This window comes from Lactuca serriola, chromosome 1 (assembly GCF_051521515.1).
Source record: "Lactuca serriola cultivar US96UC23 chromosome 1, Lser_US96UC23_V15, whole genome shotgun sequence".
NCBI classification, from domain to species: domain Eukaryota; kingdom Viridiplantae; phylum Streptophyta; class Magnoliopsida; order Asterales; family Asteraceae; genus Lactuca; species Lactuca serriola.
In genome coordinates this window covers 10,409,450-10,481,538 of record NC_136408.1, presented here as the reverse complement: position 1 = coordinate 10,481,538, position 72,089 = coordinate 10,409,450, and the positions used below count along the sequence as shown (strand labels likewise).

General features: G+C 39.0%; 2 protein-coding genes across 3 annotated transcripts; both read left to right on the top strand.

Annotated features, from left to right (window-relative positions):
* Positions 1-28,194: 28,194 nt before the first annotated feature.
* On the top strand, positions 28,195-31,900 carry LOC145097962 (uncharacterized). 2 transcript variants are annotated; one of them, XM_079035712.1, is made up of 6 exons: positions 28,195-28,340; positions 29,045-29,200; positions 29,663-29,743; positions 29,832-29,957; positions 30,414-30,512; positions 31,646-31,900. In XM_079035712.1, the coding sequence occupies exons 1-6, from the start codon at positions 28,232-28,234 to the stop codon at positions 31,708-31,710; spliced, it is 636 nt and encodes a 211-aa protein (XP_078891838.1). In that variant the 5' UTR covers positions 28,195-28,231; the 3' UTR covers positions 31,711-31,900. The 2 variants fall into 2 exon arrangements, with proteins under 2 accessions (XP_078891838.1, XP_078891805.1); XM_079035679.1 differs by having other exon boundaries at positions 29,042-29,200.
* A 1,350-nt stretch (positions 31,901-33,250) lies between these two features.
* NDHM (subunit NDH-M of NAD(P)H:plastoquinone dehydrogenase complex) lies at positions 33,251-34,279 on the top strand. Its single transcript, XM_079035758.1, has 2 exons — positions 33,251-33,855; positions 34,022-34,279. The coding sequence occupies exons 1-2, from the start codon at positions 33,406-33,408 to the stop codon at positions 34,205-34,207; spliced, it is 636 nt and encodes a 211-aa protein (XP_078891884.1). The 5' UTR covers positions 33,251-33,405; the 3' UTR covers positions 34,208-34,279.
* The last annotated feature ends 37,810 nt before the right edge of the window (positions 34,280-72,089 follow it).

Below are 72,089 nucleotides of genomic sequence, written 5' to 3'. Positions count from 1 at the left end.
GCAGATGAGACCTTCTCATCTGCGAAATGGGTGGCTATTTTTGTAATCTCGATTTTTTTTTGGCTATTTTTGTAATGCAATTAGTGTAATTGGCTATTTTTGTCATTTTCTCTATTTTTTAAGTCGTACCATTCGTAAAGCACTATGTACCATTCCAAAATACATAATCCGACTATATCTCAAGTTACTAGCTATGAATTGAATTAGTCTAACATTAATGCCTGGTACATCGGCAAAAAAAAAACCGATTCTTGCCTACCTTCCCCGACTACCATCTACATATCAAACTAAAAACGTTTCAAAGACCCGTTTAAAATTATGTTCTCTCATCACCCTCGTCACCATCCATATCTTTCTCCTGTAGATATGCTCACCAGCTTGATCTACGTGAATAGGTTTGATATTCTATACAACAACCTCTTCTATTTATGTAGTTACTAATCTTTAATAACCTAAACCTAGAACAGGCCACCACTGCTTCCAACGATGCCGTCATAATACCCCAACGTTGTTCATGTATCTCGATCCTCCCATGCTCGCTTTCAGCAACTCACATGTAATATTTCTCTCTCTCTCTCTCTCTCTCTCTCTCTCTCTCTCTCTCTCTCTCTCTCTCTCTCTCTCTCTCTCCTATTTTAGCCCATTGATTTTTTCCCTAAAGGGTTTTCTAATTTGGGATGAAGATGAACACGAGCTTGAACAAAACTCGAAGGTAGGTCCTTTAATGAAAATCAGAGGAAAGCTAGACGACATACCCTTTGAACACCAGTGCTTCTAATTTCACGTTGATTTTTTGTATTTTGATTTTGCAGGTTAGACATTTTTTTGCATCATTGCAATAAATAATAATTCTTGGGTATGCTTATGTTTTATTCCTACACAAAATTTCTCTTTGATTTGTAACTATATTCATTTACAAAGAATATACAACAAGTGAAGAGCTTATTGAATCTAAATAGTGTTTATTTGCTTCAAATGATTTGAATATGTTTTTTTGTGATACCGTGTAGTAGTTACATGATATATGAACTCAAGATGGTGAAATTTTATTATGGGTTTTTTGGTGGGCACTATCATGACGTCTCCTCCTATAGCTAAAATATCCTTAATCCATCTTCACCAAGTTAGATGTTAGTCCCCTGATGCTTTAGTATTTATATGTCTATTTAAGTTTTCTACTTCACTTGTATTTTTGGGTTTATTGGTGTTCCGTTTGATTTGGTGTATTTGTGATACGTTGCTCTTCAACCATTCTTTGCTACTATTTTATCTAGGATTTTAAAATTTGTGATCGGATATGGATGAAGATAAAGAAGGATGGGATATAGGTTTTCCAGCTTGCAACTTGTAAGAAGCAATTACTTTTTCCATATTTGGTTCTTTTTTGTTTGTCCTTTTAATTGCTTGAGCTTTTATGTGAACAAGGTTGAAGAAGAACCATACATGAATGAATAGAGGTTTGAAGCGCTAGAATGGAGGTTGCTTTTTGGTCTTTTTCTATCTTTGGGATGCACCCTAAGAATACTAATGCATAGGTACCCTGGAAAAGCTTTTGACTCAGCCCCATTTAATCCCAGGTCGAGTAAATGTTGAATCACGAGATCTGAGAAATATTTGTCGATTATAACTAGCCTTCCTCTATATCTGGCAAATATTTGTCTCAACTATTTCTCATTTTTTTGGTTGATTTTGCAATAGAAGCATGCATGATCAATTCTGCTTTTTTAGCTAGAATCCCTGGAAGTGTCGTTATTTCTCAGGTTATATTAAGGCCTTATCCTTGAAATTCACAAGACATCTTTATCAGAAGTCTATCGGCTCTAGGTTGTGATTTTTACATAATCAAAATTTCATCTGTATAATTTAGTGTTTTCTTGATTTACATTTAAACATTAATTTATAAATTTGTTGTTGTGGCTCAGGTATTGATGTCAACGATCATGATATTCGATTTGTGTAAGACAATTGGGAAAGCCCAGTAATCCGCAATTTTTTATTTATTTTTTGGATTGAAATTGAACATATGTTTCCTCTGTTTTGTTAAAACATCTACTTTGACTTTTGAGAGTCAAACAACTTACATTCCAACCTATAGGGATGTCAAAAAGTCCCGTGGGACCCCGATCTCGTGGGGGCCCCGTCCCGTATGGGGGGATTTGTTGAAAAAAATCGGGGACGGGGGTGAGGGCGGGGGCAAGGTTAACCCCCGTTTTCATTTCGGGGGTGGGGGCGGGGGAACGGGAAAATTTTGGGGCATCCCCCGCCCCGTTTGTCCCCGTTGACATCCCTACCAACCTAATGTTGCTTGGGGATTGGGTTGGGAAATATGGATGGATGGAATGGAAATTACACAGTTTACTTACTTCCAACAGGTATCATATTCATAGATACAATTCAGTAATTTTTGTTTCTTCTTTATATACCATTTCTTCATTAATATTAAATATTGTCTTCTTGAAGGCTGGTAGTCTTCAGTTGATGCCAGTATCTATTGAGATCACCTATGGCCTTGAGCGCATCCTTATGTTACTTCAGGTCTAGATATAGCTCGATTTATATTGTTTTGTAATTCCGTTTTTACCCTTTTGTTTTCATTTTATTGTATTTTTGTGCTGTTCAAATGTGATGTTTAGGGAGTTAATCATTTCAAGAAAATCCAATATGCTGATGGAATTACTTATGGGGAGCTCTTCTCATAGAATGAGTGAGCTATTATTGTCTTTACTAGCAAACATTTTTCAAATTTATCAAATTTGTGAAAATAAAAATCAATTCAATGATGAAAATTATTTACCAAGTTTTATATGTGGTATTGTACAGTCCCGTATTGGATTGCTTCTATTGAGGAGGTATGAATGGACTAGCCGACCAGGTGGTTCCATGTATCTATATGTTGCACCACTTTGCTCAAAATGATGACCCCTACCCACTAGCGTTGATTTTCACTTTTAGATATTGGTTAAATTATTAGGATGCACATGATGTGTCTGGTGTTATAAGATGATAACTACTTTTCGTTTCTTTTTGTGTTTGATAAGAATCCGCTTAATTTTTTTTGCAGACGAGATTGTTGATACTTGGTGTATGGCAGAGCTTAATTCAACGTTTTGATTTACAAGTTTGTTGTTTTATATTTTTTTGCCAGTTTTTTGTATATCATAAGCTGATAATTTGTACAAATGATTTCAACAACTTTATACCATGTCATTCGGTGCTTGTACTTAAAGGGTATTTGGTTTGCAAAACTTCTTTGGAAGGAATGTAATTTGTCAAACAATTGGCATATGACATAGTTTAAACTCTTGGCTGGTAGGAAATTTCAACTGTCTTTATAAATATATTAAAATGTTTTGTCTTATTTCTTATGTGGTTAACTGGTACAGGATCCCATTTTTCATGGGATTGCAAGGGGACAGGTGAAAGCTATTGGTATTCTTTGATCTAATTTACATAACTTTTCAAGTAGATTTGTGATGTTGTTTCTCCCCAAATGCTTGGTACTCGCCATTGCTGTGGCTTACCAACTTGTGATGGAGATGTTTTTTCTTTCAAGGGAAAATTTGAATATATTGTCATATTATGCAAGACTTGATGTTATATGAGCTTTTGATAAGGCATTGTGTTTAGCTCTACAAACCTTATACATTCATGTCCTATCCTGTGCCATCATTATGATGATTCTTTTTGTAATCTTAAAGGTGGCTCAATGGACTGCTTTGTGGAATACATTAAAAGACGAGTTTGAAAACGAAAAGAACATGTCAGGTGTTTGAAATATTTTAGGGAAAGAATAAATAGAGCATGCATTTACAATTTTTTAGGAATAAATTGAAGTAGAGTGTTATGATATTGTTTTGATTTAAATGTCTATAGGCTAATTGAAATATTTTTTCACTAAAGGTGGGAGGGCAATAGTGCCTACTGCAGGTATGGGTTTGAATGTAAGTTGAAATTTTGGCACGTGATGTTCGAAAGATGTAAAACAAAACCTTAATCATGGATCATATTATCCCTATTATAAGCTTGATCATGGATCTATTATGGTCAGAATACAAGAAAAAACAAGTTCCTTTTTCTTATTAAAACATAACACTTTAATTAGTTTTTGTTGTAGTATCATTTGGGAGCTTCTGATATGTCAACTTTTTTCAAGTTCTTTAAGAATTTCGTTTGATATGTCAATTTTCGTATCCCAAATCGGTTCTTTTTCGTTAATTGTTTCATGGAATTTTCCTTATCTTATATTCTTAAGTTTCAATGGATGTGCTTCATCATATAATGCTTGTAATTTATTTTTGTTTAAAAAGACTAAAAAATACTACTTTATAACTAGTTTTTTTTAGTTAATAGCAATTTTGTTATTTTGATAATAGAAGAAATAAATTTCAAAAAAGTTAAAAGAAGTGTATTTTGGTCATTTAAAAAAATTTATATTCCAGTTCCTTTTACTTACTTGCGAACTAAAGCAAAACAACAAAAAATTTAATTTCATATTATGTCGAACAAACACTTTTCATATTTTCGTTATTCAATTCTTTTGAAAAATTTCGAATTTTACAACAAACGATGTGAAACACACGGTCCCTAAATATATTTGAAGTTTCTTGAAGCTATGTTTATCAACAAAAAATAAGTCAAAACCAGTTTAACATTAAGGATTTATCACTTGCTTATACGTACTATGTGACTATTATGAATTCGTTTTGGAGGAAGTTGTTCATCAGTCTTGTCGAAAGAAAACAATCGCTGTTTGAAACAATTCCACAAAACGAAACTAATAAACTAATGTCGTCCACTGCTTTGCGCGGGTACACAGCTAGTATATATATATATATATATATATATATATATATATATATATATATATATATATATATATATATAGGGTATAGGGAATATGTGGTTGTTATGTACCTAATATTAAATATAGAACCATTAAAAACTGCATAATTTTAACGAAATACAATCAAATCTCTCTACCATCTTTTTTGTATTATCTATTAGACTAGATAATAGACTTTATACATACTTTTATAGAGTTTTAAATTTTTTATTTTGCAACACAAACCATGTATAAGAATACATTATCAACTACCTATAAATCTTCATATTCAAATTTAAAATAGAAAAATATAGCGAAAGATTGATATTATCATTAAAAACTCAATAAACTTCTTCCCATAACACATAAAAAAGAACAATGCAAATATACATATGGTTGGTGCCAAAGAAATTTATGAAGCCTACTAGATGTCTAATATAAAAAAACACATTCAAAATACATAGATGTAGGGGAAGAATTATGAAATTGGAAATAATATGAGCTCAAAATCAATAAGAAGAAGCTAACAATAAAAAAAAATGTGTTTTTTTAATCAAAATGAAGTCAATTTTGATGGTTCTATACCTAATATTACATACATGACTAGGGGTATTCAAAACCGGATATCCGAAAATTCGGATAGTTGATTATTGATATCCGAATCCGTATCCGAAATTTCGGATACGGATTCGGATATTAAACCGGATATCCGAATTTCATTAGTTTTAAATAAAGAAAATAAACCCTCCAAGAACAAGAACGTTTCCGTGCATTTGTTAGGTATAATAAGACTTCATTTGGTCCGGTTAAATGCAAGTTACCTCATGATACCTGAAGATCTTGAGAAATCAAACTCAAATTACTAAAATCAACATAAAAAAGGTAACATTTATACCATCCTCACTTTGCGTACCAAGTAAAAATGTTAATAATTTGTCTTTTGAAATTTCAAATGAAAAAACTCAATGCATTAAAACTATTTTTAATAATTTTTTATATTATATATTTCGGATTTCGGATATCCGAAATATCCGAATCCGAATCCGAAAAACCGGATATCCGAATTTCGAGTATCCGAATTTTCGGATATCTGATTTTTCGGGTATTTTCGGATCGGATTTTCGGATTTTTCGGATCGGATGTTCGGATGCGGATTTTTTGACCACCCCTATAGATGACAGCCACATATTCACTTTTCATATATATATATATATATATATATATATATATATATATATATATATATACACACACACACACACACTAGCCGTCTACCCACGCCAAACGATATGTGTGTATAGTTTTTTCATAAATTAATTTATAGAGGCGATTAGTTCTTTTGTGCAAATAGTTACTATATTTAAACAGTTATCAATAAGAGTTATGTTAGTAGAAACGAAATTAATAAAAATGAAAAATGAAAAGTTAAGATTCTTTACAAATGTACTTGAATACATAAATGATTGTGCATTATTAATAGTGGAACGTATCAAAATCTGGTGTATACAACCTTATGGAAGGCGAGAAATGACATTGTCTTCAAAAGTGAACGGCAGGCTATCATGCTTATGGTGGATGATATTTGTCTTTTTACTTTTAGTGGGATTAATAGTAGATCGAACGTTAGCAAAATTATTTGGTTGGTCTCCTATTGTCAACACTTTCTTGTAATTGCCTAAACTCCACACTTTGGTTTTGTTTTGTTAATTTTACTTGCTCGCTGTTCAATCAAACATCAAAATAAAGACTTAATGAGCGATAAATTGCTTAAACTTATATTTGGATGAGTACATGTAATAATTGATTGCATTGCAAGCACAAGTTGGTAATCAATTATGTTAGATGTCTAACTTTAATAAACCGATTGTCGAAATTAATTCTTATTGTTTAAAATTAATTATTTTTTAATGTTATTGTTTTGTTTTAATATATTGATCAAATTGCAGGTTTATAAAGATCATATAAATTACGACTTCATATTCATGAAAATAAAAGAATGCCTTGGTAGGGCCAAATCCCATTTCATAAATTGAGTTTTTTAGATTTTACAATTTTACAATTTATTATAGAAATGAAACAATTTATAGTAAATTGAGAATCAAAAGTGAGTGCAACTACTTGTACACAGACAAAATCCACCATATATTTTATTTTTATGGAAATCCTCCGGCTACAATCCCCCACAAACACTTAGTCAGAAACTGACATCTACTCTTAGGGTAAAATGACTATTCTACCCCCAATCAAGTCCAAGCCAAAGTCAACTTCAAGTTGACCCCACTCGCCGAGCTGGACCGTCAACTCGTCGAGTCTCTCACCCTCATATGAACATCACATGAAGACTCATCTGACTCGCCGAGTTGATGAACAACTCGTCGAGTTCACCTTCATCTGATGAACAAGTTCTGTCCTCGACTCGCCGAGTTGATGAACAACTCGTCAAGTTCATCTTCATCCTTAAGAAGATTGCCTTGGACTCGCCGAGTCTACTCATGCACTCACCGGGTCCCATGAATTTCCAGAACAAGGGCTTAGTCCAGAACGTTGGGTCACTCCCCGGGACTCCCTAAAACCTTTCCACACTTAACTGGGTCCTTTTGACCCTTAACTGATATGGGACAGAAGCCTTGGACTCGTCGAGTCGGCCACATCTTCTCACTAAATCTTCGATTTCTAATGTACAACCCTTGATCAAAAGATAGATATATGCTTCTACAATCGATCTACCATGTAAAGTTACAACTTTTACGTGCTTGCATGGGACTTTGAGCTCAAAAGGTCCTAAAACAAACTCTTACAATAAATGGGGCCTTCTTTGACTGCAAAAGCCACTCCTTTCTGCCTTGTAACCCCTCTAAGGACCCAGATCTGAAACATCAACCCCAAACCATGCTTGCAATCATGGTTGGTGACCAAAATGGCTTAGAAAAGCCCTAGAACTCCACAAATAGGGATCTATCAAAAGAACAAACAATGTATAGACTTTATACCTTCTGTAGACTGCAAATGATGCTCAAAATCGGATGTAGCGCCTGGTTTCTGGTACGTAAAATTTATCTTTGTATTTTTCATTTTTAGCCTTGGACTCGGCGAGTTGTAGGTCCGACTCGCCGAGTAGAGACGGGATCCGGAGCGTGTTTAAGTTGGCGACTCGGCGAGTCCATATTCCAGACTCGGCGAGTCACCGCTGTCTGATGAAACCCTAATTCCAAGGGTTTTCCCCTTATTTAAGCTAGCTTGTGCGGCCCAAGCTCGCCCCCTTTCACCTTCAGAGCGCCCTACATCAAACCCTAACTCGTTTCTTGTGAGATTGAAGTGATTAGAGTGGTTCCTTGAAGTTTTTGGGAGAAGAAGGAGAGTGGAGCAAGGAGAGGAGAAGGAGACTAGATATCTTGGTGCTATTTCAGAGTTCTCTGAGGTATATCTATACTCCATTCTGTTTGTATGCTTAAAACCCCATTAGAGCACCTTTTGAGCTCTTCTTGAACCTTTTTCCAAGCTTGTGCATGAAGTAGAATTTGTAATAGGTTGATTATCCACTAGATCTAGTCATGGTTGAGCTCTAGAAGCTCAGATCTATAACCTTTATGGGAGTAAATTGCTTGAATGTCCTAGATCTACCTTCTTAGCCTTTATTTCGCCCTTAATCCCCCTTCTATGCATTTCTACACGTAAAGTTGGAAACTTTACGTGAAAATCCTGCCCTAAGAACCCATATCTATGAATAGCATGACCTGGATCCAAGTAGAATCGCGTGTATAGTTTTTGTATGTGGCCGACTCGGCGAGTCGTTCATCTGAATCGACGAGTCGAGTTGCGAGTCCCCGAGTTTCCCCCTTTTCGCATTTGCGGGTTGGGAGTAATGATTCATTGGGTGTGAATCAGTGGGTCGGAAGCTAGACTCACTCATGAAGTCACTCGGCGAGTCAATGCAATGATTCGGCTAGTTCAAGGCAACCTTCTTAGATCAAGAACAGACTCGACGAGTTGTTCATACAACTCGGCAAGTCATAGCATAAAGTGTTCATCGGATGAAGATGAACTCGGCGAGTTGTTCATACAACTAGGCGAGTAGGATGATGGACTATTGGCCTTGGGTATAGAAGGAAAACTCGTCGAGTCTACGTCTAACTCGACAAGTAGAGATGGATTTATGGACGGACTAAGGGAAAGGGACTCGGCGAGTTGGCAAGCCAACTCGGCGAGTCTGGTCAACTGGCAGTTGACTGTGACTCAACTCTTGATTTGTAAGGGTAAATGGTCAATTTACCCTGAAGTCGGTTAGTAGTATTTGACTAAGGGTTTAGTGGGAATTATAGCCAGAGGATTCCCGGAGCGGTAGTAGCAGCAGACAGTCAGTTCCCACACAGATAGACGGTGACTTTGAGGTGAGTTTCCTTCCAGTAGTAACGGGTCTAAGGCGCCAAGGCCGGCCCGTATAGACGAGATGTTAGTATTAGAGTGTGGGCCGAGCCCATATCTCTTGGTTGAGTTGATTATGATATATCCCAGTATGATAGAGATGTCTATACTCGTTGTCTGTGTGATACTTGTATATTATTGGGTTAGCGGCTGAGTGTGGGTGAGGCCCGTATCTCTCCGAGATTGGAGTGTGGGTGAGGCCCGTATCTCCTAGATAGTGGAGTGTGGGCGAGGCCCGTATCTCCCGGAAAGTGGAGTGTGGGCAAGGCCCGTATCTTCATGAGTGTGGGCGAGGCCCGTATCTCTTAGTTATACATTGTATGCTTGCATGGTATGAGGTATTATGGGGGAACTCACTAAGCTTCGTGCTTACAATTTTCAATTTTGGTTTCAGGTACCTCTTTGTCGAAGGGGAAGGAGCTGGTGCGGTAGCGGTACATCACACACACACCTGCTTGTATTCCGCATTATGACATCTACCTGGGAGATTGTACTCTGACATTTTTATGATTATGACAATGTTTTCTGACATGCAACATCTTTTGTGAAATGAAATGGTTGTTGAATGATTTATTTCTAAATGTTTTGCTAAGTACATGTTTTAAAAACGAAAATTTTGGCTCGTATTTTTGGGATGTTACAAGTTGGTATCAGAGCCCTGGTTTGAGGGATTCGAACACACCTTCGGGGGTGTTTGAAATCAAATCGAGGGATTAAAAGATTTTGGAAAAAGAAATGTTTTCTAAGAGGCTAGTAAAGGGTTCTAGAAAAAGGAACGAATTGTGTGATGTGCACGATCGGCCAAGCTCAAGTAAGTACTCCTCAAAGTACCCATACAAGCTTATGTTATGCTTATCAGTTTCAGTAGAACAGCATGCTAGAATAGGACTAAGGATCTAGGAGTGATGCCTTATGTGCCTGCTTTATGTGCTTCAGTGTGTGAAAAGTTGCATGCTAGAATTGAGTAGACAGCAGTAGGATGGCATGTTTAGGTTATGCCTGATAGTGCAAGTTTAGCATTGTATGCTAGTTCAGTTTCTCTCTACGATGATAGAGTTGCTTGAGGTTGTTTCCTTTATGTCCAAATGTTGTTTGCTTTGTGCTTTGTGGGCTTTGAAGTGATGGGAGCTAGCTGTTAGGTGAATACGATAAAGTCACATGTGATCAGGGTTGAATAATCTCACAGTGTTGGATTTGACCCTATTGCGTAGCTCTTGTTTGAGTCCTAACCGTGGTAGGGAAGAGTCCCTCACTCGAAGGATTATCCGAGCCTCGTCACATGTGATTGTATTCAGGTAATGGCTAATTGGCATCACCAAGAGGCCTTCAACAGCTGAGGACTGGGTTGGGTGGAGTCAGAGGTTTCCTAGGGTAAGCCTAGGATAGGAGTAACAGAGATCAGCGGTAGTGAAAGGGACCTGGTGGAGTCAAGGCAGTCCTTGGAGAAGGTACGGATAGATGTGGAAGGTAGTATGGGCCCGTACTACTGAAAGCAGAGGATCCGTACCCGAATCGAGGAATGCTAAGATAAGACCAGGGAACTTGTAGTAAGTGTGATTCCTCCAGAGGTATCAGTATCGCTAACAGTTGTTATTTCTTTTGTATTTCAGAATGGTGGTACTACGTTCGAGGCCAGTAGTTGGCAGTTTAGGAGAAGGATCAGGTTCGGGATCAGGTTCCGAGCCAATAGATGAGGGGCTACGCGAGTTCATCGCGTCTGAGATCACCAGAGGCATCCTTGAGTCGACCCCCATCATCTTCGGGTCGATCAAGAAAGGGATATTGGAGTTGATGGAGGATCACCTCCGGGCATTCAGGAGCGACATGGCATCTGGCCAGTCGAGATCTCGCACGCTGTCCTTCAAGGACTTTCGGGGCAGTGGTGCGCCGAATTTCCACGGGGCAAAGGACGCCATAGCTGCCAGGCAATGGATTGCCGACATTGAGTCTGCACAGATGATTAGCTTCTGCCCTCAGGGGTCGAAGGTGAGGTTCGCAACATGGTGTTTACGAGATCGAGCTAGGGATTGGTGGGAGTCCGTGGGGGACTCATTGGGAGCCTCGGCTGTCAAGGCTATGACTTGGTCAGACTTTGCGACCAGGTTCAGGGCGGAGTTCGCGCCAGCTGTTGAGCTTCAGCAGCTGGCCAGGGAGTTCTTGGATATGAGGCAGACGACGGAGACTGTGGCAGAGATCACCGCCAAGTTCCGGGAGAGGGCATTGTTGGTGCCCCAGTATGCGGGCGATGAGGATATGAGGAGGACCCGTTATCATGACATGCTACGGGCTGACATCCGGGAGCATGTTAGCTTTTCAGCTTGCCCTACCCTGGAGTCCATGATTACCAGGGCGAGGGAAAGGGAGATTGATTTAGAGCACATTCGGAAGAGGAAGGCAGAGGCGGGGTAGGTGGTTGGGGCTTCGGGGAAGAAGCCTAAAGGATCAGATGGGAGGCCAAAAGGCCAAGGAGGACCGGGCCGCTGCGGGAAATGCGGTAGGACGCATGAGGGAGCATGTAGGATGGGATCAGCAGGCTGCTACAAGTGCGACAAGGCAGGGCACTTTAGCAGGGATTGTACTACTCTTGTCTCGGTCATCCAGACATCTGAGTTGCTGTGTTTCCACTGCAACCAGAGGGGCCACAAGAAGGCCAATTTCCCCCAGTTGACAGCATCAGCGCCGGTTAGGGCGCCGGCTCCAGCTACCCTGCGGATTACAGATGGCCGGCAGGGTAAGGCAGAGGCTCCAGTGGTGAGAAGTCGGGCGTTTCAGTTGACGGAATAGGAGGCACGCGCCACACCCGATGTGGTGACGGATATGATTCTTTCCTTCTACTTAATTTTTATGATGTTATGATATTGATATGTGCTCTGTGTATATGCATTAGGATCGTTCCATGTGAACGATATTCTTGTCCAGGTGTTGTTCGACTCAGGTGCCACCCGATCATTTGTTTCCCTTGCGCTTAGCAAGAGGTTTACTGAGTCTTCGGGCATGTTGGATTGCCCTTTAGAGGTGGAGATTGCCGATGACCGATCGGTGCGAGCGTCATCAGTATTCAGGGATTGTGTCCTGAGGCTTTTCGAGGAGCGCTGTTTGGTGGATTTACTTCCCATCCCGTTGCGGGGGAACAATGTAATTATAGGCATGGATTGGTTGAGCCCTAATGGGGCGGTGATAGATTGCGCACAACAACTAGTGCGGATCAGGACCCAGAGTGGGGGAGAGTTGGTGATCCACGGCGAGAGGCCACAGCGTGGACCTATAGTATGTTCAGCAGCGAGAGCTAGGCGCTACCTTCAGCAGGGATGCGCGGGGTATGTCACGTATGTTATGGATACCCGGGAGGCGGGTAAGGCGACAGTGAGCGAGGTTCCAGTGGTGCGAGACTATGCGGATGTGTTCCCGAAGGAGCTTCCTGGAATACCTCCGGAGCGTCAGGTAGAGTTCAGGATCGATCTAGTTCCTGGTGCGGCTCCGATAGTCAAGGCACCCTATCGGTTGGCTCCTCCCGAGAAGCAGGAGTTGTCTACGCAACTGCATGAGCTGCTAGACAAGGGGTTTATTCGACCGAGCAGTTCACCCTGGGGAGCCCCGATCCTGTTTGTAAAGAAGAAGGACGGGTCGCACCGGATGTGTATAGATTATCGGGAGCTGAATAAGGTAACGGTGAAGAACCGTTACCCACTCCCGAGGATTGATGACCTCTTTGATCAGTTGCAGGGAGCATCTTGGTTCTCCAAGATCGATTTGCGTTCCGGTTATCACCAAATGAGGGTCAGGGAGGAGGATGTACAGAAGACTGCATTTCGGACGCGTCATAGCCATTATGAGTTCGTGGTGATGTCGTTTGGGCTCACCAATGCTCCTGCCGCGTTCATGGACCTCATGAACTGCGTGTGCAGGCCGATGCTTGATCGGTATGTGATAGTTTTCATTGATGACATCTTGGTTTATTCCAAGACGCAGGAGGAGCACGAGGAGCATCTGAAAGAGGTTTTGGAGACCTTGAGAAGGGAGAGCTTGTACGCCAAGTTCTCCAAGTGTGAGTTTTGGTTGCGCGAGGTGCAGTTTCTTGGGCACCTCGTCAACCAGGACGGGATCTCAGTAGACCCGGCCAAGGTGGAGGCCGTGATGAGATGGGAGGTTCCGAAGTCTCCATTCGAGATTCGGAGTTTCCTAGGATTGGCAGGCTACTATCGGAGATTTATTCGGGATTTCTCCAAGATAGCCGTACCCCTGACACGGTTGACTAGGAAAGCCGTGGTCTTTCGTTGGGGGCCTGAGCAGCAGGCAGCGTTCGAGATTCTGAGACATAGATTGTGCGAGGCGCCGATCTTAGCCCTGCCCGAGGGCGTAGAGGATTTTATGGTATATTGTGATACGTCGATCTCAAGCCTAGGTGCAGTATTGATGCAGAGGGGGCATGTCATTGCTTATGCCTCGAGGCAGTTGAAGCCTCACGAGGCAAACTACCCGACGCATGATTTGGAGTTGGGGGCGGTGGTTTTCGCCCTCAAGATTTGGCGGCATTACCTCTATGGGGTTCGATGTACCATTCACACGGACCACAAGAGCTTGAGGTACCTCATGGACCAGCCGAATCTGAACATGAGGCAGCGTCGGTGGTTGAACGTGGTGAAGGATTATGATTGCGAGATCCTTTACCACCCAGGGAAGGCCAATGTGGTGGCCGATGCGCTTAGCCGCAAGGCGGCGCCAATCAGGGATATTTGCATGAGGATGACTGTGGTGACTCCCCTGTTGGAGCAGATGCGGGAGGCTCAATAGAAGGCTATGAAGGAGGAACATCGGAAGAGTGAGCGGATAGTGGGTCAAGTCACCTCCTTCGATTATGATAGCCGGGGGTTATTGACACTACACCGCAGGGTGTGGGTGCCATATCTTGGAAGCGTGTGCCAGATCTTGATGGAGGAGGCGCACAAATCCCGATTCTCTATTCATCCAGGGGCGACGAAGATGTATAGGGATATTCTTCTAGACTATTGGTGGCCCTGCATGAAGCGGGACGTGGCGTGGTACGTTGAGCGGTGTTTGACCTGCAGGAAGGTCAAGGCTGAGCATCAGAGACCGCACGGCAAGATGCAGCCGTTGGATATCCCGTTATGGAAATGGGAGGATATTACGATGGATTTTATCACAAAGCTTCCCTGGACGGCGCGAGGAGTGGATTCGATTTGGGTCATCGTGGATCGATTGACCAAGAGTGCCCATTTTATTCCGATTCAGGAGAGTATCTCGGCTGAAAAGTTGGCCGATATCTACATCAGGGAGATAGTGACACGGCACGGGGTGCCAGTGTCAGTGATATTGGATCGAGATGTGCGGTTCATTTCCAGGTTTTGGAAGAAGTTTCATGATGATTTGGGCACTCGTCTACACTTTAGCACCGCCTTTCACCCGCAGACGGATGGTCAGAGTGAGCGGACCATCCAGACTTTGGAGGATATGTTGCGGGCTTGTGTGCTAGACTTCGGTGGTAGCTGGGATACCTATCTTCCCTTGGCTGAGTTCTCGTACAACAACAGCTACCACGCGAGTATTGACCGTCTTCCATTCGAGATGTTGTACGGTCAGAGGTGCAGGACCCCGATATGCTGGGGTGAAGTTGGCCAGAGGGTCATGGGGAGCACCGAAGTGGTGCTCAAGACGACCGAGAGAATCCAACAGGTTCGGAGCAGGCTTCAGACTGCGTAGAGTCGGCAGAAAAGTTATACCGACAAGCGTTGATCAGACCTGGAGTTCCATGTCGGGGATATGGTTCTCCTGAAAGTGTCGCCTTGGAAAGGCGTCATTCGATTCAGGAAGCGGGGCAAGTTGGGCCCGAGATACATTGGTCCGTTCAGGGTTGTAGCCCGGGTGGGCAAGGTGGCATATAGGCTGGATCTGCCAGCCGAGCTCAGCCAGATCCACAGCACTTTCCATGTCTCCCAGCCGCGGAAGTGTCTCATGGATGATTCTGCGGTGGTGCCATTAGAGGACATACAGGTTGATGACAGCCTGAATTACATTGAGCGCCCAGTCGCAATCCTCGACCGGAAGTCGAAGGATCTAAGGAACAAGATGGTGGAGTTAGTGAAGGTGCAGTGGCAGCACCGAAAGGGGTCCGAGTGGACTTGGGAGCTGGTGGAAGAAATGATGGAGCATTACCCCGAGCTGTTTTAGGATCGAGCAGCAGACTTCGACGACGAAGTCTAAAATAAGTGGGGGAGATTTGTAGCACCTGGTTTCTGGTACGTATAATTTATCTTTGTATTTTTCATTTTTAGCCTTGGACTCGGCGAGTTGTAAGTCCGACTCGCCGAGTAGAGACAGGATTCGGAGCGTGTTTAAGTTGGCGACTCGACAAATCCATATTCCGGACTCGGCGAGTCACCGCTGTCTGATGAAACCCTAATTCCAAGGGTTTGCCCCTATTTAAGCTAGCTTGTGCGGCCCAAGGTCGCCCCCTTTCACCCTCAGAGCGCCCTACATCAAACCCTAACTTGTTTCTTGTGAAATTGAAGTGATTAGAGTGATTCCTTGAAGTTTTTGGGAGAAGAAGGAGAGTGGAGCAAGAAGAGGAGAAGGAGACCAGATATCTTGGTGCTATTTCAGAGTTCTCTGAGGTATATCTCTACTCCATTCTGTTTGTATGCTTAAAACCCCATTAGAGCACCTTTTGAGCTCTTCTTGAACCTTTTTCCAAGCTTGTGCATGAAGTAGAATTCGTAATAGGTTGATTATCCACTAGATCTAGTCATGGTTGAGCTCCAGAAGCTCAGATCTATAACCTTTATGGGAGTAAATTGCTTGAATGTCCTAGATCTACCTTCTTAGCCTTTATTTCGCCCTTAATCCCCATTCTATGCATTTCTACACGTAAAGTTGGAAACTTTACGTGAAAATCCTGCCCTAAGAACCCAGATCTATGAATGGCATGAGCTGGATCCAAGCAGAATAGCGTGTATAGTTTTTGCAGGTGGCCGACTCGGCGAGTCGTTCATTTGACTCGGCAAGTCGAGTCGCGAGTCCCCGAGTTTCCCCCTTTTCACATTTGCGGGTTAGGAGTAATGAGTCATTGGGTGTGACTCAGTGGGTCGGAAGCTAGACTCACTCATGAAGTCACTCGGCGAGTCAATGCAATGACTATGCGAGTTCAAGGCAACCTTCTTAGATCAAGAACAGACTCGACGAGTTGTTCATACAACTCAGCGAGTCATAGCATAAAGTGTTCATCGAATGAGGATGAACTCGGCGAGTTGTTCATACAACTCGGCGAGTTGTTCATACAACTCAGCGAGTAGGATGAAGGACTATTGGCCTTGGGTATAGAAGGAAAACTCGTCGAGTCTACGTCTAAATCGACGAGTAGAGACGGATTTATGGTCGGACTAAAGCAAAGGGACTCGGCGAGTTGGCAAGCCAACTCGGCGAGTCTGGTCAACTGGCAGTTGACTGTGAATCAACTCTTGATTTGTAAGGGTAAATGGTCAATTTACCCTGATGTCGGTTAGCAGTATTTGACTAAGGGTTTTGTGGGAATTATAGCCGGAGGATTCCCAGAGCGGCAGTAACAGCAGACAGTCAGTTCCCACACAGATCGGCGGTGACTTTGAGGTGAGTTTCCTTCCAGTAGTAATGGGTCTAAGGCGCCAAGGCTGGCCCGTATAGACGGGATGTTAGTATTAGAGTGTGGGCCGAGCCCGTATCTCTTGGTTGAGTTGATTATGATATATGCCAGTATGATAGAGATGTCTATACTCGTTGTCTGTGTGATACTTGTATATTATTGGGTTAGCGGCTGAGTGTGGGCGAGGCCCGTATCTCTCCAAGAGTGGAGTGTGGGCGAGGCCCGTATATCCCAGATAGTGGAGTGTGGGCGAGGCCCGTATCTCCCGGAAAGTGGAGTGTGGGCAAAGCCCGTATCTTCATGAGTGTGAGCGAGGCCCGTATCTCTTAGTTGTACATTGTATGCTTGCATGGTATGAGGTATTATGGGGGAACTCACTAAGCTTCGTGCTTACAGTTTTCAGTTTTGGTTTCAGGTACCTCTTCGTCGAAGGGGAAGGAGCTGGCGCGGTAGCGGTACATCACACACACACACCTGCTTGTATTCCGCATTATGACATCTACCTGGGAGATTGTACTCTGACATTTTTATGATTATGACAATGTTTTCTGACATGCAACATCTTTTGTGAAATGAAATGGTTGTTGAATGATTTATTTCTAAATGTTTTTCTAAGTACATGTTTTAAAAACGAAATTTTTGGCTCGTATTTTTGGGATGTTACATCAGATCCCTCTAGCCTCCTCTTGATCCTTCAAGCTTTTCCTTCCTTCCTTGGATCACAACAGCACCAAAATCACTCCAAATGCCTTAGATTGCTTCAATTACGGCTAAGGTTTGCTATGGGGGTCTTCTGGGAGCAAATGGGACGAAAGAGGCCGAGTTAAGGTGTTTAAATAGGGTGCAAACCCTTGAATTAGGGTTTTTGTCCAGACAGGGCCTACTCGCCGAGTCCGGGACCCGACTCATCGAGTCCACTGCTTAAACCCCGCGTCTCATCCCGCTTCTATTTGGCGAGTTGGTTCTTCAACTCGCCGAGTCCAAGGACAAAATGCAAAATATTTTAAAGAATTAATAAAAGAATGCATACCAAGAACCAGGTGCTACATAGTGGCATGTGAATGATAAAAACCAGTATAAGACATAATATCAATTATCATGTAAATTATATGTTATTGGTTATTGCCCACTGTATGTCAAAAAAAGCAAAATCTTAAATCTTAATGAAAAATGTTCAATTATTATTAATTAAACTTATATGTCATGTGAATGCACATGCTATCACAAACTTATGTTCTAGTTACAGTTTTGTTGACTTTTGAATGCCATATCCTGCTCTCTTTGATATAACTTCATGGTTTGACATATGTCAACATTGAAACTGTCATACTCACACACATGCACGCATAATTAGCTAAAATTCAACAATGAGAAGATGCTATCAGTTTCCAACCGTAGTGGAATCAAATCGGATTTACTAACTAATATGACTAATTGAGATTTTGAGATGTAAGTTCCATCCAGTTAGTCTCCATACAAACAACCCAAAAGTGAGAAAATAGATATAAACTAAAATACTAAGCTACACATACTATAAACATTTTGACTTGCTAGATCCAATTCACATATGATTTCATAACCTAAATTTACAATGCAGATCCATTTGTCATTGTTGTTTGTAATCTAAATTTGAACAATGTTATTAGTTATTTAGAAGATTTTTTTTTCAAAAATAATTAGAATACCTCGGAAAGGTCTGAAATTAAGCCACCCAATAATATGCTCTTTCCCACCATTTCCACACATTTTTGTAACCACAAACTATAAAAGTGAAACATGATTATAGCTTGGTATAGTATATTGATGGTTTGATCAGAGATAATATAAAAACAAAAAAACAGATTTGTTATGAGAAAATCTAACAAGACAAAAATCCCTACCTGTGGATGCATACTTGAGATCCTAGGATGATGCTTCAAAATGTATCTTAAGCTCCAAAATATGCTCATTTATGTTTTACAAACTGCGAAAATTACACAAAAGAATACAAAATTATAGAGAAAGAGAGGTGAAGATGAAGTTGCAGCAACATCGGTAGCGGTGGTGTAAAGTGGGAAATCTATTAATAAATTCATATCAAAATTGGGTTGGAAAACCCATGATCTGACTCCAAATTGAAAAAAAATGTAAATTATTAAAAAAAAAAGATGAGATTAAAGGGGATAAAGAAAAATATTGATCAATTATGCTTAGATCGTGGAAGAAACAAGGTTTGAGTATGTAGGACATATATTATCGAGTTGGTAGTTGTGTATAACAAATAAGATTTAGTGATTTATACATTTGTGAAAAAAAAGAACAATAAATGTTTTTTGTAACGTCTTACATTTCAAAATATATTTTTTAAAACAAAGAAAACCACACCATTGAATTATAAAAATGTAACATTTAGTTATTTGATAACATAAATTAGAGTAATAAATCATAAGTGCGGAAAATCTCAAAATCATAAAAGCATATCTGATGTTTTTCCCTGTACCGTCAAAAAGTCTTGCAACATTTAAACTTAAAACTGTAGGCACAAATCTTAGTGAATTTCCCAAGATACCATATATAACACATAAAAATGGGCCTCACACATAATAATTGGACCCCGTCCAGATAATCTCCCCCCCCCCCCCCCCCCCCGGGGTACAGAATTGGACCTCGTCCAGATAATGGGCCCTGCCTAGCATGATTGGATCCCGTCCAGATAATAGGCCCCGCCAAACATAATTGGACCTCGTCCAAATAATAGGCACCGCCAAATATATAAACAAATACGCATGAGTTACAAAGACAAAAAACATACACTAACACCCCATGCCCTATATAAGATAGTGAGAAAACCCACATGCATCCTTGAGTTGAATCCGACTACTCGAAGTCCGAAGAATCACCTACCCGAATTGCTTAAACCAAACACAAGCTAAACCCCAGTCTATAACTTAAAGCCTTCAAGTTTGACCCAAAAGTCAAACGGGTCAAAAGTCAATTGCCAATGGCCCAAGTCAACGATCAATAGGTCAATATCTGGTCAAAAATCACGCCACGCTTTCTTTTGGGGTCCCACACCTACTAAAGGACAAAATAGCCGGGATCATTGGCTTAAAACAAGTGTGACTGATAAAAACCTAAAAGCACGTTGCGTTTAAGATGGTGCACTGCGTCCAATCTTATTTCAAAAGGTAATATGACTTTATCCATTAAGTCAATCCCTCGAACTTCCAGATCTGGTCCCAAACCATGCATTAATGGATAAAGTTCCAACTTTATCCATTTAAACACTTCCAACGAACTAGATCTAAATTTTAAACATCTAAATGACCTAAAATGCCAACACCACTTGCATGACTCAAAGAACATGTACAAGGTACCAACTTTCCAGATGTAAATGGTTCAACTAACAACCCAAAGTGCTTAGAATGAGCTAGAGCCACCTCAACTCCAAGCTCGCCACCAAAATGGGACTAAAAGTGTGACATCCCCATTTTCCCTGTAAGAAAAGACCTTTTTATATATGCTTATTTTAAAAAATAATTATAAATGCGAAATTTGTCCCATAAAAGTATTTTTCGAAAAAAATGTTTTTCATTGATTATTAAAAACTTTGGAATATCATAACCAATACAAGAAAAATAAGCATAAATGTAATCATTATTAGCCTTACAATATCTATTGGTCTATATTCCCTTTAATCTCTCATAAGATCCAAACATAAAATACCTTCGTATCGTTACCTGTAATACAAAGAAACTAAGTGGGTCAGGTTGGGAAACCTGGTGAGTACATAGTATTTTCAACCCACAATAATATAGTTAATGTGTTTAATTATCAAACGGTGAAACCGATTACCCATCCTTGTTATCTTCTTTATATTTATCTCTAAGGATCTATTCTAATGATCATAGTCAACATCACATTTTCTTATATGGCTAAGGACTACTCCTAAGAATCATCACTAACATTGCATAAACAGTATCGGTTCAGGGATTCTTCCGCAATATATGTCTGGTACATCGCATTAACAAGTAGTTCATCACACATTAAAAAATCATCAAAATCACTTTCATTATTTGTGATATCTTCGATATCAATTTTCTCTTATGAAACTTTATTATCAGTTGTTGAAGATGAATCAAAATTAAGCTTCGACATTGAATCAATAGTCTCTTCACTTTTAGCTAATGAAGCAATTTTAATAACAGATAAATTCAAACAATCAACACATTCATCTTCTTCAGTTTCACTGATATTGTCAGAATTATCTTCGATATCAACAAAATTTTCTTGAAAACATTGTGTCAAAGGTTCAATTTTGTTCACAATTTTCATTTGTTCATTCTTACTCAAAGTATCATTAACAATATTAACCAATTCATCAGCACCCAAATATTCAGCAATATTAACAACACGGTATGCATATGAATCGTTTGGTACTTGATCAAATTTTGAAATTCTACTGTCACAATCAAATGTAATTTCATCAAATAATTCCTTCTTAAATTTGATAAAAGGTAAAAGTTTACCATGTTGTTCCTTAAAAATTTCGGATGAATGATATAGCAATGTGAGTTTACCGTAAAGTCTTTTGTTAGTATTATAGTAAATTTTTCTCTGTTTAGTTAACAAAATATTATCTAACCTTACCAAATCAGGATCTAATATACCATTATTCAATTTGAAACTTAAACTCTTTATTATAGAGTTTTTCTCTTCGTCTCTATTTTTAGCATCGTACAACTCAGCCTTGATATGTTCCACATCACTACTCATAGAAATCAACAAATCATTAATGTAAGAACAAGCATCATTTATGTAAGATAAAATTGAATCATAAGAATTCGAAGGATTATTAAGAGAGGTTAAGAGATCACGCACCTTCTTAGTCATTGGAGACTTTGAAGTGGTTGCCATGAAACATTGTCCTTCGACATTCTCTCTCCTCCATCTTCACTCCTATCTTCGCTATCTGAACCAAAATCTCCACACATAAACTTCTCATCACCATGCTTCTCATCAACATCAACACCAGTGTGCATTGCGAACATAACACCATGTGTTGGATGGCACATTTCTTCACCATCTGATCTAGATGACCAGATCTAATACATTCTTTCATCCTCATCCATACCCTTCACAACTAGTGAAAGATTCTTTGATTTTCCCTTAGTTCTTTGATTTTTAAGGCATAGTAAGCTTCATCTTTAACTTTCTCCTGCTTCTCCTCCTTTTTCTTCAACATGCAATCTCTTGCTAAATGGTTTTTGCCATTACAATAAGTATAGTCATAACTAGATTTACCAACTAACTTCTTCTCACTTAAATTTCCATCTTTCTTATTCTTGACAACAGGATTAGATGTTGAATTTTCCTTCTTGAATGTGTTACTTTTTAAGTTTCCCTTGATAGGCTTTGTGACATCACCAAAATCTCGGCCATAGAAGACTGATTTTCATTTATGCTTTTAAAATAATTTCAGAGTAAATCCTTTTGATTTGAAAGAGTTGCGGAATTTGTTCCCAAAAACAAAGTATGATAAAATAATATTTACCAAAGCATTTCATCAAGAAATGTATTTTCATTATATAATCAAAACACGGGATGTCATGTTCCGATACGGACCATAAAGCATAAATGATAACATTACAAGTCATTCAGCAAATATATACATATAAAAACTTGTAAAAAAACAACTTGATGATTCATCCATCTTATGCCCTTGCGCCACTTCCTGCAATACAAATAAACTGAGTGGGTCAGGCTTGGGAGCCTGGTGAGCATATAGGGTTTTCAACCCACAATAAGTAATTAACTTTATTTTCATCAACCAACAATAACCCAATTACCCATTCCCGTTATTCTCACTTTATGTCCCTAAAACAACTAACACAAGGGACCTAGTCTAAGAATATTTCATCGGGGCAACAACACATGCTTCAGGGGTTCCTCAGCAATATAAGTCAAATCAGGCAACCATGAGGGGGATGACGTACAGTGAATGAACACCCAAGTTCATTAACACCTACAGGTGGCGAGTCTGCTAGTGTTCCACAAGACTGTCTAGAAAAGTCCGTGGTCGTCATCTAAACTCCGCTAGATGACTAAATTAAAACAACATCGAGGCCTCTCATCTGTTTATTACACACCAACTATCTATCCATGTTCTACCCAACATATTAGTAGATAAAAATATACATTTTTATACATAGTTTAAAACCTGTATAGCATGCTTTAATCAATACATATTCCACATAACAGATGAGGCACACACACATAACACATATTTCATAGAGAATAAATCAGATCTATGAGATAGAAGAGAGTGGATATATATTCACACATATAACAACAAAATATATACACATAGCACGTATTTTATATAAAATACTTCATAATAATGTGTTGGAAGAAAGTAACTACACACTCACTTGATCAAAAGATGATCGGACAACACTACGGCTTGCAGAAGTAGTGTTTCTCCGTAGATCTGGAAGATTTTCACAAAAACCGGGCTCCTCGCGGGCAGGGCTTCGGCTCGGGAATAACGCTCTTCGGGATCCTCGGGACTTCGGATCTTGCTTCGGGGCTCGGGAATGATACCGGGGCTTCGGGATATGATTGACACGCAAATCGAGGCAAAAACTAGAGAGAAGAAAGAGTTTGAACAAGAGAAAATGGCTGATCTCGGTTTCTATTTATAAGTTGGAGGTCTGGGATTACGCTGGGCGTAATTGCAATTTACGCTGGGCATACTTTAACGTCACTGCATGCGTCAATTGGTGGCACTCGAGTATCGGTCAGGCAACTTGCACCCTTCTGAGTAAGCTGGGCGTACTCAAATTACGCTCGGCGTAATTTAACTTGTCAAACTTTTAAATTGCGTAACTTTCGAATACGAGCTCTATTTTCTATATATCCATGCGTAGGCGAGACTACGATCTACAACTTTCGTTTAGACTCCATCGGCTAATTTTGACTTTATTTTTATTATTTAATTTTAGTAGGCCCGGACAGGAAAACTTCGTTATAAAATCATAACTTATTCATCCGACGTCCGTTCTCGCCTAACTTTTCATCGTTTCGCTACTAACAATGAGATCTTCAATTCCCGTTTAGATTGTTTCGGATATAAACCGCTCGATCTCAAATCAAGGATTCGGGCTGCATACTGCCAAGTTGAAACTTCAGAAAATCATAACTTCTTCATACGAAGTCAGATTTGGGCGTTCTTTTTATGCACGCTCTCGGTTTAACGAAATCTACGAATTCCGTTTAGATAAATAAGGCTAAATATTGCACTAACGTAAATTTCACTTTTTTACATCATTCAGCGTTGCCAGTTCTGTCGCAAAACTTCGACAGGTCATAACCTCTTCGTTATAACTCGGATTTCGACATTCTTTATATATTCGGAAACCTCGTTTCGACCACTACATCTTTATGCAAAGATATCGGACTTATCTCATACTTTAATTTTGACGCTTATTTTATTCTTAATTCATTAAATTATAATAATTAAGAAAATAAACACATGATTCACATAATTCACACAATACTCAAATATTTCATTATTAATACTTTAAAAGAGTTATATGGGTTAACCTAGACTATTACATCAACGAAAATGCCTAGCCTGGAAACGCGGGCGTTACAGGCTTCTTGTAAAACGTTTTGGCATTATTATTGGAATGGTAAGCCACAACCTCATCATCATAATTCATAATCAACCCTTATCCATCTTCACCGTCTTCGACATCAGAACAAGCATCATTAATGTTGGTTTTAGAAACAAAGCTAAAGGACCACCAAAACTAATTTTGTCCTTCTCATATATGAATTCTTTCACTTCAACTTCATGTGCTTTCAAGATGTTGTAAATGTTTCATAGAGAGCATGAATCAAAATTCACTTGAATTTTGATCATAATACTAATGTTTTTCCATTCCTTCCTCAAGCCTAAAATGAATGTGATGTTGAACTCCAAAATTGTACAGACAACATTGTAACTTGAGCATTTGTAAATCAGATCGTTGAATCGATCATAATATGCTTCAATTGACTCCATCTCTTAGTTATTGAATTCAGACAAACAATGAGTCACTAAGATTTTTTTGGTTCGTTCGTTGCCTTGAAATTCATTTTTCAGAGTGTTCCAAATCTCCTTTGCCGTTTTACAACCACATATATAGTTGTAAGCGACTGGAGGTAAAGCTCCTCACAGTTCATGAATACAGCTCTTTCCATTCGTTTCTTTCTTTAATTGATCAATTGTAACATTTTCGTTTTGAGCTGCCGTTCCGATTGCTTCAACAACATTTTCTCGATATGGTCCAATCTTTATTGGACGCCATAGATCCTCATTGATTCCATTAAAGTAATATATTCCTAAACCACATATCGTCCTAAAAATTTGTGTCGGCTCCATTACCTACTTTTTTCTGGATAAAATAATTTGGAATATAGCCTTTTACATTCATACTCCAAATCAACTTTGTTATTGCACCCCAAATCCTACACCCATCGACCAATTTCTTCAACAAATAAGATCGGATCCATTAAAATTAACATTTCCTTGAGTTGTTCCTCTTCCACATCTTCCCAAATAACTCTTCTCCACGTCCACTACTTGTCATCCAAGTTTCTTTCAACTACTAGAATGCCTTAATCTAATAGAGATGTTGAAGAAAAAATCTTACACTTTAAGAAATGAGTTGCATGATGTTGAATGAAATAAAGACACCTTGGTGTTATTTCCACTTCTACGTACACCCTAAACAGAATATTGGTGAGAAAAACAATTTATAACACTCTCTATGATTGGAGGAAGGAATCATTTTTTTTACATCTTAGAGTGTTTCGATGCAAGTACTCAAAACTACAGACCATCTCACTTAATTTGACCCAAAGGCCTACAAGTGTGTCTTTCTTTGTTACACTTTGACTAGTAAAGCCTATAGGTCGTCAAAAAACAATCCATGGTCATTGAAGAGTCACTTAATGTGAGATTTGACAAATCTCCCCCAGTAAAACAAAAATGACTTGGACCTTAGACCCATGAGAAGACATTTCTTAGACCAAATTATATGAAACCGAAACCAAAGAATCATTGGATCCGAAATCCGTATCCTTTGTGCTTTGATTCCTTTCTTTTATTCATAGAACCTAAAACCGTGAATTAAGCTTTAGGGGACCCCGATTAGTTCATTGCCATGCAATAAGAATTTTAGTATCAACTTATAAAACCTTTACATGCATTAAATACCTAATAAATTTAGAAACACATTTTGTACATTTACACAATATATATCGAAACTATATTTTGTTTGTCATTTTTTAGTTTCATTTCAATTGAAACGATATCAAAAAGGCTTCTTAATAGAGTACAACGGATGCGGTACAACTTCTTAATAAAGTACAACAGATCATATATAGTAATGTTATATCCCCTAGATATTCGGATGTAGTCTTTAAAAGAATTAACTTTACCATACAAAAATATTTAGTGACGCAGCTTATTGCCCGTTTGCCATCTCACTCATTATGCGTTGATAATTAAATGAGAAATGAAGGGTATGGTCCATTGAAAGTAAAAAAAAAAACGATATCTAAATGAATATTTATGCGTAATTTTCAATATTAATTTAATGTTCGAACAGTATAATTTGAGAATGCTACTCATCATCATCAATCTTTTTACCAATTTGAACACAATATTATTAAATTTTTTCTTTGATATATTTTGAATTAACTTTGAATATCTTGATAGAGATGGTAGTTATTTAAGAAGTGGTATTTAATATCAAACCTATATAGGCCTCACGTCTTATGACATTTTAATGTAAATATGGATCAAGAAAACTCTATAAGAAGATGGTGGTTTAGCACTAGGCCATGCTTGCCAAAACGATACACAATAAGGGAAAATTTATGAATAGGATAATTAATTGATTTGGCAGATAGTTTGATTCTGATCAATAAAGAGGTTATATGTGAATTATTGGGAATACTTCCGAAAACAAAAATGTAAGCTAAGGAGGTTCAAAGCGTTTACTAGTATTATAAAAAAGCATTTACTAGTATTGTATTATTTACTAGTATTGTGTTATTTATAATACTAAGGAGGTTCAAAGCATTTACTAGTATTGAAAGTCAAAAAAAAAAAATATATATCTAAGGAGGTTCAAAGCATTTACTAGTATTGTATTATTTATAATACTATTAAATGCTTTGAACCTCCTTAGTTTCCATTTTTCTTTTCGGCAGTATTCCTAAGAATTCACATATAACGTCGTTATTGACTATCTACCAAATCAATTAGTTATTCGATTCATAAATTTTCTCTTATGTATACATTGGTTGCTTGGTATATATTTATTAAATAAGCCATGCATTTGTTATACCAATTTATTAAATGAACCACGCGTTTATTGTAACAATATTTTAAATAAACCATGAATCTCCATTTGACACACATGTATTAAGTGTTATGGATTTACAAAAAACGCTATAAATAATACCTAACTATCAAAGGAAGTTTGGTAACATCTTTTTTTATATTTAATAAAGCAGTTACTTAATTAACATTGAATCAAGATGTATGTGACATGTCGAAATGAAGAGTGACATGTCGAAATGAAGAGTGTAGTTGTGAAATATATGTAGAATATATTTGTAATGATTACGAAGAAATAAGTAAGGATGTGTTTGACAAAACTAAATGGAATATAACTCTCAAAAACTATTTGAAGCTAAAAGCTAAATTTTTTTATTTAATTTTACGTTTTATTTATTTATTTATTTATTTATTTTTTTAATTAAAAGGTAAAACCTTATAATAAAAATTCTCAAAACTGGCTGCCAACATACCCATAATATCTCCACATTTCATTAATTACTTTCAAATTTACAAATAATAGCGCATTCCTTTTGTTGAAAAGATGCATGACTATTTTACTTTGGATTTTTCGTTGTATGTCCGTTGATGATCATTTGTTTTAATACATATGAAACTATCTATTTCATTTTAAAATCTGAAAACTAAATTTTCTTTTAATAATAAATAGTTAAACAAAAAAAGTATTTTGTAACCTAAATTAAATTTTATTTATATAAATTGTATTAATAAGTAAATGGTAAATATCCATTTATGTGATGGTTAAGAAATGACGTCATGTCATATTTACTTGTATCTTTCGTTGGTAATATGAATAATCCAACCATCTAATATCGGTAATAATGGCGATAGCCGCTAACTGAATTCAAAGTCCAACTTCAACGACTTCCAACAGCAATCTATTAATTGCACCCAACTGCCTGAGCTTCTCTTCAAGTAATTCTTCTTCTTCATCAAAGTTTTTGTTACAATTTTGAAAATGATTGTTTCAATCGCTACTTTCCTTTGCATCTTTCTTATTTTGCAGCCATGGTGTATCGCCACAAGCGTCGGCGATATTCTTGCTCCGCTTCTCTCTCCGATCTTTGGTTTGTACTAATTAAAACCTTTCAAATTTCAGGGTTTTTTTTTATATTGTGCGGAATAAATTAGTTGCTTCATTTGTTCTTTCTGTTTTTCTAATTTCATACTCGAAATGTCTTAACCCTAAGATATTGATGATAATTAGTTTATTTTGAATTGAAACATTTATAACGTCAGTAAGCTCTTGAAGCTATTTACATAAAAACATTAATGTATTATCACCTTTTGGCTCTCAAACTTGACCAACTTCCCAAAATCTCTAATCTCTTAACTAAAAATAAAATAGGATTTGGGGTATTAGAACCTTGATTCCTGAGACTATATCAGTTACATCTTTTTTGTGTTCAGTTGAGGTGTTATCTAACAATCTAAATGGCCAATAGTTGAAATTTAATGCTTTCGTTCACAAGTAGATGAGCTTCTTTTCATGTGTTGATTCATTAAACTACTTCCGTTTTGAATTTAATTTGTATCTTATATGAAAAGTGGACAAAGTGATGTTACTCATATAAGGATTCCAAGTATGCTATTGATAATTCTTTTTGTAGAGATATGCAATTGCAAAACCATGACATGCTGCTGCCTAGCTATATTTTTTTTTCATGAAGGATTTAGGATTCATATCCATGTTTTTTTTGTTGAAATTTAGGATTTACTTGAAAAAGCTCTTAAGTTTTTCATCTTTTTTGGATGTAAATTTTCACAGAAGATGCATGCAATGATGTGAAATGTGGTCAGGGAACCTGCAAGCCTTCGGGTAACAGCACTATCCCATTTGAATGTGAATGCTCACCTGGGTGGAAGCAAATGGCTGTTACTGATGATGACAACTCTTTGAAATTTCTCCCTTGTGTCATCCCAAATTGTAAGTCTAAAACTTCTTGAATTATGTTCTTTAATTTTGTAAACGTAAAATAAGAATCATCCCATCTCTCTCTCTCTCTCTCTCTCTCTCTCTCTCTCTCTCATATATTGTTTAACTGTCACAATACACGTGAGTGTAGGAATATGTGATAAGAAAAATATTTACCTAAAAACACAGAATAAATGGGTGGGCAGTAATTTAGAGATGATTTTTACAATTTTGTAAGAGATAAAATATATCAAGATAAAAATATAAATGGAAATCATAAAATAAAAAACAATAGAAGTAAAAGTCATTACACCATTAAAAGTTATTAATGCTATTTGATTTTAATCCGAGTGGTCCCATATTTTGTCATTGTATTGAACTATGTATTTAGCTGTTACCATATACCCCTTGATTATATTTCTTTTGGTCAATAAAATTTTACAATTTGTATGTGACTGGTAATACATATTTCAGGCACAATGAATTATTCATGTTCTAAAGCTCCATCCCCTGTGCAAGAAAAGGAGAACCGAGGAAATGAATCAATCTTTGATGGTACACAACCATTAAAACTTTATAAAGTTCTGTTTACCCATTTAGACTTTTGGTTTATATGTATTGTGATTGGTGCTTGTTTTTCTAGTGTGTAGGTGGACCGATTGTGGAGGAGGAAAATGTGAGACAACATCTCTCTTCACCCATAAATGCGAATGTGACGAGGGTTATCATAATCTTCTCAACTTAACCTTTTCTCCTTGCTTTAAAGAATGTAAGTCCACATTCTACTCCTGAAAACAATACTGTATTTTGCGTGCATTGGACTAGAACTGAGACTGATGTCAATGGGACACAAATTGTAAATTTTTTTCTGACAAAATAAAGATGGGATAGGGATTCGCTCTTAATATCTTGTCCGTACACAAAGACGTGAATGCCCTCCTAATCCTCGTCCCCAAAAATAACCCTAAAAACTTTGTCTTTGTCCAGTCCAATTATGTCGAATGCAACAAACACAACCTTAGGTTGCATTTGTTACAAGAGACTGTACAAGCTTTCTAGGGATATTTTCGTTGATGAGGATTAGGAGGCCATTCATGTCTTTTGCATAGACATGAGATCGAAAGAGTCCGTGTCCCACCTTTTTGGGTGGAACAAAAAATTATGATTTTTGTCCAATTGAACAAGTGTAGTAGTGTGTAACCGGATTCTTGTTTTTTTTGGTTAGGTTCACTTGGAATGGACTGTAAGGACCTTGGACTTGGATTTGGGAACAAATCACCCCCTGCTCCCCCTCCAAGTTTGTCAGATGATCGTTCAAATCAAGGTAAGACTGTATCCATTAATTACCATATGCATTCGGATTTATTTAATAACTTTCCAATTTCTAATGTCAAACCAATTATTATTATAGAATACTAAGTGTAAAACCCATGTATTACATGGGTTCATTTAAAAAAAATTAAATATGAAATTCTAAACATTAAAAAGTTTGAATTTATAAGAAAATTTAAAAAATATTGAATTATTAAAATTAATGTGTTTTTTTTTCTTTTTTAAATTTAAACACATAGTTTAGATAAATAAACAAAGGAAACTAATGAGATTTTGATTTACAAATTTTTAAATTAAAAAGAAAGTCAATTAATGAAATGAAAAAAACCACAAAATGTCATGTGGAAAAAAATTAATTGAAAATAACCACAAAATGACAAGTGGCCAAATCAATGAAAGTGTGACATGTAGCAAAAAGATTTTTATTTATTAGAGTAGACTAGGTGTGAGATCCTTGTACTACACGTGTTTATTAAAAATAAAAATTTAATATCAATAATTAAACATTAAATATTTTATAAAATAATATTTTTACATAACATAATGTAATCTTTTGAAACATTTATAAAAGAAATCAAATATTCTTTAGAACATTTATAAGAATTTATTATCAAATTAATAGAATGGTTCTCTTTCTTTATAAAACTCATTAGAATTTTATGGAAATTTATTTTGAAAAAAATGGAAATTCCCAAAAAATGACAAGTGGAAAATAATAGTTCTAAAACTCCCACAAAATTAACTCTTCAGAAATTTTCAAGTGGCAAAAAAACCTTCATTTATTAGAGAGGATTTGGTGTTAATATAATTTAAAAAAAAACATGTACCAAGTACCCAAAGTGCATGAGCGTGGTTTGAGTGACCACCTATGAAATTTAATTAGTTGCATTTTTTTAGACAACTTAAAAGGGAAAACGTTACATTTTTTTGGATTGAGGAAGTAATAGTTAGCGTTTCATCATCAACTTAACCAATAAATTAATTGCTTTGACTTGGGTCTATGAGATTCGTTTTGATTGGTGTCTTTACTCTTTTTACCAATATAGCCAATGTACTATTTTAACCCATATAGGCTATGCATTTGTGATATTATTTTTTTGGTTTGGCAACTTGTCTGTTTTTCAGGTAATTATAGGCTTGAACGTAGCTTCAACTTGTTGATATTCGTGTTTACCCTATTGGCTATTTAACTTATTGCAATAATCATCCAATTAGTTAGAGCCAACTTGTTTCGAGTAACCTAGAGTTTCATTGAATATGTACTTGTGTTGTGTTGTGGTTTGGTAAGTTAACTTTTTGGATGCAGTATTTTCACACGATTGGATAGAGGTACTTGTGTTTTATTATACCTTTATTTATGATTAGAACTTAACAAATTAATACGTACGTGTTTGTAACTAGTAAGCTATTTTGAGATTTTGAATCTCCCATCTCTAAAGGGATTTATAGATTACACGATTTTCTCAAAGGTATGGGGTCTATAAGATCGAAATTTATTAACTCGCTTTATATTGTTTTTTTCTTTTTGGAAAAGAGGCAAGGCTTAAGAAAATTAACTAATTTTATATTGTTTATTGCCTTGAATTTCTACCTTTATAGGTGACACATAATTCTTCACAATTCATGAACACGTGTTAATTTGTTACCATGTTAGTATTATGTAAAGTACCCAGAATAAAAAAATTGAACTTTTACACCGGTGGCGACACTTTTGGAAATAAACATAAAAGTACTGAGAATAAAAAATCTTCAACGTGGCTAGTGGCTATTGCTTGAGATTTAACTGCTCCAAAATATATAGTGGGTAAAAGGGTTTCAAGTTCAAATCTTTACAGACTTCGTTATTAAAAAAAAAAAAGAACATTTTGCCATCGTAACCGATCCTAATGGCTGAAAAACGTTTTACATCATCTCAAAGTTATGAGACTTTTTATTTGGGTCTTTTTAGATATAAACCAACCATGCCAATTTTGTTAAATCTCAAACCGACTTCAAATTCAACATTATCGACATAATTGGTGCTTACATCATCGTGTGCGAATTTTGTTAAAGTTCAAAACCGACTTCAAATTCAGCATTATCCACAAAATTGCTGCTTACATCATCCTGTACACGCGGTGTTTTTTTTCTTTGATTTGACGTAGTCAAGTAGCCAACCTTTTGAGTCGGTCGATGATGGATTTGTCTTGTTGTTAGAACTTAGAAATTTGGTTTAACTTTTTTCTTATGACACTTGTTGTAACATGAAACCGAACCCCGACATATTGGTAGGAGAATTGAGTCGGCCAAATGTTTCTTTATATCATTATCTTAGAATCCTATACGACTTTTGTCACACCTTTACTGAAAAGCAAGTATTACGTTTAGCTTCCAATTCAACTAAGAAAAGAAGAAGATGCTCAACACGGGCCCTAGATGCCATATAGTATATTGACTATACTCCTTTCATGCCATTCATGATAGCTAAAGCGAAGTATACATACATATGGTAATACGTGGTCCCCTGAATTAAATCATTTAATTGAGATATTAAATTTTGAAAACGAGGTGGTAACGTGGTATCATGGATCCGCTCCGACGGGACATAAATAACGGATTGTGACATACATACATAAAGCCCTTTTGGAATCGGGCCCAAGCCCGTTTATGATATATCAGGAAATTCAAAATTTTAGAAACTTTTAAAGATGGATATACCGATATAGAGAAATACACCATCGGCAAATTCTTAAACGATTGCCTACCACAAAAACTTTGTTGCCTACTCCTTCACATACCTTGAAACAAAAAACCAAAAAAACTTATCCACACCTAATTCAACAAAACATGAAATTTTAACCATTGAATAATCAAGAACTCTGAACAAAAACAAAACACCCAAAACAATGGCAGCAGCTTTATCGTCAATGGCTTCCATGGTGGGGTGGAAACCCATGAACAAAACAGAAACCTTATTCCCCAGAAAACGAAGCAACAATGGCTTCTCGGTGTGTGCTCAACAACAAGAAGTGCAAGAATCAACTTCAATACAACAAGAAGAAGTGAAAGAAGAGAAACCGGTGGTGAAGGGCGTCACCCAGCCGAGGCCCGTTGAGCCACAAGTGAACGTACAAAGCAAGAACATGGGGCGGGAGTACGGTGGTCAATGGCTGAGCAGCACCACAAGACACGTGAGAATCTTTGCAGCATATATCGACCCTGAGACATGTGCTTTCGATCAAACACAGATGGATAAGCTCACCCTTATCCTTGATCCCACGGATGAGTTTGTTTGGACGCCGGAAACCTGCAACATGGTTTACTCGTACTTTCAGGAGCTTGTTGACCACTATGAGGTAATGCTTAATTTCCCAACGTATTTTTAATTTTAAACACTTGTTTTTACCTATTAATGTGTTATTATAGCCTATACTTTGGAAAAACTACATAGTTATGTCAATATATTTCATAAAAAAGAAAAATTCTGTATTTAAGTTTTGAATGTTTGTGATGCTGTAATAGGGAGCACCATTGACGGAATACACATTACGACTTATTGGTTCAGACATAGAACACTACATTCGGAAACTGCTTTACGAGGGACATATACAATACAACATGAATGCAAGGGTCCTAAATTTCAGCATGGGTAAACCTCGGATCGGTTTCAGTTATAATGAATACCAAGTTGAAGATGTAAATAAGTAGTTTTTTTTTTTTCTCGGATACTTTTATATAGTCATATTTTTGTTTATATAAAAAATTAAAAACTACCATATGCGTTCTTTGTTGATCATGTGTGGGTAAGAGGGGATTCTTTAGATACATATAACGTAGATTGCCTATATAAAAGGATTCAAAGGCAATCATGTCAACCTATAAATCCACCAAAAGCAAATTAATAGATCTCATTTTAACCTAAAAAGAAACCCATATGATCACAGTTTTTTTAAAGCATCAAGAACCAAGTCTAGGGGTGAAGCTTTTGCCACCCATAGTAAGTTGATTTAGATTAAAGATGTAGATAAATAAGTTGTTTAATAAAAATTAAAAATAACTAAGTTTTTATGTTTTATAAAAATAATCATTTTATCCTAAATTTTTGCGGAATTGTTCATGAAATTCCGGTATTATCAAAGATATATAATTTGTATTCTTTTTCTCGTTTGTACAGTTTTTTCTTTCACAAATTTCTCTCAATTCAGTTTCAAATTATTTATTTTGAAATGTCTAATATTACCGTTATTTGATCAAATGTTTGATTTTAAGCTTTCAAATTTATCTGTATCATCATATCATATCATAGTTACTATAAAGGAAACATCTTTCCTTTAACCACATCATGTGAAACTCCCAACTATTTTTCATTTCACCACATTTATTTGAAACTCCCAACTATTTTTCATTTCACCACATTCATTTGAAACTCCCATGACTTTTCAATTTCTTTCTAATAATGATTATAAATTGATTAATAAGGTTAAATAAATATCAAATTTAAAGTGTAAACATAAATAAACTAAATTTCAATATTAAAATAGTATATTTACTTCTACTTATAAAGTTATGTCCTTAACTTTTAATATATTATACTTAATATATTAGATTTAGTATGTTGTTGTATTTAACCATTATCAGTTAAAGCTACAACTTTTGAAAAGTTTGGATAAAATACTTAAATTGTTAATTTAATATAAGATTACATGATCAACTTAAATATAAATTTCAGTTTCACTTAAAAAACTCAAAGAATATTTTGTAAATAGTTAAAAATGTAACATCCGGACTTCCAGGTATATTATTTATTTATTTATTTTTGAGGACTATTGAGCAACTCGACGAGTTGGTGCTACAACTCGTCGAGTAGACGCTGTGCCACGTAGGATTAATAATCTACTCGACGGGTCAGAGAGTCGACTCGCCGAGTAGACGCTGTGAAGTGAAACCCTAAATCCCCGGGTTTGGGGCCTATTTAAGGGCACTTATAGCCTTATTTGCGGCTCATCAGCTGCTTAACCTTTCTGTGTGAAACCCTAAACAAGTATAGTGAGCTAAGAGACTTTCCAAGCTAACCTTGAAGGATTTTAGTGCATCTTTGAGGAGGAAGAGGAGTTTGTTCAGCGAGGAACAAGAAGGAGCTGTTGGGGTTCAGACCATTTCGTCTAGAGCTTCAAGAGGAAGGTAAAAAGCTTGAATCCCCCCTCTTTTATATGGTTAGATCTCATGAGTTGAGAAATTAGGCTTTTTATCACATTTTATTTTGGGACTTAGAGCATACTAAGTTATCAGAGGTTTAAACCTCAGATCTGGACCTTGTGAGGTCCTTAGAGCCCAAAGGTCCTAACTTTATTCATCCATATGAGGAGTATGGTGTTTAACACCTTATGAGAACATGTATTAGTAGATGGGAGCAAAACCACCATGCATGAGCGTAAAGATCGAAGCTTTATGTGACAATCGAACCTTAGGATGGTAGATCTAGTGTTTGGAGTGATAGATCTGCCTTAAAACGTCTGAATGAGAAATCAGATCGAAGAGACTCGCCGAGTCCATGAGCTGACTCGACGAGTCGGTTAGGGTTTGTCTTGATGAACTGGACCATGCGATAGCTCGACGAGTTAGGGGTTAACTCAACGAGCTAGACCTTTGCGAGAATTATGAGGAACAAGTGGACTTGACGAGTCACATGAGTGCACCTGGCGAGTTAGGTCAAACCTGGACTATTGACTAGAGTTTGACTTATGTTGACTTTAGGGTTTGGTCAACATAAGTAATGGAGACCATTGGGGGGGAGGGTAAAATGGTCTTTTCCCCATTCCAAGAGTTAGAGAGAAAGAGAGAACAACCTTTGGTGTATTTGAGTATGAGTAGAGTATTAATTAAAGACAATTATTCAATGTGTTAGGCGGAGGCTAGTTCGAGATTTCCGAGTACGAGACTTTTACTTGCTAGCTTACGAGGTGAGTCTTCTCACTATACTTACCATGAGTGGTATCTTTATGTGACTGAGATGTCTTATGTGATTATCTGTTTATTGTGATATTCTGCATTATGTCTTTGTGATTTATGCTGAGTATTACTATTATGAGCTTATTGAGCTAGGACCGGAGGGTCCACTTGATTTGTGGGACCGGAGGGTCTCCACCTTGACCGGAGTGTCGATTGAATTAGCCTCGAGTGGCTAACGCGATGTATTTAGTATTTTGGGGAAGTCATTAAGCTTCGTGCTTACTGTGTTATGTGTTATGTGTTTCAGGTACTCCCGAGGATCATGGGAAGACCCTGACTTGATTGTACACATACTCACATTGAAGATGAGTTTGAGAGGGGTGTACTGAGAGAGTAGTCTGTGATGCATGAGATATAGAGTATTTGTGAATTAGAATTCTAGGAGGAGGACTTAGGGTGACTACAGGTGGGGTCTGGAAGGTAGTATTGGGCCCGTACTAATGAAAGCATCCGGTCTGTATGCAATCCAAGTAAGTATCCTTAGGATGCTATGGAGCAAGTAGGGATGAGTAGTCGAGTGTGAGTATGCTCGAGCGAGTCTTTAATGATTTTGTGTTGTGTTTCAGAGACATCATGGTAGGTACACGCTACACCCCAGAGAGCAGTGGATTTAGCGATGACGAGATTCGCATGATGATTCATGACGAGGTGGTCGCAGCCATACTAGAGGCTATTCCGGAGATGTTTGGGTCTATTAAGATCACTTTGATCGAGACGTTCGACGAGCGATATGCTGCAGTTTCTGAGGCGGCTGTTGTTGCAGCCACCGCAGCTGTCGCTGCTGCCAGGCCATAGGGAGGTGACTCGTTGTTGTACCGGGAGTTCAACAACACTAATTCACCAGAATTTGATGGGACTCAGGATCCGATTGCTACGATGAGATGGAGCTCTAATATCGAGGGGTGTTTCTACACTTGTTCATGCCCAGAGCATTTGAGGGTACGTTTCGCGCTGAACCAGCTTCGCTTGGGAGCGAAGGACTGGTGGAAGTTTGTGATAGCCAGTTTTACTCCTGCAGAGCACGTTGTAGTGTCTTGGGAGAGGTTTACTGTGATGTTCCGAGATGAGTATGTTCCCCCGGTGGAGAGGGAACGGTTGGCCTAGGAGTTTTTGTCTCTCAAGCAGAAGGCAAAGTCGGTGACTGAGATTACGCGGATGTTTCAAGAGAGGGCACTGTTCTGCCCTGAGCATGTGTTGACCAAGAAGGCATGCATGAGCTGGTATTTGATCATTCTGAGAAGGGATATTCGAGAGTTCGTGACGAACTCGTCTTATCGGATATTTGCTGAGCTTCAGGAAAATGCCAGGAGGAGGGAGATTGAGTTGGAGACTCAAGCCAGGGAGGATGCGGAGTCTCAAGGGAGAGACTAGAGGCCGGCGCAGTCACAGCCGACAACGAAGCAGGCTAAGCCCACTGATTCGAGATCGGGAGGCCAGATGGGCTGTACTTGTGGCAAGTGAGACAAGAGTCATGAGGATCTTGTCGGGCGAGGATTTGCTACAAATATGGCTAGGAGGGGCATATGGCGAAGGATTGCCCCAAGGGATTCGCAGTCTATTTTCACTGCAACCAGATCGGCCATCGGAAGGCCGAGTGTCCTCAGCTCGTTCAGGGATCTTGGGAGAGCTTTTCAGCTGACAACGGAGGAGGTCCGCGCAGCACCTGATGTCGTGGCTGGTACATATTTTCCTTTCCTATTTATTTATTTCAAGATTCATTGTACTTATTCTATGCTATATTTAGGTACATTTCTTGTAAGTTCTACACCTCCTTTAGTGTTATTTGACTTGGTTATGAGTCGATCCTTTGTGTCTTTAGCTTTTAGTCGTAACATCAGTATCCGACGTGAGGCATTGAGTCGACCTTTGAGGGTTTCTATAGCTGATGTTCATGCGGTTTCCGCTACTGATGTGTTTCGAGGATGTGTACTGGAAATCTTTGGTGTCGAGTTTCCGATTGATCTGGTACCGATTGCAATGGGGGATGTCTGTGTCATCATGGGCATGGATTAGTTGAGCCGTTTTGGAGCGTGATCGACTGCGAGCATCAGTTAGTGACTATACAAGACCCCGGTATGGGACTGCTTACAGTGTATGGCGAGGGTATCAGAGCTGGGTCAACTTTCTGCTCTGCTGCCAAGGTGAGGCAGAGTTTACAGCAGGGTTGTGTGGGTTTTCTAGCGTATGTGAAAGATACGCGGGTTACTACCGAGAGACCAAGTTCTTTCACCGAGGTTCCGATAGTGAGTGAGTTTTCGGATGTTTTTGATGGGTTTAGAGCATTCTAACACTCCTATGGTGTACATGCAACCCTAGAAACCTTGGATCTATGTTTGACTAAGATACATGCAAATAATTCTTTTTCCAAGGTTCTTATCCTATCTAGCATGGCATGGGAACTTGAATCAAATAAAGCTAGTAGAATTACTTACCTTGTATTTGTAGTTGATTGCTTGGAGTTTTAGAGCCTAGCACCAATAGTGTGGATGCCTCAAATGGAAATCACAAATCACCACAAACTTTGGAACCTTGAGAGCATAGTAACAACCTTCTTGAAATCGGCCCTCTTAGTATACTCACTACAACTAGTGTGATTTCAAGAACCAAAGCCTCCTTTATATAGTGTGGTGGATTAGGGTTACATCCATGTAAACCCTAATACCCATGTCTTTTCATTTCCATGAGATCCATGGGTTAAAGCTCCATGGAGTATCCATGGACTTTCCATGCAAGTCTAGCCCATTCCAAATAAGCACTAGCCCACACTATATAAATACAAGAGCCCATATTTAATTAGTCATACTTTTGATCTCTAAATTAATTATAGATTAATTATAGATCAACACTAATTAAATAATATGATTTTATATTAATATATTAGAACTTATAATATATTAATAAATTATAACTTATACTATTCTCAACAGATTATCCATAAATTGTTCGGGTGAAGTGCAACCCAAATGGACCATGCTGGGTCGGGTCAAGTACATACCAAATATAGTTGTGGACTTAGACACTATATCCAACAGTTTCCCACTTGGATAAGTCTAATAACTATAGTTGCAAGTATGACTTCAGGAACCGTTCAGCAATCGTAGCTCTTTAAACTCTGTTGAACTATGAAGCGCCATTTTAGATAAGTGATCATATAATCCTCTGTTCTAGATATCAGTCGGACAAGTACATGGAACATGGTCTTGCTTATTGTCCAGCATTTGTTTCCTGATTTCTGATTTGTTTGACATAGAACTTAACTAAACACATCAATTTAGATCTGACCGGTCCCGGTACATAGGTCAAAACAAAATCATCGAGGGGCCCAAATATCGCTTCTAATCCTAGAAGGAACATATAAACTTCGACTCATATGTTTGCTCTACTACTTGTTAAATTACACATAAAAGCACGGTTTATAACATCGAGTTACCAATGCGTTTTCATGCAATCAATGCATAACCAACTCATAGGTAACAAATCACATCTCTAGGTTTGAATACTTATATGATATTACCGTCTCACGATCACTCGAGATAAATTCCATGAAGTGATACAAGTGAGCGTGGGTTGAATCCAATACTCAGAAATTATGAGCACTCATGAGTGTTGTAGCCCCGCTTTGTCTAACATCTTAGACCTCAACAAGCCAACCCATGACAGTCTTGATTCATATCTACTTCCAACATATGAACGACTGTGGAGAGTTTGAATAATATGATATAAACCATAACATAATTATTCTAGAAGTCAAAACATGCAAAAAAGCAATAATAGTAAACGATTGACAAGAGATAACAACACTTTACTCATAAATAACAACTTTTATTTATCATCAAATGTCAATTACATTTTACAAATTTCAAGATTATCTAACTACGTACTAAAACTAATATCATCCTTCAGCCCTATGTTTCGAGCATGCTGAAGATGCTTAACTCGAGTCAGTCCCTTCGTGAGGGGATCTGCTGGGTTCTCATCCGATGATATCCTCTTATCCACGAGGATTCCTTCTTCTATTCGATGTCTGATGAAGTGATATTTTTTGTCGATGTGTCTGGATCTCCCATGATCTCTTGGTTCCTTGGCTAAGGCAACCACACTATTGCTGTCACAGAAAATCTCCATTGGCTCCTTTATAGTTGGTACAACTCCAAGGTCTACGATGAAGTTATTTAGCCATATAGCCTCCTTTTCTGCCTCGCTTGCTGCTATATACTCTGATTCACAAGTGGAATTAGTCATTGTCTCCTGTTTGGAACTTTTCCAAGTAATTGCCCCTTCATTTAGGGTAAAGACCCAGCCCGACTAAGAGCGGAAATTATCCCTGTCAATCTGAAAGCTAGCATCACTATACCCTACAACTCTCAAGTCATCACTCCCACCAAGGGTAAGGACCCAGTACTTAGTCCATCGCAGGTACTTGAGAATATTCTTTACCGCTGTCCAGTGAGCCTTGCCAGGATTCCCCTGATATCTGCTGACCATGCTCAAAGCAAAGGCAACATCAGGGCGAGTACAAGTCATAGCATACATGATCGAGCCTACAGCAGAAGTGTATGGTACTCGACTCATCTCAACCTCTGTACTCGGACTCTGAGTTTTACTCAGTCTGACATTACACTGGATAGGTAACTCACCTTTCTTGGAGTTATGCATGTTGAACCTTTTCAACACTTTATCTACATAGGTGCTTTGACTAAGTCCAATTAGTCTTTACTCCTATTTCTCAAAATCCTTATCCCTAAGATATAGGCAGCTTCTCTAAGGTCCTTCATAGCGAAACCCTTCCCAAGCCAGGACTTTACTTCCTGTAGGGTTGGGATGTCATTTCCTATGAGTAGTATGTCATCCGCATACAATACCCATAAGCTGACTATACTCCCACTAGCCTTGATATAGACACAAGATTCATCTTCACTCCTTGAAAAGCCAAATTCTTTGACTTTCTCATCAAAGCAAAGATTCCATCTGCGAGGTGCCTGTTTCAATCCATAAATGGATTTCTTGAGTTTACACACTCTATTGGGGTACTCTGTACTGACAAAACCCTCTGGCTGAACCATGTAAACATATTCAGCCAACTTTCCATTAAGGAAAGCGGTTTTAACATCCATTTGCCATATTTCATAGTCATGAAATGCAGCAATGGCTAACAGAACCCTAATAGACTTAATCTTGGCCAGTGGTGAAAAGGTCTCATCATAATCAACTCCCGGAGTTTGAGAATAACCCTTTGCAACCAGTCGTGCCTTATAAGTGTGTACATTACCATCCATGTCAGTCTTCTTCTTGAAGATCCATTTACACCCAACGATCTTACGATCAAGTACATTGTCAACCAAGTTCCAAACTTGATTGTCATACATGGACTGTATCATGGTGTCCATAGCCTCTTTCCATTTAGCAGCCTCAGGGACTGCCATGGCTTCCGTGTAGCTGTTAGGTTCATCCAGATTTACCAGTGTGTTATCACTGATAAGTGTTTCACCTTCTACAGTAGTATGGAAACCATAATAATGCTCAGGTGCATTCCTAACTCTGGTGGAATGCCTCAGAGGTATAGATTCTTCAGTCGGCTCAACAGGAGTTTCCTCCTCAGGTTGAGGGCTAGGGTTTGAGGTTCCTTCACCACTTGACTCTTGAATTTCCTCAAGGTCAATTTGCTTCCCACTGTTTCCTTGGCTTATGAATTCTCTATCTCTCTCTCTCTCTCTCAAGAATTGTAACGCCACAAATTTAAAAATAATTTTTCGCATTTAATAAAGACAAACTTCATTTAATATTTATAAAAACATCATTGTTTGTAATTCGTTTCATAACATATATAAAAACCCCAAGATCACATAATATAAAAATCCCACGTGTGTGTACTGATCAGGCCGGCGCCTTCCCGCGATCCTCACTAGTACCTGAAACAAATAACACCAACACTGTAAGCATAAAGCTTAGTGAGTTCCCCAAAATACCATATAACACACATTAGCCACTCGAGGCTATAACTCTGTGGGTCCGTACACCCATACTCTGTGAACCCTCAGGTTCTAACTCTGTAAACAAGCATAGCATAAATCACATAGAAGAATGCAGTGCAACACATAACATACATAGCATACAAACACTCTATCATATAACTCTGGTTACCTACTCAAGGTAAAGTATAGTGAGAAGACTCACCTCGCGTGTCTCGATATCTCACAACCTGGGAATCCCTCGTGCCCGATTCTCCGAGCTCTAATCCTCCTATAACATCATAATGTCCCTAGTTAACACTTTATATCTCTAATGTTGACTACCCCTAAGAAGTCAACACAGGTCCACTCTGGTCAACGGTCAACTTTGACCGGACTCGGCGAGTGCTAGGGAGACTCGGCGAATCTACATGTTCTCACCAATTCTCTAAGATTCCCTTTCTACACGTCGAGTATCCCCCCTGACTCGACGAGTTCCTCCTGGAAGAATCGCGGGGTCACCCCGACTCAACTCGCCGAGTCTGAAGAACAACTCGGCGAGTCCCAGTTAATCTTCAAGCTACTCGCCGAGTCTGTTCATCGGACTCGGCGAGTCCATGCCATGCAACCGCTCAAACTGCTTTCTAAGGTCAGATCTATTCCGACAATTCACAGGTCTGGCCTTCCTAAACTGGTTCATCACGTAAAGCCCTCATTTCGGTGCTCATAATACACCCCAAGACTCATAATTTACATTTTGATCTAAGGCATAAGGATTCCAATCCAAAACCTCCATTGATTCCCGAAATGCTCAGGCATGGGACATTCTGGACTTTTAAGGATTCCAATATAGGGTTCCAATCGCTTGGGGGACTAAGGAAACACTCAATCTAGCCACAAAAGGGTTCAATAAACCCTAGATCCATATACACATCAACATAGAAGAATGCAACTCGAAATATTACCTGAATAACGTTGCTCTGTATCCCCAATCCTCAGAATGTGGCTTCTCTTGTTGTTCCCTTAACCAAGCCTCCTCCTCCTTGCAAAATAACACTTCCAAGATCAATAATGGTCTTCTACCTTGCTCCAGATGCTCACAATCGAATTAGGGTTTCTCTCAAAGGACTTGGATGAACAATGACGGCCATAAGGCCCCTCATATATGTCCCAAACCTGGACGGTTAGGGTTTCGCTAAACAGCGCAAACTCGCCGAGTCCATATCTGGACTCGTCGAGTCCAGTCGCGAACCCGCGACCAGATCCGCGATCCTACTCGGCGAGTCTGAGCTCCAACTCGCCGAGTCCCCTCTTAAAACACCCAAAATCATAAATATAACGATACCTGGAATTCCGGGCTGTTACAAGAATCCTCTTGTTGCTAGAAAGACCACATTATCATTGGGTCTGTAGAAGATGTAGCCAAAGGGTTCTGTGGGTAGCAGATGAAAATACACCTTTTGCTTCGGGGTTCGAGCTTATCGTGAGTCTCACGTCTCACGAAATCCTCGCAACCCCAAATCTTGATGTGGTCTAGATTGGGAACTTTTCCAGTCCACACCTCGTGAGGTGTTTTGGCAACCTTCTTTGTAGGGACTAGATTAAGGATATGGGTGGAAGTCTCTAAGGAATACCCCCAAAATGAGATTGGTAGTGAAGCTCGACTCATCAAGGAACGAACCATGTCCAACAAGGTCTGATTGCATCTCTCAGCTACACCATTCAACTGTGGTGTCCTAGGAGGTGTCAATTGTGAGACAATCCCACATTCCTTAAGATAGTCAAGGAACTCAGTACTAAGATACTCACCACCACGATCGGATCGAAGCATCTTAATGTTCCTGCCCAACTGATTCTCCACTTCTTGCTTAAACTCTTTGAATTTCTCAAAGGTTCCTGACTTATGCTTGATCAAGTAGACATATCCATATCTACTAAAATCATCAGTAAAAGTCACATAGAAGCGATTAGCATCTCTTGTGGCAGTTCTGAAGGGTCCACACACATTCGTGTGTATGAGGTCCAACAAACCTTCACCCCTAGCACAAGTAGCAGTAAAAGGTGAGCAAACAAGATTCACAACTACCATCTGACTTTAGGTCAAATGAATCCAAGACTCCATCCTTTTGGAGTTGGCCTATGTGTTTCTTGCTTACATGTCCAAGACGAAAATGCCATAAAGATGCTTTATCTAAGCTAGTGGAAGAGTCAATACACAATATATTATTTCCTAGATTATCTACAACAAATACAGTTTCATACACACCATCACAAGGTAACGCTTTAAAATAAAGAACATTATTAAAGAAAGCATCAATACTACCATTATTATTATCAAAATAAAAGGTAAAACCTTGTTTATACAATGCATGAAAGGAAATAACATTTCTTTCCATTTCTGGCGAATAATAACATTTATTCAAATATAATGTAAACCCACTATTTAGCACTAAGGAATAAACTCCTATCTTGGTGACAGGTGAAGCTTTCCTATTTCCCATGATCAAGTTTATCTTTCCCTGCTCCACATTCTCACTTCTTCTTAGTCCCTGCAAATCACAACATATGTGAATACCATAACCTGTATCAAGGACCCAAGACTTAGAATGAGGTGAGTTATTAGACAATATAGTGTATATACCTGCATGGTTCGGTTTTACTTTCCCATCCTTCAAATCTTGCTGGTACTTTGGGCAGTTTCGCTTCCAGTGCAACTTTTCATGGCAATAGAAGCATTCAACCTCATTAGGGTTAGCAGAAGGAGTGACAAAACCTTTCTTGGTTTTTATTGAAGAGGATCCTTCAAGGGTCTTACCCTTGGTACCCTTAGAAGGGTACTTTCTCTTCTTTCCTTTGCCATGCCTGATTGCCAAGACATTGGCCGCAGTTGGAGTAGGAGTAGGAGTAGTAACACCCGACTTACCCTTTAGACCACTTTCGGCGGTCTTCAAGAGTCCTTGAAGTTTGCTGAGGGTGACTTCTTCCCTGTTCATGTGATATGTCATGCAGAATTGATCATAACACGATGGTAAGGAGTGCAAAATGATGTCTATTGCTAACTCCTCGGGGAAGTTGACATTCAGCTTCAGTAAACGGTCCATATACCTTTGCATTTTCTGCATGTGGCCCGTGATGGGTTCACCATCCTTCATTCGGGTTGTTATCATGGAGGAGATTATTTCATATCACTCTTGACGAGCAATTTGATGGTAGCAATCCATCAAGTCCTGGTGCATCTCAAAAGGATAATAGTCCTCATAGGACTTTTGGAGCTCGACTGTCATGGTGGCCGTCATGATGCATGCCACTTTTGTAGCATCTCTTTCATGTACCTCATATTCAGCAAGCTCTTTAGGAGTAGCAGTTTGCTCGGGTGCCTTCAGCTCCTTGTCAAGAACATATTCTTTGTTCTCATACCGAGTGACCATCTTGATGTTTCTAATCCAATGTGTAAAGTTGGATCCATCAAAGATGACTCTCCCACAAAGATTCATGAGAGAGAAGGAGTTAGTAGGGTTTGAGCCAGAAGCATTGTTATTGGAAGACATCTGAAAAGAAGAGGGAATAGATTAGATTAGATATAGAGATAGTCTTTAATAAAACACCCCGATGTAATATTAAGGCTAGGACCCAACACAATATTTCATAACTTAGAAGAGGGATGCCGTAATCTAAGCTATAAGATATTTGAAGGTAGATGAATGACGATTCACCAATTTCCACCATGAAAAACGAAATATTTAATTAGGTTTTAATTGGTTTAGAAACTCCTAGATTCTTTGAGATTCATTGAACTTTCTTCAATGGCATGTTTCAATCTCGAGTGTGCCCTTCAAGTTTTGTGACTGGGATGCCGAGGATCACAAAACAAGGTGTGAAGTAACCATGCAAATTACTTGGTACCCTTAATGTATTACCCCTCAATCGATGTGCCGGTTAATCACACACTCTCCATCGATACTATGATAAACATTAAGTCACCCTTTACCTACCTTGTTAAGTTCAAGTTGGTGTGCCGGTTAACCACATACGCTCCACTAACGACTTAAACAAAGTGTAAAGTGTAATTTCATGGATTAGCACCTTATTCACATTTTCCTAAAGTAACTAAGATTGGGAATTTAATTTAAGCATTTAGTTACTTTATAATTATCATTATACTTTTAATGAGAATTTATAAGTCCTTTTCCTACCCGTTCGGCTAACGACCCTCCACCAATTAAGGAAGCAATGGGTGAGAGTGGACACCCATTAAGTTGCCATTTTATAGGCAACAACCTTATACCCCCCTTATAGACCGGCTCTGTGAATGAGGTGTACTAGCGTTAAGACGACTTGATCTTATACATATATATATATATATATATATATATATATATATATATATTATTAATTTATAATATTATAAAGTATAAGGGTTGAATTTTAACTTTTAAAATTCTAAGGGTTGGAACTAAAGTTGTAATCATGACTTTACTTGTTCCAAAACTTGAGGGCAAGTTTTTTAAACTTTCAAAACTTTTCATTTCTTATAACTTATGAATTTAATTGATTATTAAAAATGAAGACTCTTCATTTTTATAACCCTTGTGTTCTTTTAATGGTTTTTATTAAAGTGTGACCTTTGGATTTCCATAACTTGAGGACAAGTTATGGACTCCATTAAAACACATAATGATCAAGAATTAAACTACCAGTAGGTTACAAACAATTCCTATGATCATTTAATCTTCATAAGTTCAAGAACATGAATATGAAAATTTCAAGAATCATAAATTACTCATAAAACTTGTAATTTTGATAATAGCCATTGTAAATGGATTAGCATAAACATTACAGCAGCTAAAACAAGTTTTATAACACCAAAACAGTTTAGGGTAATGTTTCTAGTCCATTTCCAGCAGCAAACACGAGAAACTGCATTCTGCAAGCTAAACTCGTCGAGTTCCCTGAGGTACTCATCGAGTTCATGTGTAAACTCATGAACTCGGCGAGTTTTTGGCCAGAACTCGTCGAGTTTTGCAGTCTGTACAGTTTTAGGTTTTGAAAAATCAGGTTTTGCATTAAGTATCATACAAACAAGCCTAGGCTTTGATACCACTGATGGGTTTAGAGCATTCTAACACTCCTATGGTGTACATGCAACCCTAGAAACCTTGGATCTATGTTTGACTAAGGTACATGCAAATAATTATTTTTCCAAGGTTCTTATCTTATCTAGCATGGCATGGGAACTTGAATCAAATAAAGCTAGTAGAATTACTTAACGTGTAGTTGTAGTTGATTGCTTGGAGTTTTAGATCCTAGCACCAATAGTGTGGATGCCTCAAATGGAAATCACAAATCACCGCAAACTTTGGAACCTTGAGAGAATAGTAACAACCTTCTTGAAATCGGCCCTCTTAGTATACTCACTACAACTAGTGTGATTTCAAGAACCAAAGCCTCCTTTATATAGTGTGGTGGATTAGGGTTACATCCATGTAAACCCTAATACCCATGTCTTTTCATTTCCATGAGATCCATGGACTTTCCATGCAAGTCTAGCCCATTCCAAATAAGCACTAGCCCACACTATATAAATACAAGAGCCCATATTTAGTTAGTCATACTTTCGATCTCTAAATTAATTCTAGATTAATTATAGATCAACACTAATTAAATAATATGATTTTATATTAATATATTAGAACTTATAATATATTAATAAATCATAACTTATACTATTCTCAAAAGATTATCCATAAATTGTTTGTGTGAAGTGCAACCCAAATGGGCCATGCCGGGTCGGGTCAAGTATATACCAAATATAGTTATGGACTTAGACACTATATCCAACATTTTTTCCCGAGGAGTTACCGAGTGTGCTTCCCGAGAGGCAAGTGGAGTTCCGGATTGATTTGGTTCTAGGAGCGACGCCTATCGCCAAGGCACCTTATCGCCTTGCGCCACCAGAGATGTAGGAGTTACCCTCATAGCTCTAGGAGCTGCTAGGGAAGGGATTTATCAGGCCGAGTAGCTCGCCATGGGGAGCGCCGATCCTTTTTGTCAAGAAAAGGATGGTTCACACCGGATGTGCATTAATTACCGGGAGCTGAACAAGCTGACAATCAAGAACCGTTATCGACTTCCGAGGATCAACGACTTGTTCGATCAGTTTCAGGGGGCGTCTTGGTTTTCGAAGATCGATTTGAGGTCTGGATATCATCAGATGAGAGTCTGTGAGGAGGATATCCAGAAGACGGCTTTTAGGACTTGTTATGGGCATTACGAGTTCGTGGTGATGCCTTTTGGACTAACCAACGCGCAGACAACATTCATGGATCTCATGAACCGGGTGTGCAGGCCTATGTTGGATCGATCGGTGATCATGTTCATCGACGATATCTTGGTGTATTCAAGATCCAGAGAGCAGCATGAGGAGCATCTGAGATAGATTCTTGGAGTTTTGAGATCAGAGAGGCTTTATGCCAAATTCTCCAAGTGTGAATTCTGGTTACGAGAGGTCTAGTTCCTGTGAAATCTTGTTAATCAGAATGGGATATTGGTCAACCTAGCCAAGATTAAGGCAATTATGCGATGGGAAGTGCCGAGATCCGCATCCGAGATCAGGAGTTTTCTGGGATTGACCGACTACTATCATATATTTATCAGAGATTTCTCCAAGATTGTCGTCCCCCTCACCAGGTTGACTCGGAAGGGTGTTACTTTTATTTGGGGTCCCGAGCAACAGGCCACATTTGAAACGCTTTGCCAGAGATTGTGCGAAGCCATGGTGTTAGCCCTTCCTGAGGGAGTGGAGGACTTTGTGGTATACTATGATGGATCTATATCAGGGATTGGTGCGGTGCTGATGCAGATGGGGTATGCGATAGCGTACACATCGAGGCAGTTGAAGCTTCATGAGATGAGATATCCTATGCACGATTTAGAGCTGGGGGCAGTGGTGTCCGACCTCAAGATCTAGCGCCACTATTTGTATGCGGTTCGGTGTACCATATACACGGGCCACAAGATCCTGAAGTATCGCATAGATCAGCCCAACCTAAACATGAGATAGAGGAGATGGTTGGATGTGGTGAAAGAATATGACTGCGAGATCATGTATCATCCGGGCAAGGCTAATGTGGTAGCCGACGCCTTGAGCCATAGAGCCGAGAGTGCTCTGATCCGAGATGTATGTATGAGGATGATGGTGATGACTCCAGTCTTAGATACTATTCAAAAGGCCCAGGTGGAGGCCGTGAGACTGGAGAACCGCAAGAGGGAGCGGGTGATTGGGCAGGTGTCTGAGTTTGTGACAGACAGTCGTGTGCTTTGACTTTCCAAGGGCAGATTTGGGTGCCCTATACGGGCGGAGCTTGATGTATACTGATGGAGGAGGCGCATAGATCGAGATTCTCGCTCCATCTCGGGGCCACTAAGATGTATTTGGACCTAAAGAGGGATTACTGGTGGCCCTATATGAAAAGGGATGTTGCCTTGGTAGTTGAGAGGTGCTTGACCTGCCGTCGGGTAAAGGCACAACACCAGCGTCCACATGGTCCATTACAGCCTCTGGATAATCCTCAGTGGAAGTAGGAACAGATTTCTATGCACTTTATCACCAAGTTACCGAGGACTGCGGGTCGAGTTGACGTGATTTGGGTGATTATGGACCGACTGACGAAGAGCGCTCACTTCCTCGCTATCAGTGAGAGTTCTTCTACAGAGAGACTGGCCAAGATCTATGTAAGAGAGGTGGTAGCTCGGCATGGAGTACCGACCTCGATAGTGTTAGATCAAGACGTGCGCTTTACCTCCAGGTTCTGGAAGAAATTTCATGAGGAGTTGGGTACCCGGTTACATTTCAATACCGCATACCATCCGCAGACAGATAGGAAGAGCGAGCAGACGATGCAGATGCTTGAAGACATGTTGTGTGCATGTGTTATGGATTTCAGAGGAAGTTGGGACACTTATTCTCCCTTGGCTGAGTTTTCTTACAACAACAACCATCATTCGAGTATTGGTATGCCTCCTTTTGAGCTTCTTTATGGGAGAAGGTGTCAGACACCCATTTGTTGGGGAAAGGTAGTGCAGCGAGTGATGGGTGGCACTGAGATATTGCTAAAGACGATTGAGCCGATTTAGCAGGTCTGACAAAGGTTACTAACATCCCAAAGTCGCCAGAAGAGTTATGCAGACAGGCGACGATCCGAGATGGAGTTCCAGGTCGGAGATTTTGTACTCCTGAAGGTATCCCCTTGAAAAGGATGATTCGATTCAGGAAACAGGGAAAGTTGGGGCCAAGGTATATTGGTCTTTTTAGAGTGGGTAAGGTAGCATACCGGTTAGAACTACCTGCAGAGTTGAGTTAGATCCATAACACCTTCCACGTGTCTGAGCTGAGGAAGTGTGTAGCCGATGAGATGGCAGTGGTGCCATTAGAGGACATTATGGTGGATGCGAGCCTGAATTATATTGAGAGGCCGATTATGATCTTGGATCAAAAGGTGAAAGTTATGAGAAACAAAGAGGTGCCCCTGGTTCAGGTCCAAAGGCAACATCGGAGAGGGTCCGAGTTGACTTTGGAGCCGGAATCCAAGATGCAAGAGCAGTAGCTAGAGCTATTTCCAGAGCATGACTTCGAGGGTGAGGTCTGATTCTAGTGGGGGAAAATTATAACATCCAGACTACCAGGTATATTGTTTATTTATTTTTTAGGAATATTGAGCAACTCGACGAGTTGGTGCTACAACTTGTCGAGTAGAGTTGCGTTGTGCCATGTAGGATTAATAATCTAGTCAATGAGTCAGAGAGTCGACTCGTCTAGTAGACGCTGTGAAGTGAAACCCTAAATCCCTGGGTTTGGGGCCTATTTAAGGGCACTTATAGCCTCATTTGCGGCTCATCGGCTGCTTAACCTTTCTGTGTGAAACCCTAAACGAGTGTAGTGAGCTAAGAGAGTTTCCAAGCTAATCTTGAAGGATTTTAGTGCATCTTTGAGGAGGAAGAGGAGTTTTCTCAGCAAGGAACAAGAAGGAGCTGTTAGGGTTCAGGCCATTTCATCCAGAGCTTCAAGAGGAAGGTAAAAAGCTTGAGTCTTCCCCCTTTATTTGGTTAGATATAATTAGTTGAGAAATTAGGGTTTTCATCACATTTTATTTTGGGACTTAGAGCATACTAAGTTATCAGAGGTTTAAACCTCAGATCTGGACCTTGTGAGGCCCCTAGATCACAAAGGTCCCAAATTTATTCATCCATATGAGGAGTATGGTGTTTAACACCTTGTGAGAACATGTATTGGTAGATGGGAGCAAAACCACCATGCATGAGCGTAAAGATCGAAGCTTTACGTGACAATTGAGCCTTAGGATGGTAGATCCAGTGTTTGGAGTGATAGATCTGCCTTAAAACGTCTGAATGAGAAATCAGATCGAAGAGACTCGCGGAGTCCATGAGCTGACTCGACGAGTCGGTTAGGGTTTGTCCCGATAAGTTGGACCATGTGATAGCTCGATGAGTTAGGGGTTAACTCGACGAGCTAGACTTTCGCGAGACTTATGCGGAATGAGTGGATTCGACGAGTCACATGAGTGCACTTGGCAAGTCAGGTCAAACCTGGACTGTTGACTCGAGTTTAACTTATGTTGGCTTTAGGATTTGGTCAAAATAAGTAATGGAAACCAGGGGGGGGGGGTAAAATGGTGTTTTACCCATTCCAAGAGTTAGAGAGAAAGAGAGAACAACCTTTGGTGTATTTGAGTATGAGTAGAGTATTAATGAGATACAATTATTCAATGTGTTTGGCGGAGGCTAGTTTGAGATTTCCGAGTATGAGACTTTTACTTGCTAGCTTACGAGGCGAGTCTTCTCACTATAATTACCATGAGTTGTATCTTTGTGTGACTGAGATGTATTTTGTGCTTATCTGTGTATTGCAATATTCTGTATTATGTCTTTGTGATTTATGTTGAGTATTATTATTATGATCTTATTGTGTTAGGACCGGAGTGTTCACTCGATTTGTGGGACCGAAGGGTCTCCACTGGAACACATTGACCGGACGGTCGTATTAAGTTAGCCTCGAGTGGCTAATGCGATGCATGTGGTATTTTGGGGAAGTGACTAAGCTTCGTGCTTACCGTGTTATGTGTTATGTGTTTCAGGTACTCCCGAGGATCGCGGGAAGGCCCCTGCTTAATTGTACACACACTCACATTGAAGATATGTTTTTGGAGGATTCTGGATCTGTAATAAACAATTATTGAAAAATGTGTTGATGTTTGACATTTGAGATTTTTGAGTAATATGATATGTGTTCATTTGTGTTTGAAAATGAATAAAATTTGGTATGAAATTTACGTTGTTACAAAAAGTGATAAATTGTAGTGCTAAATGCAAAAACTAAATTGTAATCTCAATTTAACTAAAACATTTCCTAAATGTATTTTTATAATCATTAAAAGTTTTCAATTAAGTAGTTTAATATAACTTACCATAAAAATAGTTAAAAATAACTCTATATAAATGATTATATTGTTACCTTTAAAAAAAAACAATGTTTGATATTTTAAATAATTACAATGATAGAAATTAAAACGTTAAATACTATAAATGAAGCATTTTTCCTTTAACCACATCAATTTGAAACTCTAAACTATTTTTCCTTTCACCACATTCATTTGAAACTCCAATGACTTTTCAATTTCTTTCTAATAATGATTATAAGTTGGTTAATAAGGTTAAATAAATGTCAGACCTAAAATGTAATCATATATAAACTGAATTTCAATATTAAAATAGTATCTTTACTTCTACTTATACAGTTATGTCCTTAACTTTTAACATATTATACTTAATATATTAGATTTAATATGTTGTTGTATTTAACCATTATCAGTTAAAGTTACAACTTTTGAACACTTTGGATAAAATACTTAAATTGTTAATTTAAATATAAGATTACATGGTCAACTTAATTATAAATTTTAGTTCCACTTAAAAAACTCAAAGAATATTTTGTAAATAGTTAAAAGTGATAAATTGTTGTGCTGAATGAAAAAAACTAAATTGTAATCTCAATTTAACTAAAATATTTCCTAAAGATATTTTTATAATCATTAAAAGTTTTCAGTTAAGTAGCTTAATATAACTTACCATAAAAGTAGTTAAAAATAACTCTATATAAATGATTATATTGTTACCTTTAAAAACAAAAAACAATGTTTGATGTTTTAAATAATTACAATGATAGAAATTAAAACGTTAAGCAAATAAATTTTAAAAACATTGAGATTATGCAATTTTAATAGCTGTATATATTATCATATAATTCAGAATAATCAATATATTATATGAAATTAGTATATGAATTATTATATCAAATTTAACAACATAATACAAAATAACAGTAATGACAAATTATGTTTCAAAAAACACATATAATACAAAATTTAATGATTGTAATTGAAATTTTTTGTTTCCTGTGTTTACTTGGAAAAAATGGTCAGACATTTTTCTTAATAAATTCTATTAATATAAATTTTAATTCTATATCTATATCATATCATCATATCATATCATATCATATCATCATACTATACTATAAAGGAAGCAATTTTTTTTTCACCACATCAATTTGAAACTCCTAACTCTTCATATTTCCATATAACTTACTTAATTTATTAACTTAAATATGTTGTTAGTTATAAACATTATCATAAATGAAAGACTTCTTGAATTATCAAATATGATATACTAAATTTGTTGACTTTAATATTATGTTAAATACATAACTTAAATTAATATCAATATATTAAATAAACTTAAGAATATAGTGTAAAAATTAAAATCTAAACTAATATATCAAATAAAGTTTTAAAAATTCAATGTACGTTTTTTTAAATAGTTAAAAGGAAAATATTAAATACGATAAATATAAAAATCTTAAATATAAAATTCGAATTAACTAAAAGATGTCCAAAAACTATTTTTTATAATAACTAAAACTCAATTAAGTTGTTTTTAAATTAATTTATAATAATAATTAAAAATAACATAAAGTTGTAAATTAAATTATGTTACATTACAAATAGTGGTTGATATTTTAAATAATTCAGGGAGCATTTTTTCTATTACCACATTATTTTGAAACTTTTAACTCTCCATATTTCCACATAATATATTGAATTTGTTAACTTAAATATGTTGTGAATTATAAACATTATCATAAATTGAAGACTTATTGAATTATCAATATGGTATACTAAATTTGTTGACTTCAATATGTTGTTAATTATAAACACCCTCCAATGTCTGCATCTGAGAATGCTTGAATGAAAAACCTTGTTTTCGAAGGATAACATAAGCCCAACGAAACTATGCCTTTGAGAAAGCGAAATATGTTTTTGACTGCTATAAGATGTGGTTCCCTGGGATTTGATTGGTACATAGCACAATTGCACACAACAAACATAATATTAGGTCGACTAGCCGCTAGGTATAGGAACGAACCTATCATGTTTCGGTACAAAGTGAGATCAACAACTGTTTTATCTAACAAAGAACCAAGTCTTGTTCCAACTACCATCGGTACTCGCAAATTTTGGAAAGATTTTGAGAGATCTCAAAAAGGGTTTGCATTTAATGGAGGAATAGACGCATGGAAATACGTCAGGTAAATGTGGGGTGATGAGAGAGAAAGTTGTAACTGATAGGAAGTGGTTGGGAGAGGAAAGGACAAGTTGAGGATGGATTTATTTGGGAATCATTCTTTTTGTCATCATCCCTAAAATAAGTATGATACGGGGTTTATTCAGAAAGGGAATGTGACAGTTTCTAAAGGTAATGTTTGTATTTTATTTAATGAAGGATCATTAAATAGTACACAAAGATTCGAGAGTTAATGAAACTGTTGGAATTTATTTAAGATAATTGTGGATGGAATCATCATTGCGGTTGAGAAACTTCATCGCGGATGAACAAAGAAAGATTTCAGAGAGAATCTGTGAGAAAAAAACACTTGTACAAAAGTTAGAAATAAAAGATCATTAGAACCCATGAGAGGTACGTATGACATATGGTTGCGGTACCTAGACTGCGGTACCAAAACCATCTATCATATGTAATTCTCAGTTAGAACCGCAATGGAGACCAATGATGGTCTACGGTAGCTAACACTACAGAAAGAATTGCGGGTCTGGATTCATCATTCCCAACATTTGTAAGAATGCATTGAGTTTTGTAGAGTCAAGTGCTTTTGTAAAAACATCAGCAATCTCTTCATGAGTAGGAGCAAAGATGAGTTCAATATTACCTTTCAGAATATGATCTTTGATGAAATGATACCGTAACTCAATATGTTTTGTCTTGGAGTGCTGAATAGGATTATGAGAGATCGCTATAGCACTTTCAGAGTCACAGTAAATTGGTATCCGCAACATTCTATACCCGTAGTCTAGCAATTGTGTCTTCATCCACAGAACTTGGGAACAGTAGCTGGCTGCGGCCACATACTCGACTTCTGCAGTAGATAGAGATACACACGTTTGTTTCCTTGAAGATCAGCTTACAAGTCTTCCTCCTAGGAATTAGCATCCACCTGATGTACTTTTTCTATCGAGCTTGCATCCTGCATGATCCGCATCGGTGAAGGCTTGAAGACTGAGGTCGTTGACTGTGGGATACCATAGACCCATTGATTTGCTTCCTTTAAGATACCAAAGAATTTGTTGGCTGCGGTCATGTGAGACACTTTTGGATCAGCCTGGTATCTTGCACATACACCAGTTGCGAAGACAATGTCAGGTCTGCTTGCGGTGAGGTACATCAGTGAACCAATGATACCTCTATAAGTCTTGTGATCCACAGATTCACCGGAGGGATCAGCAGAGATCTTATAACCGAAGGCCATAGGGACCTTAGCAGAAGAGTAGTTGTCCATTGAATATTTCTTCAGAAGTTCAGAGGTGTATTTTTCTTGATGAATGAAAATTCCTTGCTGAATTTGTTTGACTTGAAGACCTAGAAAGAAATTAATCTCTCTATTCATGCTCATTTTGAATTTGTTGGTCATGAGCTTAGCAAATTCATCTACCATGCCTTGATCAGTCGACCCGAAAATGATATCATCCACATATATATGTACCATCATAAGGTGGTCACCATTTGCTTTTCTGAATAATGTGGGATCAATCACTCCTCTTTTGTACCTGGATGAGACAAGGAATTCAGAGAGTGTCTCATACCAAGCTCTTGGGGCTTGTTTCAGGCCATAGACTGCTTTTTCAAGCTTGTACCAGTGGTATGGAAATTCAATATTTTTCAAATCTTGGAGGTTGCTGAAGGCAAACCTCTTCTTTTAGTTCCCCATTGAGAAAAGCACTCTTAACGTCCATCTAGTGTACCTTGACATTTTTGCGGGCTGCGTATGCTAGAAAGATCCGGATGGCTTCCATGCGTGCTACCGGAGCATACGTTTCATCATAGTCAATGCCTTCTAGTTGACTATAGCCCTTGGCAACAAGTCTTGCCTTGTTTCTGATGACTGAGCCAGATTCATCTAGCTTATTCTTGAAAACCCATCTTATACCAACAATAGTATGACCTTGTGGAAGAGGAACAAGTTGCCATACTTTGTTTCTTTCAAATTATTCTAATTCTTCTTGGATTGCGGCTATCCAGTCTGGTTCAAGCAATGCTTCTTTGATCGTTCTGGGTTCTACCGAAGACATAAATGCTGCATAGTGGCAGTTATCAGATAAGTCCTTGGAAGACCGAGTCTGGATACCTGCAGATGGGTTGCCAATAATTTGACCTCGTGGGTGGTCTTTCGTCTATACATGAAGACGTGGCATCGGATGATCAGCAGTTGCGGTAGAAGGGATATCTTGGATGTCAGAGGAATCTGCGGTTGGAGATGGCAGTTCCCTCTTGATTTGAGAACATCCTGCTGAATCATCTTGATCTATTAGAGCAGAATTTTCTTCAGTAATCGGCAGAGGTTGTGGTTCCCCCTGGATTGCGGATGGGAGTTCCTCTGGAACCTGAGAAGGTTCCCCCTGGAATGCAGATGGGAGAGTGACAATTCTAGGATCGGTTCTACTGTCAATATTCTCTATGAATTCATCATCTGAGTCCGAAGGTTCGTTTGATGGTGAAGCTTCATTTCGGGCAGGAATGTAAGCAGCATCAAGTACTGGAACCCCAACGGTTGTGACAAGATCCGGAGTAGAGCTTTCCCCCTCAACCGGAGAGGTGGAAGTATTGAGCGACACTACTTCAGATAGAGATGGTCCAGATACGCCGGCATGTTGTTGTTGAGCTGCGGGTGACATCAGAACTTCGGATAGTTTCGCTGTTTCAATGGGATCAAAAAGTTCATCATAGTTGACTTCAACTAGATTCAGAGGTCCGAAATCGAATGGAATGTCACTTTCCATGATTGCAGTGGTTTCGGTGGACGGAGGTGCGATGCGGATGTGAGAATCATCAAATTTCACATCAAAGCTTTCAATGATCAACCTTGTTTGTCTGATGAGCACTCAATATGCAACCTTGTTAGTGGAATAACAAAGGAAGATACCTTCGTCGGACTTTGGTGCAAACTTGTTGAGTTGGTCTCTATTGTTGATCACGAAGCATTTATATCCAAAGATATGAAAGAAACGAACATTGAGTTTGCGATTGTTGAGACCTTCATATGGTGTTTTATTGAGACGCTTGCACATGATACTTCGGTTTTGAACAAAGCATGTGGTTGCTACTGCTTCAGCCCAGAAGTAGAGAGGAAGTTGGGCGAAGTTAAGCATGGATCTGGCTGATTCAACGAGTGTGCGGTTCCTTCTTTCTACTACACCATTTTGTTGCGGTGTATAGGGTGCTGAAAAGTTGTGAGAGATGCCTTTGGAAACCAGGAAACTGTTGAGAAGATGATTACTGAACTCAGTTCCATTATCACTGCAGATGCGTTTGACTGGAAGCTTGATTTGAAGTTCGATTTCTTTGATGAAGTTAATGAAGATTTGCGGTGTCTCTGATTTGAGTCTGAGAAAGAAGACCCATGTGAAGCGTGTATAGTTATCAACAATAACCAGTATATATTTTTTGTGGTGAAGACTGGCTACGGTTGAGGGACCGCAGAGATCAATGTGTAATAGCTCCAGTGGTTCAGAGATGGAAGAATCCATTATTAGAGGATGGCTTGCTTCCGCATTCACAAGCTGGACAAAGGGTATCGTTGCTGAATTTGAGAATGGGGAGACCGCGGACTAGTTCTCCAGTGACGAGATTGTTGATGTACTGAAAGTTGAGATGAGCTAGCTTGCGATGCCATAGCCAGCTGACTTTGGATACAGCTTTGGTTAGAAAGCACAACTGCGGTTTACCAATGATGAGAGAAACATCCAGAGGATACATCGTGCCTTCGGAGCGAGATTTGATTAAGCAAGTGCTTCGATCACTCGTCATTGAAGAGATATTAATCTCTTAGATCGTTTAGATCTTACACAGGTTTAGCAAAACGATTCAAACAAAGTAATAAACAAGAGATGGAATCAACAGTATACTTAATGATTCAAATGATTTAAGCCTCAACAGGGCTCGACAAAGAACTTCCGCTGTAGAGGCTTTTAGGGTTACAATCGATAAAACCAATAAACGTTATGAATAATCGACTCCAAAACCTTACGTATCAAGATGCATGCAAGCATCTATAAATACTCAAACCCTAACAAATAAACCACGAATGGACAGGCCCAATCCGGATACAAAACAGGGCTAAGAACCGAGCCCAAGACACAACACCATACACCCAACAATCTCCCCCTTTGCGTCAAATGGGGCGAGACTCTACTTCGGCTTACTAGACCCAACAACATCAGCCTTCTTTGTAACATTGAATAAACAAGGAATGATGGTGAGAAGAGTTACCCTGAACTGAATATACCACTGGATCATATCGTTGAAGTATTTCTTGTCACTGTCAGAGTTTTGCCTGCATCGATGGATGATCCCCAGAACATGCTCCAGACAAGATGAAGAGTAAAGATGTTTATCCGCTAAGGCAAACAAACACTTCTGGCCTTCTCCTCTTGTGAACATGACCGAGTTTTGCTTCGAGTCAATCCTCCCCATCTGCATTTTGTTCAAATCACTTGCAGAACCGACTGGGGCGACGGTAGGCTTCTTTCTGAGGACATTTGCGATTTCTTGATCCAGCTTGGCAACCTCCATGACATAGCAGCCCAACATCTTTTTTTATGTGATCTATGATCGGCTCATGTTATTTTTCATTGGTGAGGAGGATATTGTGCAGAATGATCCAATCATGAGGATTTAAGTTGGGAAGATCAGCAAGAGAAATGGCATCTTTGGTTTTCTCTGATCCCCTCAAGATTTTGAATCGAACATTGATGAAGTTGCCCTCTTTTGCAGGTTTGAGAACCCGGACGTTGATGATTTTCTGTGCACTCCATGTTTTGTACTGAGGCTGAGCATACCTCAGGTAGAAATCAATCAACTCCCTGTCAACCTTCGGGTGTGGATGAGGGACTTCAGTAATGTGGCCGAAAGCATGAAAGATGAAGGCCTTTCGGGTCAGGGGCATGTCGAACTGTGAGTCGACAGAATTGTCTCGATCCAGTGAGATCACAGGTTCTAGCCAGAGGAGACTTGGAGACTCGATTGCTTCTTTGATAAGCTTTTCAAGAGTCCAAGGAGGGAACAGAGTTTTTCGACTTTCAAGGAGATCATGATCCTCCTTCATCCTCCTTTCATTTGCCTCGGCCTCCCTGGCAACCCGAGCGTTCAGATCCAGTTCTTTGTCCCTGGCCTACTTCTTCAAGATCTCTGCAATCGTTTCTTTATCTTCATCTCCATCACTATCACCAGTAACCTTCTTGCCTTTATCTTTAGCACCCGAACCTGATGGATGACCAGTTGGTGGTTTAGTTGCTTTGGTTAGAGTAGATGAAGAGATGGGAGGCAGTTGGGATTGAGCTATGGAAACAGGAGGAGGTTGAGATTGATCACTTCCCTTTGAACTGTCTCCTCCCCCTTGTTTTGGATAGGCCACATGCTCAGGAAGCCCCTCAATTCGGCTGAGCATGGCAAGCGCAGGAGCAAGCTTCTCATGCAGGGTTCGCCTCACCGAGTAGTTGAGAATCGGGTCATGCGCTTCAAGGATGTTGGAAAGGGCGCTGTGGACATCCGAAACACAACTTTTGATCACTGCTCGCTCTGACAGAAGAGTATCAACCTCCTTCCTAGATTGAGAAAGAAGAAGGTTCTTGGCTTTAAGTGCAGAGGTTTTGCGAGCAAGAGCATCCATCACAGAATTTTCTGTGGCCAGATCCTGTTGGAGTTTGGAGAGACGCTCGTCAATGCTGGACTGGAAGGATTTATGGTCTGCTTCAAGAGTCTGTCGAAGACTAGCAAAGTTCTGCTGTTCAGTGGCAAACAAAGTGATCAGCTTCGTAATAGCAGAATTGACCTTCTCTACATTGGTTTCGGCAGCCCCCTGCAAAGACTCCAGAAAAATGTTAGCATCTTTGAATAGTTTTTCGAATTTTTCGGTCGCAGCTGAGCATGCCTTTGAGGATGCATCAATGGCAGCAGTGGCAGAGGTGATGGAAGCTTCGTGTTTGTTGGTGAAGTCATCCACCATTTTCTGAATAGCAACCTCTGTCACGTGGGATCGAGAGGAGGAGGAAGAAGCGATGAGATTGTCAATTTTCTCATGAAGTTCTTTGATGTGCTTTTTGGTGACAGGAGCATCATCATCATCATCGCTTTGGATCCAGTAAGGGCTGTAGTATATGGAATCAAAGGTCATATCCTCCCCACCCAAAAATGTCTCGGTTTCTGCTGAGGGAGTGGGAGATAAGGGTGATGTTGGGGGTTCAGTGGTAGGGGTAGGTTCAAGTGTAGAAAATGGATCGGTGGTGAAGGTGGTTTTGGGTGCTGAAGTCCAATCCCCCGTATCAGATACGTTGGTTCGAACCTTACTGATAGTTGTTTTGGTGGCTTCAGTGAAAATGGGTGGTGGTATAGGAATAGAGGTGGGTGGTATAGGGTTAGAAGAGGTTATGGGGGAATGGAAATAGTGGTAGTTATGAGGGGAATAGAAGTAGGAGTAGTTATAGGGGGAATGGAAATAGATGAGGTTATGATGGGAATGGGAATAGGTATGGTGGTAGGAGGAGGAGAAATAGGTTTGGATGAAACTGGTACCTCATGTGAAGGCGAATGGAGAGGAGTATCACCTCGAGCTGATTCCTCTGAGTCAGACTAGTCAGCCTCTGAATCGCTTGAGGAATAAGCGAGAATTAGTTTCCTCCTCGGCTGGTTTTTCTTCCTTTTCGGTGGGGGTGATTGATCTGTCTTTGAGGGTTTCCGCTTCTTAGGAGAAGGACCCTTCACCCCTTTGGCCTTTTTCTTAAGTTTCCCTTTTTCTTAAGTTTCCCTTTTTCTGGTTTCTTTCCCCTGGCAGCTGTTTTATCTGCGTCATGGATGGACTGAACCATCTCTGCAGTCAGCTCCCTCGGACCCGAAGGACGAAATTCCTTGTAGGTCTTCATGATAATGCTCTCCTTTGACACACCGGCATACATAGACTCCGGAATGGATCCAATGAAAGAGAACTTGGTGGGATCAGTGATAATTATCTTGGTGGTGTGGAAGACACTGATCGAGGAGAGGGGGAATCGGCTACAGTGGGAACATGAAGCTTGTCCATTGCCCATTTGGTGATGAGCGTCCAAAATCTGGCATAGGATACTTCAGTATGACGGGATGAGGAGGCAAGGCTTTGAATTAGCTGTTGCCAGAGAGCCGAGCCATAATCTAGGTTGATCCCATTGTACAACCCGTAGAGAATTGTCATGAACAATTTACTGGCCCCATCAGAACCAGCACTCCTCTCAGATAATCCCTTGAATAGAATGGTGAAGAAGTCGTTCCATTGAGGAGGAAGACATGACTTTTTAAACTTCGTTACTGTAGTGAGGGTTTCTGTGTAGCCCATGTTGTAATACATTGAGAATAACTGTCCCACAGAGATTGAGTCAGGGTTAACCCTTGATTCATCAGGTTCAAACCCTAGAAGCCAGCAAAAACGTTGCTTGGATATGGAGGTCTTGTTGGAAAGAATGTCGAAGTAGATTCTATCCAATGATTTGTCATAATGAGCAGTGGAGAATACCTGGGAACGACACTCCATGGGTACGATTTCCACCTTCGACAAGGCGAGAACCAGTGGAGAGTATTTGAGACACTCCACGATGGGATACATGTAATGATCGTATACAAGAGGGTTTAGGTCAATCACCAGGCTTTGTTGAGGTCGAATAGGGAGAATGTGGGTGCGAGAAGAAGTTTCATGAACAGGCGAAGAATCCGCCATTGTTGAATGCTGGGTTGAAGAAGATGAACAGTAAAGAATAAATCGCCTTAGTTTGCTCTCTGATTTTGGATTGCTGTAAAGTGGTAAAGGAACAAGGAATGATCCCTTTATATCGTGGGTAGAGGAGAGAGAAGAATCAGCCCCCAAATCCTCTCAAAACGCGAAACGTTTCCAGAATTGACTGAATTGTGACTGTTAGCAACCCCGATGATGACGCATGAGAGAGAAAAACTGTGCCGTTAAACGCCTTTCCATCATATCACGTTTTTGAACTGTTGACCTTCCGGCTGAGTCATCATCTTATCTTTTAACATAGCTGTTATCATGAGATAGAATCAAAGATATTAGAAGAGCCACGTCAGTCTTTGATTAAGTATTTCTTTGAGACATAAAGCTACACAAGAGGAAATAGCATGTATCGAACCGAACCAGACTTTTGGAAAATCAAAAGATTTTTGTGCATAGAGTGTAAAAAGATAAAGAAAGAAAACATCTATGTGGGAATATGTGATGTCAATGTAGACACAAAACAGTGGATCCCGAGCACGAATCTCTTCCTTCAAAGTCAAGAGAGACTTTAAAGTGTCTGTATGGATTCCCGTTGAATTACGATCAAACACTTGTTAAGAAGTGTTGAAAGGCATCTTTTGATAAGGCTTAAAAGGGTGGCTTTCGCTTCAGTTTAGAATCCCGGACCTTGACATAAGACCGAAACCAAACGAAGTACCTGTGAGACCGATGTGGTCTGTTGAACAAGTAGGTTGGGATGTATTTGTGGTGACTTGTTGGAGATGTTTGATTGTGAAATCTCAAAATATTAAAACTGGATTCTATGGGAAGAAATGTCATGGTGAATAACAATTTCATAAGAATCACACAAAAGAAAGAGATTTCATGATACAACTACAAATGTAATTGTATACCGTCAATTGATGTTAGGTATTGAATTTAGGGTTTCACTTAGCACGTAGTGACACGAGGCTAAGATCAGAAAAACAGAGATTGTGTAACCATAAACCTCAGTGGTTATTTCTGAGAGTCTCAAGGGTTACTATATGGGACTGAAATATGATGGAGAAAAATATTTGAGGTGGTGAAAAGAAACCAAAATACCTCTGCTAAAAATAGTGACCAAGCAGAAAACTCTTGACTCATATGAGAAAAGAGTAAGGTAGCTCATGATTAGAATAAATGTATCAGCCTAATTGGGAAGACAAGGTTTGTATATACCTAGTCATTAAGGCTTTATTCAAAATCAGTTGAGGCTTTGGACAACATGCAGCAGCATGCTTCTAGGGACGCTTAACTAGTATAAAGTGTGAGAATGATACCTGCCCCATCGATATTCCAGGAATGATAAACAAAAATAGGAACTAAAGAAAGAAAATGTTTTTGGAAATTTGATATTTTTGTAAAGAGAAAAACCAAACCAAAAAGAAAAAAATTTGAACCGAACCCGAAATGGACCGAACGCTCGGTTCATTTCGGTTTCTAAAAAATATTTTTGGTAAACAACTGTACATAAGTATACAACCATAGACATCACCTTTTGAGATTGAGCGAAACCAAGTGCAATGGGACCGAACCCGAAATAGACCGAGCGTTCGGTTCATTTCGGTTCCCATGTGAACCGAACCCGAAATAGACCGAGCGTTCGGTTCATTTCGCTTCCAACTTTTAGTTTTAAGATGGTGTTGTTGGTACTGACTTCGATTCCATCATGCCTAGACCTTGAAGGATTTTATTGAAACTAGCTTTAGGTAGGGCTTTGGTGAAGATATCGGCCAGTTGATCAGTGGTTCGAATAAAGTGAATTTCGACGTTTCCATCTTCCACATGATCCTTAATAAAGTGATACCTCAGTGCTATATGGTTGGTCTTGGAGTGTTGCACTGGGTTATGACAGATCCTAATTGCACTTTATGAATCGCAATATAGTGGGATCTTTTTCATATTGAGTCCATAATCACGGAGCTGGCTTTGGATCCAAATCACTTGAGATGTACAGGAGGCAGCTGCAATGTATTCTGCTTCGGCTGTAGAAAGAGAACACATGTTTGTTTCTTTGATTGCCAGCTAACCAACTTCCCGTCTAGGAATTGGCAGCCTCCTATGGTGCTTTTTCGATCTAGACCACATCCTCCTAAGTCTGCATCTGAGTAGGCTTGAACGAAGAAACCCGAGTTTGAGGGATACCAGAGACCGAGAGAGGTGGTTCGCTTCAAATACCTGAATATATTCTTTACTGCTAGCATGTGTGATTCATGAGAATTTGCTTGAAACCTGGCACAATAGCATACTGAAAACATTATATCGGGCCTGCTAGCTGTGAGATACATCAAGGAACCAATCATTTGTCGATATAAAGTGATGTCGATTGCCGGTTTTTCTAAAGGTGTGAGCTTGGTGCCGAATGCCATAGGGACTTTGACTTTTGATTCTCCCATCATGCCAAATTTAGCGAGAAGAGTCTTTGTGTATGCTTCCTGGTTGATAAAGATGCCTTCGGGTCCCTGTCTGATATTTAAACCAAGGAAAAAGTTAATCGGACCCATTGAGCTCATTTCAAATTTTGTCTCCATCAACTTCCTGAATTCAACTGTTAGGCTAGGATTCGTTGAGCTGAAGATGATATCATCGACATAGATTTGAACGATCTTAAGGTGGTTACCTTCCTTTTTACGGAAGAAGGTTGGGTCAACCGAACCTTGTTTGAATTTATACATCTTTAAAAATTTAGTTAAAGTTTCATACCATGCCCTAGGAACTTGTTTCAGACCATAAACTGCCTTATCCAAGATATAGCAGTGATGAGGATGCTTTTCGTTTACAAAACCAGGAGGTTGCTCCACGTACACGGTTTCTTCAAGATCCCCATTTAGAAAGGCACACTTCACATCCATTTGGTAAACTTCAAAGTTCTTGTGTGCAACATAGGCAAGAAATATTCGAACAGATTCCAGCCTTGCAACCGGAGCGAATGTCTCTTCGTAATCGATTCCTTCTTCCTGGAAATAACCCTTCACTACTAACCGTGCCTTGTTCCTGATTACATTACCCTCCTTGTCCATTTTGTTTTTGAACACCCATTTGAGACCAACAACCGAGGCATCTTTTGGTGTTGGAATAAGTCTCCACACCTTATTTCTTTCGAACTCATTGAGTTCGTCTTGCATTGCTTGAACCCAATCAGAGTGATCGAGAGCAGTATTGACGGTTTTTGGCTCTATTTTTGAAACAAAAGAATTAAACATACATAATTCTACTTTTGAGAATAAAGCAGTTTGCTTCGCCTTCAGTTGTGATCGAGTCAGAATCTTTTCAGATGCATTACCCATGATTTGAGATGCAGGGTGATCTCTGGTCCATTTGATGAGATGAGGATAATTTGGATCATAAGTGGGATCCAATTCAGCATTTGCCTCTTCTTCCAACTCAGATTGAATATCATCATCATAAAGCAAAGTGGAATTCTCCCCCTCGACAGATGACGAATCATTTGGAGGTGAACCATAAAATTCTTCTGCTACTGGGCTTCCAGGCGATTCCGGGATTTCGGTTGCTACAGGACTTTCGGGTGCAACCGGACTGTCGGGTCTGGCAGGACTTTCGATTGATTTTGGACTTTCGGTTACTACAGGACTTTCGGTTGCTTCAGAACTTTCGGGTGCAACCGGACTATCGGGTCTGGCAGGGCTTTCGGTTCCTTCAAAGATTGGAGTTTCCCTTTGGTCATGAGGATTATCACCGATTGAAAATGATGGACTCTCCCCCTAGATATGTGAATCCTGTCGTTCTAAAGAGAAATGTTTCTCCCCCTCGACTGAAGTATTGCTCTGAGAATGTTCGTTTCGAACTGGTTCTTCTTCATCCATCTGTTTGATGGAGTCTTCGACAATCTTCTTAAGATGATCCACCTTGTTGTCTGCTGCCTGGGTTTCAGAGTGAATAGCTTTCTCTGGTTCATCAAACAAATCCATGAATTGATCAAACAAATTAGCGATAGTGGCTGTGACTTGACCAGATTGAGAGAAGATCTCTCCCATTTTGCCTTCAATAGACTGCAACTTCTTGACGTAGGTATCATTGAATGTTACATAATAGGTTTCTTCAATACGTTTGGAACGTTTATTCAGAACCCTGTACGCCTTTGAAGTGAGAGAGTACCCCAGAAAAATGCCTTCGTCTGCTTTGACATCAAATTTGTTGCGATGTTCTTTGGAATTGAAAATGAAGCACCTTGAGCTGAACACATGAAAGAACTTGACATCCGGCTTCCTACTGTTAAGAATCTCATAGGGGGTGACAGAGAAACGTTTGTTGAGATAACTCCTATTTTGAGTGAAACAGGCTGCAGCAATGGCGTCTGCCCAGAAGTACAATGGTAGTGAGGCGAAACTCAACATGGTTCGGGCTGCCTCACACAGATATCTGTTTCGCCTTTCGACAATCCCGTTCTGTTGAGGAGTATATGGGGCTGAGAAATTGTGACTGGTGCCCTTTTCTGCCAAGAAGTCTTCGAATTCTTTATTCTTGAATTCCAATCCATTATCGCTCCTGATGTTTCGAACGACTTTTCTCAATTGCACTTCGACCTACTTGATAAAGAGTTTCAACTTGGGAGTTGCCTCTGATTTATGCTTTAGAAAGAACACCCATGTAAACCGTGAGAAATCATCAACAATAACAAGAATATACTTATTACCGCCAATGCTCTCGATGGATGATGGACCACATAATGTGAAGTAACTCAAGTGGTTCAACAACTTTGGTGTTTATAATGGTTGGGTGACTTTTGCGACTTTGTTTCCCCATTTCACAAGCAGCACATAAGTGTTCTCGATCAAACTTGAGCAATGGAAGACCACGAACATGATCACCGATGACGAGCTTATTGATGTCTTTGAAGTTGAGGTGTGAGAGCCTTCGGTGCCATAACCAACTTTGGTCTGAATGAGCTTTGGACAAGAGACAGATGGCGGGATTCCCTTTGATTGGGTTGAGATTTAAAGGAAACATCTCGCCTTTTCGTTTTGACTTGAGAATAACCCTGTTGGATTTCTTCTCTATGATTTCTGAACCTTCATCATCAAATGAAACTTTGAGACCGGTACCTCCCACCAGTTGAGACACACTTATAAGGTTATGTTGTAACCCCTCAACATAAGCCACCTTCCTGATTGTAAAGTCTCCATTTGTTATCATTCCATAACCCTTTATCGTTCTATAGGAGTTGTTACCAAACTTGACATTGCCGCCATTATGAAGGGACCGAAACTCCCTTAGCTCTTCCTTCCATCTTGTCATGTGACGTGAGCAGCCACTGTCTATGTACCATTCTTCGTCAAACTGCTCATCACTTATAACCTGCAAAAGTTAAGCAGATTTAGGAACCTAGAGTTTCTTGGGTCCTCGTGAGTCTTTTACAAAACAGGAATAGTAAGAGAAGCATCAACAAGATAAGTTCGTTTTATTAATGTTGTTTGATCTTTCCTCTTAATTGTGAACACTTTGATTTTATTGGAGTTAGGTTCAGGGGTTTTGTTTCTAGCTTGCTTTCGGTCTTCTTTTGCTGAGGAAATTTTAGTCTTTCTTTTCAAATCCTTTGACGATTGAGAGCATGGTGAAGGACGAGAGTTAGATTTAGAATAAGAAGGAGAATGAGAAGAATTAGAATTGGAATCTCTCCTGTCTTCAGATTTGAAATGACCCTTTCTGTTGTAATCATTTGAGGGACCGAACCTTGACCTTCGGTTCTTGTTTGATGAAGGACCGAAACTGATTTTTCGGTTGTTGTGGGTCTCTGAACCGAAAATGGGTTTCCTGCTATAAAAGCTAGATGGACTGAACCCTGGTTTTTGTCTGCTGTTATTTGGAGGACCGAAACAAGATTTTGGGTTGTCGTTTCTTCCAGGACCGAACCTGCCCTTTTGGTCTTGTTCTTTCTGTGACCCAGACGTGTTCTTTTGGTCTAAAGGATTGAAGCTTCCTTTATCCTGTTTCTTTTCTTCTTTGGCCTTGGAGTTTCTATCAAAGTGAGCGTAGTGAGGGTTTTGAGAGTGCCAAAATTGTTTTCGCTCTGAGAGGTTTTTCTTATACCTCAGATTCCTCTGCTGCTTTTGATTTTTCACCTGTTTGGGTTGTCTGTGAATATTCGCCTTCTGTTTCGGCTTCTGAACAACAGGTTCACTCTTCATAGGTGAGGTTTCGCTTGTGGAGGTGACTTCTTCTACAGGAGTTTCTTTTATGCCACTTGTACTTGGTACGTCAAAATTGGTAGGCTTATTCAGCGGTTTAGGCACATATCTACCTTTGGTCTTCCAGGAAGTTTGCTCCGACAGACCAACCGTTTCGTCTGCATTGTCTATGGGTGCTGACCAGAAAAACTCATCACAGCCATCTTCATTATCTTCGTTCACTATGGCAGTGAGTTCGGCTGTTTAATGTTCGGTTACTCCTGTGACCTTATATAATTGATTTGGTGTGGTTCTCACTTTTTGGTACACAACAACCTTTTCTTTAAGGGCTGGGGACTTAGTTTTGGACAAACGAGCGAATTCCACAGAATTTTCAGAAATCAGGTTTTTGTGGTTTTCAGGTTCGCTCTTGACAAATTCAGAACAGTCGACTTCAACCTCTACATAAATTTCACTTAGATCATCATCCTCATTAACTTCAGATGCGTTTTCAACATCAATTTTGTTTTCTGAACTTAAATTGGTACTCAATGAGTCGAATTTTTGTATGGTTTCGGTCCTGAGTTTCAGCTTATCATTTTCATCTAAAAGATTTTTAAGCATGTCCTTATGGTCTTTGGACTTTATAAAAGATTCTATTTTGTCCAAACCATACATATAAGTAGGATTAACATCATCGGAAGATACGACACTTTCACAGTTGTATGCTTCGGCATCGATTTCATCCTCCTTAAACTCAAGGAAGGGTAGAATCATGCGATGTATCTTCTGCCCTATTTCACAATTTAGATGCAGTTGAGTAATGTTAGCATAAAGCCTTTTAGCGATCAAACAAAAAACATTCCTTTGTTTTAACAATTTTAGATTGTCTCTTTGCAAATAAATGTTTTCATCCCTAGACTTAATTAGCTCCAACTCCTTCTGCTCAATCCACATCCTTCGCTCCTCACTCTTGGATGACACCCTGCTCATTTGGTCAGTCAGATTAGAATTTGTGACCCGTGTTTGAATTAAACAACTATCTAGATTCGAAATTCTTGAATTCAAGTGTATTAATTCTTTTTCGTATGATGCTTGTGGAACTTTAAACGAAATAAAAATGGATTGTACCTTCTTGATCAATTCGTCAAGCTCATTGATCTGCACACTAAGAGGCTTTGCTGTAAAGCATACGTCCTCTCGTTCCTTGGTTGCATCATTTCCACCGTCAGTGTTGTATCCCCTCATCTGAGGTACATCCGTCACCATGAAACATCTTCCACCAACATCGTCACTCTTCGCAACATAAGCCTTTCCATGAGAAGGCTTTCTCACTTCATCACCCTCTGAGTCAGTTGACCAGACTTGAATGCTCCTAAATTCATCATCATCTGCTGAACCCTGCACAATAAGAGCATTCATAGACGGATTAGTAGCAACTTTCTTCCTTTTAATCTCCTCCAGCTTTTTCAGGAGAATTGCTTCTTCATCTTTCTCATCTTTTTCCATCATTTTCTTCAAAACACAATCTTTGGCAATGATTCTTTCCTCCACAGTAATAACAACTGACACCAGAATCAGCTTCCACCTTCGCCTCTTTCTTTGGTTCTTCAGTCTTCGACTCCTCCTTTACCTTTTCAGAACTGTAGCTTCCCTACCAATTTCGGTTCTTATTGGTAGGGAACTTCTTCTTGATGAACCTTTTGGGATTGGACACCATCATAGCATAATCCTTTGAAGTTAGATCGTAGTCCCCTAGGTCCAGATCTTCGTCTTCTACTGCATTCTTACTTTTAGACAGAAGGGCCAAAGATCCCAAGTTTGTGACCACACTCTTTTCTTGCAACACTGTCTTTTCCTGGGATTTCAGAATTCCTACTAGTTTCACCAGTGAATAAGATTTAAACTGTTCATGTGCTTTAACTGTTGATACGACCGCCCGCCATTCAGATCTTAGACCATTTAAAAAAGTAACCTTCTGTTCGATCAACTTTCTTTCAATGTCATGTTTGATCATCTTACTGAGAAGATGATTGAACCGATCGAATGTTTGTGTAACTAACTCCTCTCGCTTTTGCTTGAACTCTCCAAATTCAGAGAGAAGAAGGGTCTGAATCGAGTGCTCCAGGTCTTCATCTGTCAAATACAGTTCTCTCAGCCTATCCCAGATTTCCTTCGCTGTACTACATGAACTAACCAAACGAAATGTGTCGGATTGAAGAGCAAACCGGATTAGTCTCAATGCATTAATGTTGCATTGAAACTTCTCCTTTTCGTCCTGAGCGACGTCTTTCACATCTTTCAACAAATCATTGTACTCTTTTTGAGTTTTAATGATTTTTGAAGTCTTTGAATGAGCAAATGGGCCATTTATGATTGCTTCCCATATAAGATACCCGTTGTCCTCCAATCCAATAACGTAGTCTTCAAAATGATGCGTCCACACTTTATAATCTTGAGTGTAGAGGATTGGAATCTTGGTTGTTGATCCGATGCTGTTAGAAATGTTGATTGGATTGGATTGAGAATCGTCCATGCTTGATCGTTTAACCTGTTATAAGATCAGACTTTGTAATACGTAATATTAGGGCAGATTTAATCATTAATGAGATACGTCAATAATGGAGTGACAGCTCAATAAATATCAATGCATGCGGAATAAACCCTAATCACTTCTATGACAGAAGAGATGTGTATGAATTACACAGCCTCCTGCTCTGATACCAATTGAAGAGATATTAATCTCTTAGATCGTTTAGATCTTACACAGGTTTAGCAAAACGATTCAAACAAAGTAATAAACAAGAGATGGAATCAACAGTATGCTTAATGATTCAAATGATTCAAGCCTCAGCAGAGCTCGACAAAGAACTTCCGCTGTAGAGGCTTTTAGGGTTACAATCGATAAAAACAATAAACGTTATGAATAATCGACTCCAAAACCTTACGTATCAAGATGCATGCAAGCATCTATAAATACTCAAACCCTAACAAATAAATCACGGATGGACAAGCCCAATCCGGATACAAAACAAGGCTAAGAACCGAGCCCAAGACGCAACACCATACAC

What these genes read in the sequence shown, in the direction of transcription:
- LOC145097962 (XM_079035679.1), top strand. Translation starts at nt 28,232, where the DNA reads ATGATTGTTTCAATCGCTACTTTCCTTTGCATCTTTCTTATTTTGCAG. An exon ending in CCCTTGTGTCATCCCAAATT is followed by an intron (nt 29,201 to 29,662) that starts GTAAGTCTAAAA and finishes TACATATTTCAG; the next exon opens with GCACAATGAATTATTCATGT. An exon ending in AGATGATCGTTCAAATCAAG is followed by an intron (nt 30,513 to 31,645) that starts GTAAGACTGTAT and finishes TCTGTTTTTCAG; the next exon opens with GTAATTATAGGCTTGAACGT.
- NDHM (XM_079035758.1), top strand. Translation starts at nt 33,406, where the DNA reads ATGGCAGCAGCTTTATCGTCAATGGCTTCCATGGTGGGGTGGAAACCC. An exon ending in AGCTTGTTGACCACTATGAG is followed by an intron (nt 33,856 to 34,021) that starts GTAATGCTTAAT and finishes ATGCTGTAATAG; the next exon opens with GGAGCACCATTGACGGAATA.